Source organism: Neofelis nebulosa, chromosome X (assembly GCF_028018385.1).
Source record: "Neofelis nebulosa isolate mNeoNeb1 chromosome X, mNeoNeb1.pri, whole genome shotgun sequence".
In the NCBI taxonomy this organism is placed as follows: Eukaryota; Metazoa; Chordata; class Mammalia; order Carnivora; family Felidae; genus Neofelis; species Neofelis nebulosa.
The window spans coordinates 41,294,762-41,353,821 of NC_080800.1; the positions used below are offsets into that span (position 1 = coordinate 41,294,762).

The 59,060-nt window shown below is 41.4% G+C and overlaps 1 protein-coding gene and 1 non-coding gene across 2 annotated transcripts; both read left to right on the plus strand.

Annotated features, from left to right (window-relative positions):
• The first annotated feature begins 1,064 nt into the window (after positions 1-1,064).
• On the plus strand, positions 1,065-57,761 carry RP2 (RP2 activator of ARL3 GTPase). Its single transcript, XM_058712313.1, has 5 exons — positions 1,065-1,383; positions 29,657-30,322; positions 36,087-36,201; positions 52,595-52,680; positions 54,864-57,761. Exons 1-5 carry the CDS (start codon positions 1,282-1,284, stop codon positions 54,945-54,947), a joined length of 1,053 nt encoding a protein of 350 aa, XP_058568296.1. The 5' UTR covers positions 1,065-1,281; the 3' UTR covers positions 54,948-57,761.
• LOC131503345 (small nucleolar RNA U13) lies at positions 57,115-57,218 on the plus strand. Its single transcript, XR_009257434.1, has one exon. It is a non-coding gene; the product is annotated as a small nucleolar RNA U13 (small nucleolar RNA).
• Positions 57,762-59,060: the final 1,299 nt, after the last annotated feature.

Below are 59,060 nucleotides of genomic sequence, written 5' to 3' on the forward strand. Positions count from 1 at the left end.
TGCTGTCCCACCAAGATGTCAAAATACTGTACTCAGAGAATTAAAATAACCTTTTTTTCTATTACAGAAGCAATACATGTGTATTGTAGTAAATTTAGCCCCAGGGTAACAAATGTTAATATTTAGTGTGTGTGTGTGTGTATATATATATATATATATATATATATATATATATATATATATTTAATACCTTCAGACAGACCCTATGTCATTTGCTCAGAGCTGTTTATATGGCAATGCTTGTGTCCTTCCCTAGGCTATAAATTCCAGAGGAGAACCCCTTTACTAGGACATCTTGCCCCCGCCTCATCGCACACACACTTCAGACACTGTCTTCGATAAGGAATATAGAAAAGGTTGTAAATGCTTCCTTCACTAGCATGCATTCATTCATGCACGCACTCATTTGACAAACATCTTATCGAGCACCTAGCCTGGAGCTGAGCCAGGCCTAGGGAATGCAAAGATACATGCTCTTTGAGATCGGCTCTTTGGTCTCAAGAAATTCACATTTCTAATAGAGAGTACACAAACAATTATTTTATTAAGTACTTGTGCAATTTTAGAGTGATATGCAGAAGTATTAAGAAAACACAGAAGAGAGGGCGAAGGGGGGGTGTGGCTGGGGGAAGTTTCCGGAAGGGTCGACGCTGGCCGGACGGTGTGGCGCGGGTGTGATGAGGAGAAAATTAACGAATTTCAGGGCCCCTTCCTGTGTCAGCCGCAGTTCCTGCTCCCTCGCCACTTGCATCATAAAACTGAAGCTTAATGTTCAACTAGGGATCCCTCCCGCGCCTGGAACTTGGAAACTGAGAATCAAGGGCAAAAAGACGGCGGAGCCAGCACTCCCAGCGGCTAGAGAGCCCCAGGGCGTCCTCGGAGGGGCGGGGCCGGGCTGGGGGCGGGGTCGGCTTTGCGTGCGCCAGAGCCGGCCGGGCCCGCCACTGGGGGCCGGAGCAGGAGCGGGGCGCGGATTGGTCGTATGGGTCCGTCGACCTCTCTTCATAGGCCGCGCAGGGCCGCTCGCGGGGCTTTGATTGGCTCACGGGGCGCCGAGTGGTCATTGGCTGCGATGGGTCGTCTGGGCGACTAGGAGGAAAAAGAGAAGGGGTGTTGGGCCTGGCGGGCTAACCCGGATTGGGGACAGCTGGCGGTTCCGCGGGGCGGTGTCCGGAGAGCTGCGGGGCCCGGGAGCCCGGGGTCCACGCCACACTCCCAGGAGGTGCCCGAACCAGCGGGCCGGCGAGGAGTAGCGGCCAGCGAGACCCGCAAGCCGGGACCATGGGCTGCTTCTTCTCGAAGAGGCGGAAGGCTGAGAAGGAGTCGCAGCCCGAGGGCGAGGAGGAGCGGCCGAAGCAGTACAGCTGGGACCAGCGCGAGAAGGTAACCGAAGTCCCTCGGCCATTGGTTTCGGCCGTCCCGAGCCGCTCAGCCGGGGTCCCTAGCGGCCCCGGAGGGCTGAGGGGGGCCGACCCAGCGGATGCAGTTCGCGCGCGCGCGTTCTCCTCTCTCTCACGCGAGTAGTTGGAAGTCGGGGGGGGGGGGATGACTTTTGGTGGGGGGGGGGGGGGAGCGGTGAAATAACAGCGCCGCGGAGGACTGTGAAAGCGCTGGAAGGCGCCTTCGAACTCATTGTCAGAGTCCTGGGGGCTTTCCCTCCGGCCCGAGGGCGGACTGTAGGGAAGGAAGCAGAGCCTCGAATGCCCCTAATCTCAGATCTGTTCATTTCACCCGCTGCGCGGAGCGGGGTTTTGTCCAGTCGTCGAGTTACACGTGGGACCGATTCTCATCTCTTTCGCCGCTCACGTTCGTTCTGTGGCTGTTTTCTCTTTTGTCTGCACCAGCGGGTAAATCCCTTTAGTGCCTAGTGGTATATTCTACTGCTGAATTTTCTGTTACCGAGTGGACTGTTGATTTTGCTTTCCCTCCTCCCTCTTCCAGTTCCCCGAAAGGAATAATGAAAAGCGGACCAGTCTTGGAATGTGTGTTAAGACTGTATGGTGAAAATAACCAGCATAAACCGGGCAGTACTTTACTATTGTTTTCAATGAATGAAAACGCCCTTCTTTTTACTTCGGTCTATAAGCCAGAAATGAGAAAGCTTTGAAATGTCTACTGGTGTTGCACAAAACACACTTAGTCATAAATTTCATAATGTTTCCTCTTTCTACATAGTTCTGCATTTGTGCTTAGTAAATTACTTTGATAGACTTCTCAATTATTTTTCTTTTCCAGAAAAAGATTTTTTAATAAGCGTTACGAACAGTTAACTCCTTGCTTAATGCAACTTATCTTTACCCGTGAATACTTTAAAGTTGGTATTCATGTTATGATTTCAGAGACCTTCCCGCATGGTTTTCAATCGCCAGAATAATTTATTCATGTAAACTCAGTTCTCCAAGTGTCAGCTTTAAGAAACTGGAAGCTTTTTGCAGAATTTTGAGTCGCAGCTCTCTGTCCCATTTTTCACATCCTTCTTAGATTGCATGGTATATTTATTCTCTTATCTATACTTGATAGTATCATTTTATTGCCTAGGAATGGAAGGTGCTGTGATATCACACACAAATATTGCACCTATGATTTAGGGCACCTGGTTAAGTGTTAGGATTTCCTGGTTTCTGAGTTGGAGCCCCACATCGGGCTCTGTGCTGACAGTTCAAAGCCTGGAGCCTGCTTCAGATCCTCTCTCTGTCTCTCTGCCCCTCCCCTGCTCGCATTCTGTCTCTCTCTCCCCAAAATAAATAAACACTAAAAAAAATTAAAGTTATTTGGTGGACAGTTTTTTAAAAGATTCATTTCCTCAGTCTTACTATTTCTATAATTTTTTTTTAACGTTTATTTATTTTTGAGACAGAGAGAGACAGAGCATGAACGGGGGGAGGGTCACAGAGAGAGGGAGACACAGAATCTGAAACGGGCTCCAAGCTCTGAGTTGTCAGCTCAGAGCCCGACGCGGGGCTCGAACTCACGGAGTGTGAGATCGTGACCTGAGCCGAAGTCGGCCGCTCAACCAACTGAGCCACCCAGGCGCCCCTCGGTCTTACTATTTCTAACAATGCTCTTTAACCTTGAACTGTCTGCTATAGAGAAGCTTGTGTATTTGATTTTTATTTCAGCTTTTTGTTTTGAAGTCATAGGCTAAAACTAAAGTGCTTTTATTTTATTTAGAGTAGTCATGGTTGCCCTTTTGATTCATTCATTACTTCATAATAAATTGTCTTAAAGTTAACCTTTATTAATATAATGTTCAGGTTAGTTAGAATCTCATGTTAATTATTCTCCTTTTAGATACATGGATGTGTTCTGTGATTTTTTTTCTTTTGCTTTTTGGCTAAGTAAATGCATCAAAAAATACAATAGTGGACCCCAACACCTAAGCTTTCTGCCCCATATGAGCATGTAATAAACTTTCAATTGTAGACACTATTTTGTGATCACAGGGAACATTTTGGGGGAACACTAGTAGGTACTGTAGTTGTAGAGGTGGAAGACCTATTACTGGATATGTAAAATAAGCTCATGCCTCTGGATATGTGCATAATAAAAGTTAAAATCTTGATCAAGTCATCTAATCAGAATTTTCAAACTAAATGAGCATTATATTATGAAAACAGTCCAGTTTTAAAATCTGTTGGGGGCACCTGGGTGACTCAGTCCATGAAGCTTCTGACTCGTGGTTTCAGCTCAGGTCATGATCTCATGGTTCATGGGTTCAAGCCCTGCATCAGGCTATGCACTGATAATACAGAGCCTGCTTGAGATCTGTCTCTCTGCCCCTTCCCTGCTTGCTCTCTCTCTCTCTCTCTCAGAATAAATAAACATAAAAAAATTTGTTGGACTTGGGGTGCCTGAGTAGCTCAGTTGGTTGAGCGTCCAACTTCGACTCAGGTCATGATCTCACAGTTCGTGAGTTTGAGCCCTGCATTGGGTTCTCTGCTGTCAGGAGGAACCCACTTCAGATCCTCTGTCCCCCTCTCTCTCTGCACCTCCCCTGCTCATGCTTGCTGTCTCTCTCTCTCTCTCTCTCTCTCAAAAATAAATAAACATTAAAAAAAATCTGTTGGACTGTTGGAGAAAGAGAATTACCAGCTTACATTTTGAGACAGTGGAGGTACCACATTTCCCAACATTACTTTTTTCTTTTTGGGATTTTTCTTTTTCTTTTGGAATTATTAGGAGTTCACTCTACGGTGCCTCACTTATGGTAGCCTACTAAATTTTATATGATTTTAAAGATTTTTTTTCTAGTTCCTTATCTCTCGTGAGGCCAGTTTGGGCTAGTGTACAAATGTTCTGGATTAGTCCAATGATACTTTTACTGAGTTTAGCATGGTCTTGCTTGCTCCTAGAAGACTTTAATTGTACCTTATAAGGAACAGAATGCAAATACGTCCCAGAGAACATAAGCGAGATAAGTTTTAAAGTTACATCAGACAATTACCATTCAATTATAGATGTAAAAACAAAATGCATTGCCTGAAAAATTTCCTTGCAACGTGGAAAAGTGGTGTCTAAATTTTTCCTTAGGTTGTGTAATCAGAGTATCTTTATTGAGAGGCGCCCTCTGGGTTTTGGGTTTTGACTTGTGTAATTGGGTTGGTCTTAGGGGACTGAAGCTAGGAGAAATTGTCTCAGGATGTTTGGAGACTAGGTGTTGTCATGGCAACTGATTTACTGTAATCAACAGTGTATGAAGCTTATTTTCTATTGCTGCTAACTTTGAAAAAGTAAAAAAGTTACTGTACAATTACTACATTGGCATGAGAAATATTTTCGGATTGTAACATCAGTTTTTTAAATCATTTGGAAAGAGGGGTGCCTGGGTGGCTCAGTCGGTTAGGCGGCCGACTTCGGCTCAGGTCATGATCTCGCGGTCCGTGAGTTCGAGCCCCGCATTGGGCTCTGTGCTGACAGCTCAGAGCCTAGAGCCTGTTTCAGATTCTGTGTCTCCCTCTCTCTGACCCTCCCCCGTTCATGCTCTGTCTCTGTCTCAAAAATAAATAAACGTTAAAAAAAATTTTTTTTAATCATTTGGAAAGAAATGCTTTTACCCTTGTTATCTGTGTGCTGCCTCTCACAGTTAGACAAATTATTCTATATATATATACACACACATATATATATCCATATATGTGTGTATACATGTGTGTGTATATATATGTGTGTGTGTGTGTGTGTGTGTGTGTGTGTATATATATATGCACTCCAACACCAAGGAAGACTCAAAATTCTAAGAATTATCCCTGCCCTTAATGAGCAGGCTGGCTTTATTGAGTTAAAATAGGAAATAATTTAAGTATAAACAAAGAAAAGAGGAGTGGTACAGAAAAGAAGTTTTCATTTTCTGGTTATTCATACCAATACTCTCCCTAGATGATAGAAATGAGGATTAGTCCTCTAAACAATGCTGGCCTAAGTATGAAATTTGTGAATTTGAGTATGAGCAACACATCTTGTATCCATTACACTTGTCTCATGTTTGGTAGAAATAAAACTAAACAAAAGCCTTCTACCAGGGATTCGAGTAACTGCGTTTTATTTGGTGTCTGTGTCGTGACCTATCCAATAAAGCAGTCAATTTGTGTATTTCAGGTTCTTTGGCTATAAAATGGGACAGTGATAAAGAATTTTTTACTATTTAATAAGGTAAAGCCCTGGCCTGAGGGGTTAGACAACAGTGGTCACCTCTGAGGATAGAACTCAGACCAGAGATTGCCAGGGAGGAGGGGGACAGCGGGGGGGGGGGGGGGGGGAGGGGAAGCAGAACTGGTCTTATTATAAAGCAGATCATAATTCCTAGGGTTGTTCATCAGCAGAAGGAATGGCTTTGTGAGGAACTGATGTGCATATTAATCAAAAGATTCAGACAGTGCCTGGATGGCCACCTACTAGAAAGAAGCGTCTGCATTGAGGAGGGGGCTAGATGCTGTTTTTAGCGTTTTAAGTATGAACAGTGCATATTCTAGGTATCCATTGCTGCATACCAAACCACTGTAAAACTTAAGGGCTTAGAACAATGGCAAGTACTTATTTTGTTCACAACTCTGCAATTTGTGTAGGGCTTAGCAAGGTTGACTCTCCCCTCTGTATGGCATCAGATGCAGCAGCTTGACTGAGGACTGGAAGATCTGCTTTCAAATATGGCTTAATAACAGAGCTGGCTGGCAAGTTGATCTGGCTTTCGGCTAGGAGCTCAGCTAGGGCTGAGGGCCAGGGGCCTCTTATAGTTGCGGCTTCCTTGCAGCGTGATGGCTGGCTTCTAAGGGCAAGTGTCCTAAGAGGGACTGGCAGAAGCTGCATGACGTTTTCTTTTCTCTTTTCTTTTCTTTTTTCTTTTCTTTTCTTTTCTTTTCTTTTCTTTTCTTTTCTTTTCTTTTCTTTTCTTTCTTGACTCTGAATTCTCTTTATTTTTTTTAATTTGTATTTTCCTTTTTTTTTTTTTTAATATAATTGTCAAGCTGGCTAACATACAGCATGTACAGGGTGCTCTTGGTTTCGGGGGTTGATTCCCGTGATTCATCGCTTCCGTACGACACCCAGTGCTCATCCCAACAGGCACCCTCCTCAATGACCGTCACCCATTTCCCCTCTCTCCCCTGCTGCCCCATCCACCCTCAGTTTGTTCTCTGTATTTAAGAGTCTCTCATGGTTTGTCTCCCTTTCTGTTGGAAACTATTTTTTCCCCCTTCCTTTCCCCCTGCATGGCGTTTTCTAACTAGCCTCTTAAGTGATGTAGCATTACTTCTGCTACATTCTGTTCATGTTCAAGGGGAGGGGACCTCTTGGTGGGAGGAGTGTTAAAGAATTTGTCTAGGGGCGCCTGGGTGGCGCAGTCGGTTAAGCGTCCGACTTCAGCCAGGTCACGATCTCGCGGTCCGTGAGTTCGAGCCCCGCGTCAGGCTCTGGGCTGATGGCTCGGAGCCTGGAGCCTGTTTCCGATTCTGTGTCTCCCTCTCTCTCTGCCCCTCCCCCGTTCATGCTCTGTCTCTCTCTGTCCCAAAAATAAATTAAAAAAAAAAAAAAAAAAAAAAAAGAATTTGTCTAGGGGCGCCTGGGTGGCGCAGTCGGTTAAGCCTCCGACTTCAGCCAGGTCACGATCTCGCGGTCCGTGAGTTCGAGCCCCGCGTCAGGCTCTGGGCTGATGGCTCGGAGCCTGGAGCCTGTTTCCGATTCTGTGTCTCCCTCTCTCTCTGCCCCTCCCCCGTTCATGCTCTGTCTCTCTCTGTCCCAAAAATAAATAAATTAAAAAAAAAAAGAATTTGTCTACGTGTTTTACAAGACCAGTGCTCTAACCCCTGAGCTATGGAGCCAACCATTGTCTATGTGTTTTCAATCTTTTTTTTTTTTTAATATTTATTTATATTTGACAGAAAGAGAGCACGCCCGTGAGCAGGCGAGGAGCAGAGGGAGAGGGAGACAGGATCGAAATGGGCTCTGCCTTGACAGTGGGGAGCTGGATTTGGGGCTCAAACTCATGAACTGTGAGATCATGACCTGAGCCAGAGTTGGATGCTTAACCGACTGAACCTCCCAGCCACCCCCACATTTTAAATCTTTTACATGAAGTTGTTGTTACTGCTTTTAAGCGATAACTAGCTTTTTGTTTATTTGTTTTCAAAATAGCTTTATCAGTAATCAGGAAAATTGAAATTAAAATCGCAGCGAGATACCACCTTACACCTGTCAGAATGGCTAAAAGCAGAAACTCCAGAAACACCCAAGTGTTGGTGCGGATGTGGAGAAAAAAGAATCCTCTTGCACTGTTGCTGTTGGTGGGAATGCAAACTGGTGTGGAATACAGTATGGAGGTTCCTCAAAAAGATAAAAAATAGAACTACCCTATGATCCAGTAACCACACTACTTGGTAGTTACCCAAAATATACAAAAACACTAATTTGAAGGGATATATATACCCCTGGGTTTATTGCAGCATTATTTACAATAGCCAAATTATGGAAGCAGCCCAAGTGTCCTTCAGTAGATGAATAGACAAGACGTGGTGTACATATATATCAGCATATTATTCAGCCATAAAAAGAATGAAATCTTGCCATTTGCAGCAACATGGATGGAGCTAGAAAGTATAAGCTAAGCGAAATAAGCCAGTCGAAGAAAGACAGATACCATATGATTTCACCCATGTGTGGAATTTGAGAAACAAATGAACAAAGGAAGAAAACAGAGAGAGACAAACCAAAAAACAGACTCTTAACTATAAAGAACAAACAGATGGTTATCAGAGGGGAGGGGAGTGGGGGTATGAGTGAAATAGGTAAAGGGGATCAAGAGTACACTTATCTTGGGGCACCTGGGTGGCTCAGTCAGTTATATGTCTGACTTTGGCTCAGGTCATGATCTCATGGTTTGTGAGATTGAGCCCCGCATTGGGCTCTGTGCTGACAGCTCAGAGTCTAGAGCCTGCTTCGGTTCTGTGTCTCCCTCTCTCTCTCTCTGGCCCTCCCCTGCTCATGCTCTGTCCCTTTTTCTCTCAAAAATAAATAAACATTTAAAAAAATTTTTTAAAGTACACGTATCTTGATGAACACTGAGTAATATACGGAGCTGTTGAATCACTATACTGTACTCCTGAAATTAATATAACACTGTATGTTAACTACACTGGAATTAAAATTTAAAAAAAAATTAAAAATGTGTTTAGTCCTGAAAAGGACTAGAAATAAATGTCTAAATTTTCTAAAGTTTGTATAATAAGCACACCTTATTTTTTTTTTTTTGAGGGAGAGAGAGAGAGAGCACGTGTGTGCGAGAGCACCCATGAGAGAGGGGCAGAGGGAAAGGGAGAAAGAGAATCCTAAGCAGGCTCCAAACCCAGTGCAAGCCCTACATGGAGCTCGATCACAAGACCATGAGATCATGATCCGAGCCAAAATCAAGAATTGGTCGCTTAACTGACTGAGCCACCCAGGCAGCCCAGGCACACCTTATTTCTATAATCAGATATATATGCAATGTATATAAATAGAAATATGAATAAAAATGTGATCTCTGGGACCAAATATATAATTAATGGATACCTTAAAAAACTAATATAGATTTCTACTTGACTATTGATTATAATTCTGTTCAAATCCGTACAAACATAAAACCAGGCATAAATCCCTTACGGTTATACCATTCTAAAATGATAAAATAAAAAGAAAAATTTTAAGCACATGTAAGTATAAAGCTAATTAAATTAAAAAAACAACTTTAGGGTTCCGGAAGATGGCGGCGTAGGAGGACGCTGGGCTCACCGCGCGTCCTGCTGATCACTTAGATTCCACCTACACCTGCCTAAAGAACCCAGAAAACCGCCAGAGGATTAGCAGAACGGAGTCTCCAGAGCCAAGCGCAGACGAGAGGCCCACGGAAGAGGGTAGGAAGGGCGGCGAGGCGGTGTGCGCTCCACGGACTGGCGGGAGGGAGCCGGGGCGGAGGGGCGGCTCGCCGGCCAAGCAGAGCCTCCGAGTCGGGCTGGCAAAAGCGGAGGGGCCGGACGGACTGTGTTCCGACAGCAAGCGCGACTTAGCGTCTGGGAGGTCAGAAGTTAACAGCTCTGCTCAGAAAGCAGGAAGGCTGGAGGACAAAGGGAGGGAGAGCTGCTGAGCCCCCGGACGGCAGAGCTCAGCTTGGCGGGGAACAAAGGCGCTCGCCAGCGCCATCTCCCCCGCCCATCCCCCAGCCAAAATCCCAAAGAGAACCAGTTCCTGCCAGGGAACTTGCTCGCTCTGCGCAAACACCCAACTCTGTGCTTCTGCGGAGCCAAACCTCCGGCAGCGGATCTGACTCCCTCCCGCTGCCACAGGGCCCCTCCTGAAGTGGATCACCTAAGGAGAAGCGAGCTAAGCCTGCCCCTCCCGCCCCCGTGCACCTTGCCTACCCACCCCAGCTAATACGCCAGCTCCCCAGCACCACAATCCTGGCAGTGTGCAAGTAGACCAGACGGGCCACACCACCCCACAGTGAATCCCGCCCCTAGGAGAGGGGAAGAGAAGGCACACACCAGTCTGACTGTGGCCCCAGCGGTGGGCTGGGGGCAGACATCAGGTCGGACTGCGGCCCCGCCCACCAACTCCAGTTATACACCACAGCACGGGGGAAGTGCCCTGCGGGTCCTCACCACTCCAGGGACTGTCCAAAATGACCAAACGGAAGAATTCCCCTCAGAAGAATCTCCAGGAAATAACAACAGCTAATGAACTGATCAAAAAGGATTTAAATAATATAACAGAAAGTGAATTTAGAATAATAGTCATAAAATTAATCGCTGGGCTTGAAAACAGTATACAGGACAGCAGAGAATCTCTTGCTACAGAGATCAAGGGACTAAGGAACAGTCACGAGGAGATGAAAAACGCTTTAAACGAAATGCAAAACAAAATGGAAACCACGACGGCTCGGATTGAAGAGGCAGAGGAGAGAATAGGTGAACTAGAAGATAAAGTTATGGAGAAAGAGGAAGCTGAAAGAAAGAGAGATAAAAAAATCCAGGAGTATGAGGGGAAAATTAGAGAACTAAGTGATACACTAAAAAGAAATAATATACGCATAATTGGTATCCCAGAGGAGGAAGAGAGAGGGAAAGGTGCTGAAGGGGTACTTGAAGAAATTATAGCTGAGAACTTCCCTGAACTGGGGAAGGAAAAAGGCATTGAAATCCAAGAGGCACAGAGAACTCCCTTCAGACGTAACTTGAATCGATCTTCTGCACGACATATCATAGTGAAACTGGCAAAATACAAGGATAAAGAGAAAATTCTGAAAGCAGCAAGGGATAAACGTGCCCTCACATATAAAGGGAGACCTATAAGACTCGTGACTGATCTCTCCTTTGAAACTTGGCAGGCCAGAAAGGCTTGGCACGATATCTTCAGTGTGCTAAACAGAAAAAATATGCAGCCGAGAATCCTTTATCCAGCAAGTCTGTCATTTAGAATAGAAGGAGAGATAAAGGTCTTCCCAAACAAACAAAAACTGAAGGAATTTGTCACCATGAAACCAGCCCTACAAGAGATCCTAAGGGGGATCCTGTGAGACAAAGTACCAGAGACATCACTACAAGCATAAAACATACAGACATCACAATGACTCTAAACCCGTATCTTTCTATAATAACACTGAATGTAAATGGATTAAATGCGCCAACCAAAAGACATAGGGTATCAGAATGGATAAAAAAACAAGACCCATCTATTTGCTGTCTACAAGAGACTCATTTTAGATCTGAGGACACCTTTAGATTGAGAGTGAGGGGATGGAGAACTATTTATCATGCTACTGGAAGCCAAAAGAAAGCTGGAGTAGCCATACTTATATCAGACAAACTAGACTTTAAATTAAAGGCTGTAACAAGAGATGAAGAAGGGCATTATATAATAATTACAGGGTCTATCCATCAGGAAGAGCTAACAATTATAAATGTCTATGCGCCAAATACCGGAGCCCCCAGATATATAAAACAGTTACTCATAAACATAAGCAACCTTATTGATAAGAATGTGGTCATTGCAGGGGACTTTAACACACCACTTACAGAAATGGATAGATCATCTAGACACACAGTCAATAAAGAAACAAGGGCCCTGAATGATACATTGGATCAGATGGACTTGACAGATATATTTAGAACTCTGCATCCCAAAGCAACAGAATATACTTTCTTCTCGAGTGCACATGGAACATTCTCCAAGATAGATCATATACTGGGTCACAAAACAGCCCTTCATAAGTTTACAAGAATTGAAATTATACCATGCATACTTTCAGACCACAATGCTATGAAGCTTGAAATCAACCACAGGAAAAAGTCTGGAAAACCTCCAAAAGCATGGAGGTTAAAGAACACCCTACTAACGAATGAGTGGGTCAACCAGGCAATTAGAGAAGAAATTAAAAAATATATGGAAACAAACGAAAATGAAAATACAACAATCCAAACGCTTTGGGACGCAGCGAAGGCAGTCCTGAGAGGGAAATACATTGCAATCCAGGCCTATCTCAAGAAACAAGAAAAATCCCAAATACAAAATCTAACAGCACACCTAAAGGAAATAGAAGCAGAACAGCAAAGGCAGCCTAAACCCAGCAGAAGAAGAGAAATAATAAAGATCAGAGCAGAAATAAACAATATAGAATCTAAAAAAACTGTAGAGCAGATCAACGAAACCAAGAGTTGGTTTTTTGAAAAAATAAACAAAATTGACAAACCTCTAGCCAGGCTTCTCAAAAAGAAAAGGGAGATGACCCAAATAGATAAAATCATGAATGAAAATGGAATGATTACAACCAATCCCTCAGAGATACAAACAATTATCAGGGAATACTATGAAAAATTATATGCCAACAAATTGGACAACCTGGAAGAAATGGACAAATTCCTAAACACCCACACTCTTCCAAAACTCAATCAGGAGGAAATAGAAAGCTTGAACAGACCCATAACCAGCGAAGAAATTGAATCGGTTATCAAAAGTCTCCCAACAAATAAGAGTCCAGGACCAGATGGCTTCCCAGGGGAGTTCTACCAGACGTTTAAAGCAGAGATAATACCTATCCTTCTCAAGCTATTCCAAGAAATAGAAAGGGAAGGAAAACTTCCAGACTCATTCTATGAAGCCAGTATTACTTTGATTCCTAAACCAGACAGAGACCCAGTAAAAAAAGAGAACTACAGGCCAATATCCCTGATGAATATGGATGCAAAAATTCTCAATAAGATACTAGCAAATCGAATTCAACAGCATATAAAAAGAATTATTCACCATGATCAAGTGGGATTCATTCCTGGGATGCAGGGCTGGTTCAACATTCGCAAATCGATCAACGTGATACATCACATTAACAAAAAAAAAGAGAAGAACCATATGATCCTGTCAATCGATGCAGAAAAGGCCTTTGACAAAATCCAGCACCCTTTCTTAATAAAAACCCTTGAGAAAGTCGGGATAGAAGGAACATACTTAAAGATCATAAAAGCCATTTATGAAAAGCCCACAGCTAACATCATCCTCAATGGGGAAAAACTGAGAGCTTTTTCCCTGAGATCAGGAACACGACAGGGATGCCCACTCTCACCGCTGCTGTTTAATATAGTGCTGGAAGTTCTAGCATCAGCAATCAGACAACGAAAGGAAATCAAAGGCATCCAAATTGGCAAAGATGAAGTCAAGCTTTCGCTTTTTGCAGATGACATGATATTATACATGGAAAATCCGATAGACTCCACCAAAAGTCTGCTAGAACTGATACATGAATTCAGCAAAGTTGCCGGATACAAAATCAATGTACAGAAATCAGTTGCATTCTTATACACGAACAATGAAGCAACAGAAAGACAAATAAAGAAACTGATCCCATTCACAATTGCACCAAGAAGCATAAAATACCTAGGAATAAATCTAACCAAAGATGTAAAAGATCTGTATGCTGAAAACTATAGAAAGCTTATGCAGGTAATTGAAGAAGATATAAAGAAATGGAAAGACATTCCCTGCTCATGGATTGGAAGAATAAATATTGTCAAAATGTCAATACTACCCAAAGCTATCTACACATTCAATGCAATCCCAATCAAAATTGCACCAGCATTCTTCTCGAAACTAGAACAAGCAATCCTAAAATTCATATGGAACCACAAAAGGCCCCGAATAGCCAAAGTAATTTTGAAGAAGAAGACCAAAGCAGGAGGCATCACAATCCCAGACTTTAGCCTCTACTACAAAGCTGTCATCATCAAGACAGCATGGTATTGGCATAAAAACAGACACATAGACCAATGGAATCGAATAGAAACCCCAGAACTAGACCCACAAACATATGGCCAACTCATTTTTGACAAAGCAGGAAAGAACATCCAATGGAAAAAAGACAGTCTCTTTAACAAATGGTGCTGGGAGAACTGGACAGCAACATGCAGAAGGTTGAAACTAGACCACTTTCTCACACCATTCACAAAAATAAACTCAAAATGGATAAAGGACCTGAATGTGAGACAGGAAACCATCAAAACCTTAGAGGAGAAAGCAGGAAAAGACCTCTCTGACCTCAGCCGTAGCAATCTCTTACTCGGCACATCCCCAAAGGCAAGGGAATTAAAAGCAAAAGTGAATTACTGGGACCTTATGAAGATAAAAAGCTTCTGCACAGCAAAGGAAACAACCAACAAAACTAAAAGGCAACCAACGGAATGGGAAAAGATATTTGCAAATGACACATCGGACAAAGGGCTAGTATCCAAAATCTATAAAGAGCTCATCAAACTCCACACCCGAAAAACAAATAACCCAGTGAAGAAATGGGCAGAAAACATGAATAGACACTTCTCTAAAGAAGACATCCGGATGGCCAACAGGCACATGAAAAGATGTTCAACGTCGCTCCTCATCAGGGAAATACAAATCAAAACCACACTCAGATACCACCTCACGCCAGTCAGAGTGGCCAAAATGAAGAAATCAGGAGACTATAGATGCTGGAGAGGATGTGGAGAGACGGGAACCCTCTTGCACTGTTGGTGGGAATGCAAATTGGTGCAGCCGCTCTGGAAAGCAGTGTGGAGGTTCCTCAGAAAATTAAAAATAGACCTACCCTATGACCCAGCAATAGCACTGCTAGGAATTTATCCAAGGGATACAGGAGTACTGATGCATAGGGGCACTTGTACCCCAATGTTTATAGCAGCACTCTCAACAATCGCCAAATTATGGAAAGAGCCTAAATGTCCATCAACTGATGAATGGATAAAGAAATTGTGGTTTATATACACAATGGAATACTACGTGGCAATGAGAAAGAATGAAATATGGCCTTTTGTAGCAACGTGGATGGAACTGGAGAGTGTGATGCTAAGTGAAATAAGCCATACAGAGAAAGACAGATACCATATGGTTTCACTCTTATGTGGATCCTGAGAAACGTAACAGAAACCCATGGGGGAAGGGAAGGGGAAAAAAAAAAAAAAAAAAAGAGGTTAGAGTGGGAGAGAGCCAAAGCATAAGAGACTGTTAAAAACTGAGAACAAACTGAGGGTTGATGGGGGGTGGGAGGGAGGGCAGGGTGGGTGATGGGTATTGAGGAGGGCACCTTTTGGGATGAGCACTGGGTGTTGTATGAAAACCAATTTGACAGTAAATTTCATATATTAAAAAATAAAAAAAAATAAATAAAATAAAAAAAAAAAAAAAAGAAAAGATGATTTGGAGAATGTTTAAAATGCATGGAAAGAGACAGAAATAAAAAGTGAGATGTCATTGAAAAAAAAAAAAAAAAAAAAAACAACTTTAATATTAAAAAGTAACTTTAATGAGATAGAATTCACCTACCATACAACTTATTCGAATTGTACAGTTCAATAGTTTTAATAACTTCACAGGGTTATGGTACCATCGCTATGATCTAATTCTAGAACACATTCATCTCCCACAAGATATCCATACCTATTAGTAGTTATTCCCACTTCTCCCTGCCCCCCCCCACCGGAAACCACAATTTTACTTTCTATCTCTATAGATTTGTCAAATAACGCAGTATTTAGTCTTTTGTTACTGGCTTCTTTCATTTAGCATGTTTTTGAGATTCACCCATATTGTAGCATGTATCAGTACTTTATTCCTTTTTATTGGTGAATAGTATTCCACACAATAGATATTCACTTATAAATTTTATTTGTCCAGGGGCGCCTGGGTGGCTCAGTTGGTTGAGCATCCAACTGTGGCTCAGGTCATGATCTCACAGTTTGTGGGTTCGAGCCCCGCATCAGGCTCTGTGCTGACAGCTTGCTCAGAGCCTGCAGCCTGCTTCAGATTCTGTGTCTCCTTCTCTCTCTCTGCCCCTCCCCTGCTCATGCTCTGTCTCTCAAAAATAAATAAATGTTAAAAAATTTTAAATAAAATGAAATAAATTTTATTTGTCCAGTTTATGTATCCATTCATCAGCTGATGGACGTTTGGGTTGTTTTCACTTTTGGGCCATTACAAATAATGCCGCTGTGAATATTCATGTACAAGTTTTTGTGTGGACATATATTTTTATTTCTCTTAGGGTCATCCCTAGGAGTGGAATTCCTGAGTCATATAGTAACTTCTGTGTTTAACTTTTTGAAGCTCTGCCAAGCTTTTTAGAAGTGTACCATTTTATTTTATTTTATTTTTCATGTTTATTTTTGAGAGATAGAGCACGAGTGAGGGAGGGGCAGAGAGAGAGGGAGACACAGAATCCGAAGCAGGCTCCAGGCTCTGAGCCGTCAGCACAGAGCCAGACGTGGGGCTCGAACCCACAAATCATGAGATTGTGACCTGAGCCGAAGTCCAACACTCAACCGACTGAGCCGCCCAGGCACCCCGCACCATTTTCTATTTCTACCAGCAGTATATGAGGGTTCTAATTTCTTCACTCACATAAAATTTTGATAAAGAAGAAAAGCGCAAAGAGTGAAAAATGCATGGGACTGGGTTTTTAATTTGCATTCTACACACCAATATACCTCCTTGGTAGAGGCATTTAGCTTTTCCAGCTCTCAATTTCTTAGGATCCCTTCCAGTTGTCTGATTCTTTGAGCATCTCGGGAGAGGAGAGGTAAGCATTGCTAGAAGCATTCAGGCAAATCTGGGTGAACAAAGCCAATGTGATAGGCTGTAAGATTAGATTAGGTGATATGGAAAATCCTTTTCTTTTTTTAATTTTTTTTACTTACTTTGAAAGAGAGAGCGCTGAGAGTATGAATGGGCAAGGGGCAGAGAGAGAGGGAGAGAATCCCAAGCAGGCTCTGCACTGTCAGCGCAGAGCCTGATGCAGGGCTCAATCTCACGACCATGAGACCATCACCTGAGCTGTAATCAAGAGTTGGACGCTCAACCAATGGAGCCACCCAGGTGCCCCTTCTCTTTTTCCTTAAAGTTTTTTTTAGTTATTTCATAATCTCTACACCCCACGTGGGGCTCGAACTTGTGACCCTGAGATCAAGAGCCACATGCTTTTCCAACTGAGCCAGCCAGGCACCCCAGAAAATCCTTTTCAATCCTAAAATTTCATAATTCTATTTTGTGGTTATATGTTTAGCAACATGGTGAGCTAATATAAATATAATGCTTCACCTTTGTCTTCATTGTACTTAAGATCCAAGTACTGGTATTTGTTATTTCTATAATTACATGTCACTACCATTTTCATTTAGGAAATAACCTTTCAGCTGTATAGCTCTGTAGTCCTGAAATTGATTTAACAATGTTTAAATTTTACGTAATTTTAGTTTAATTGAAGTGTAATTTACATACAGTAAAATTTACCCTTTTGAAGTGTACAGTTCTGAGTTTTGGCAAATGAATACAGTCACATAACTGATCACTACAATGGAGATATAGTACAGTTACATCAACCCCCCAAATTTCCTCATGCTCCTTTGCAGTCAAGTCTGCCTCTAGCCTCTGATCAGTTTTTTATCCCTGTAGTTTTGTCTTTTTGAGAATGTCGTATAAATAGAATCCGACAGTAACCTTTTGAGTCTGCCTTCTTTCACTTAGCATGATACATCTATTTATTTATTTTTTATTAAATTTTTTTTAACATTTTTTTTTTATTTATTTTTGGGACAGAGAGAGACAGAGCATGAATGGGGGAGGGGCAGAGAGAGAGGGAGACACAGAATCGGAAACAGGCTCCAGGCTCCGAGCCATCAGCCCAGAGCCTGACGCGGGGCTCAAACTCACGGACCGCGAGATCGTGACCTGGCTGAAGTCGGACGCTTAACCGACTGCGCCACCCAGGCGCCCCTTTATTAAATTTTTTTTAACGTTTATTTATTGTTGAGACAGAAACAGAGCATGAACGGGGGAGGGGCAGGAGAGAGGGAATTACAGAATCCGAAGCAGGCTCCAAGCTCTGAGCTGTCAGCACAGAGCCCAATGCGGGGCTCGAACTCACGGACCGCGTGATCATGACCTGAGCCAAAGTCGGACACTTAACCGACAGAGCCACCCAGGCGCCTCAGCATGATACGTTTAAAATTCATCCATGTTGTTGCGTGTATCAGGAGTTCCTTTTTATTGTTGAGTAGTATTCCGTTATTTGGGTGTACCATGTTAGTTTATCCATTCCCCAGTCGAGGAACATTTGGGTTGTTTTCAGTTTGGGTAATTATGAATAAATCTATTATAAACATTTGCAGACAGGTTTTTGAGTGAACGTAATTTTTCATTTCCTTTGGGTGAATATTTAGGAGTGGGATTACTGACTCATATGGAAATTGTATATTAAACTTCATAAGAAACTGCCAAACTGTTTTTTCAAAGTGGCTGTCCCAGTTTGCATTCTTACGGGCAATGTATGAGAGATCCAGTTGCTATGCCACCAGCACTTGTTATGTTCAGTTTTTCTTTTTTTTTAAATCTAATTTTAGCCATTCTAATAGGCATGCATTGGTGTTTCATTGTGGTTTAATTTGCATATCCTTGATGAGTAATGATGTTGAGCATTTTTCCATGTACTTATTTGCTGTCCATGTATTTTTGCTGAAGCGTTTATTAAAATCTTTTGCCCATTTTTTAAAATGTTTGTTTGTTTGTTTGTTTATTTATTTAGAGGCAGCAAGCATGAGCGGGGGAAGGGCAGAGAGAGAGGGAGACAGAGAATCTCCTCACTGTCAGCACGGACCCCAACTCGGGACTCTATCTCACGAACCGTGAGATCGTGACCTGAGCCGAAATCAAGAGTTGGATGACCGACCAACTGAGCCACTCAAGCGCCCCTTTGGCCCATTTTTTACAGGATTGTTTTCTTAATTGTGTTTTGAGACTTTTTTTTATATAACTTGGATACAAGTCCCTTGTCATATGGTGTGTTTTACAGATTTTTTTCCCGCAATTAATGATTTGTCTGCTCTTAACGGTGTCTTTTGAAGAACAGAAATTTTCTATTTTGATAAAAGTCCCAATTTTTAATTTTTTCTTTTACGGATTTGTGTTTTTGGTTTCACATCTAGAAAATGTTTGCCTAACCAGGATTACAAAGATTTTTTTTCCCTCTGTTTTATTCTAGAAGTTGTAGGGTTTTTGGTGTTATAGTTAGGTTCTATGATCTATTTTGAGTTGTTTTATATGGTGCAAGATAAGGGAATTCTTTTACTTTTTTTACATATAGATTTCCAATTGTTCTGGCACCATTTGTTGAAAAGACTGCTTTATTGAATTGCCTTTGCACCTTTGTCAATGTATACACAAGTCTATTTTTGAACTCTCTATTCTGTTCCATTGGTTTATGCGCCTAGTAAACATTGGTTTCTGTTTGAATCTGGTTAACTATGAAGAAGCAGCCAAGAGAATGTTTTAGGAGCCAGATTGCCTGGGTCTCAGACTCAGCTCAAGCACTTACTAACTGTGTGAATTTGGGTAAGTTATTTAGACTCTCGGTGCCTAAATTTTCTCATCTGTAAAACAGAGATAATAGTAAACAACCCTCATAGGGGTTTTTATGAGTTTTGAGTGAATGACCGTAAAGCACTGAGCATGGTAACTTGTTCCTGTACATAGCTTCTTATACTCCTGAGCCTTATTTTGGACTTCTGTGCAGATGGGCTTTCCACTAAAATTAACAGATTCCGGGGCGCCGGGGGGACTGAGTTGGTTGAGCGTCCGACTCTTGGTGTTGGCTCAGGTCGTGATCTCACAGTTCATGGTTTGGAGCCCCGTGTCAGGCTCCATAACGACAGCATGGGGCCCCCTTGGGATTCTCTCTCCCTCTCTCTGCCCCTCCCCTGCTCATGCTCACTTGCTTGTGCTCTCTCTCTAAATAAATAAATAAACTTAAATAAAACTTAAATTAACACATTCCATTATTTCATCTCAGATTATCATTATGGAAATTTAACTGCAGAGATGAATTTTAATGGAAAATTTCATTGCTGCTCAGTAAGAAAAAATAAGATGTTCACTTTTGTTTTCTGTTAGGAAAATAATGCTTAACTTAGTTTAGTAGCTGTATCGGGTGAACTCCAACTGTTGAAATAGTTTCTTTGATTTCAAAAGTATATCCACTACCTTTTGTGGATTGTAGTAAGAAATACAGCCCAAACTACGCTCACTTCATAAGTGGCTCTTGTGAACAGGTAGCTTGAAATATGACGTTTCCATGTTTGTTTTTTTAGGCACTTTATTTGAAAACTAGTAACTTGCAAAATTCCTGTGGTACTAAGCTTCAGGTTATTTATGATTACTTTTTGTTTTGAAGAACTTCCAAGATTTGTTGAGGAAGTATCCTCTAAGTTTCTCCTTCGTGGACCATATTGACAATCTGAATAATTTTATACTATACAACTCTTTAGCTAGAGGGTTAGTTTCTCCCCGTAACTATGAGAACTGAGGTATCCAGATAAAGTACTTAGACAAATAGTAAATTACATTTAACTCCTCAGCATTGACGTTTGTTATGGACTAAATATCCGTGTCCCTTCAAAATTCATGTGTTGAAGCCCTAACTCCCATTGTGGCTGTGTTTGGAGATGGGGCCTCAAAGGAAGTAATTAAAGGTTAAACGGGATCATAAAGGTAGGGCCCTGATCTGATAGGATTAGGTTCCTTATAAGAAGAGACCTCAGAGAACTTGTTGCGTACTCACTCGGGAAGGCCATGTGAGGATATAGTGAGAAGGCAGACATTGTCTGCAAGCCAGGGAGAGAGGTCTCACCAGAAACCAACCAACTGTGATGGTACCTTAATCTTGGACTTCCCAGCCTCCAGAACTGTGAGACATAAATTTCTGCTGTTTAAGCCACCTGATCTGTTATTTTGTTATGGCAACCAGTCTCAGTCTCCTCAGGGTGCCATCACAAAATAGCATGGGCTAGGTAGCTTTAAAGAGAAATTTATGTCTCAGATGGTTCTGGAGACTGGAAGTCCAAGATCAAGGTGCCGGCAGATCAAGTGTCTGGTGTCACAGGTCAGTATTGCTGGACATGAGTTAAAGCGTCAAAACCAGATTTTATTCAGTAACTACTGGCAGTGGGGGACAGAGCTGAGCTCCTTTCCAATTTGTGCGGAAGTGATTTCAGCGATTTTATCGAGAAAATGAGGGAGCAGGGAGAGCAGGGGCTTCGTAGAGTCAGAGAAGTGAAAATTGCAAAGTTGGTCAGTGTGAATGTGATTAGACGAGCTGTGTTCATTAACTCAGTTATCAAAGTGTGGATTCTGTCCTCCCACAGAGACTGGTAGACAGAGGCCCTATCCTTCCTGACATTTATATTTCAAAGGAGTGGCTGTCAGGTCCTTGAGAAAGAGATTTCTGAATTTTAAGACTTACATACTCACAGCGGTGAGTTCTTTTTAGTAAATGCTGTAAGAAAGGGAGGTCAGGGGCCCATTATCAGGTATTGGCTAGAACAAACAGTCAATTTTCCTGGCAGAAACATTTTCCAGGCAGGAATTATAATGGGGGGGAGGGGGGTTGAAGGGTCCTTCTAGAGACAGGGCTTTGTGCTGCTAGAAGCCATGCTTGAGTTTGGTCAAGTCTCTTACTCCAGGGATTGGGCCAGAGTTGTAGTGTGCCAGAAGTTTCCCGGTTCTCACTGGTGAGGGCCTGCGTCCTGGCTCCTATTCAGTTACCTTCTTGCTATGTACTCATGGCCTTTCCTCTAGTGTGTACACAAGGAGAGAGGGAGAGAGACGGAAGATCTTTTCTTTTCCCTTCTTCCTTCCTTCTTTCCTTCTAAGAGCACTAATCCCATCATGAGGCCCTGCCCTCAGGACCTCCTCTAAACCTAAAGAGCCCAACTCCAAATACCATCACCTTGGGGGTTAGGGCTTCAACAGATGAGTTTTGAGATGACACAGGTATTCAGTCCTCAGTCCATATGGCTTCCTGCGCAGACTACGATAGCAGCTCAATCATTTCAAAGTTAAGAGTGGATGTTGTTTGTGCATTTGCAACAAGTCTTAACTACAACTACTGATGTCGTACTAATTATAACTAACGTAGTTGAAATTTCTCCGTTAAATACCGTGCATCTTATGTATCACTTGCATGCAAAACACATTAGCTAAATTCCTTTTAGTCATAGGTATTAACTGTTCTGTTTTGTTATTTTTATCCAAACACTGGTTTGTTACATACTTAATTCTTAGATAAACGTGCTTGCAAATGTTTGAACTTGCTATCCATATCTCAGACAAAGATAACTTGGCCAGAGCCTTGAACCCCAAATTAATTCCCCAGGAAAATACACGCAGAGTGTCACATCAAAGTTTTAAGGAGTTTCTGGTACAGTGAGATAAACCATAAACCGATAAACTGAAGCTTGAAGATTCCACTTGCCCATCGAACTTGAGGCCTTGGTAGAGCCAGGCCAACTCCTGGGCTCCTTTTCCCATACTCATGGCTTTCTTGCTCTTCTCACTCCCCACTGTGGGAGGTGGATCAGTGCCAAGGTGACAGGCTGAAGAAGACCAGAGAATTGTTTTGTACCCTCCTTAAAGCCTAAAGCAGAACTGGCTGAAACCACTCTTGCATGTTCCTTTTTTCCACTTTAAGGCCTGGACTAGATCCAGATCCTGGTAGCCTGCGCCATGACCACATTCCCATTCCCATTCCCATCTTCCAAGTGGAAGGTAGCCTCACCTTCCTTTTACCCCAGGTATGGGAGGGAAGAGAATGTGAAAAGGAGAAACCCAAGACTGATATTAGGAGTGCCTCTGCCTGGCTTTGTGTATAATTATCTTCCTACTCAAGTTGGCCAACTTGAATGGTGACCTAACTAAATGCCCCTAAGAACATCATTTTTGTTCTTGATCCTTATCAGGGTCTCTCTTCTTTGGAGATAGACTGGAGAATGGGGTGTGAAGTGTATGATTACCAAACTTAGTTACCCTTCACGTTTGTTTATTAAAGAGAAACCTAGGGGCTGCCTCCCTCAGGTTACACTCCGAGGTAACAAAGATTAAGTAGTTTAAATGGATTCAGCAAGGATGTGTGGAGCGCCTCTGTGGTGCCAGGCACTGTGCTAGGTACGGGGGAAAACAAGGGGGAGCAAAACAGATAATCCCTTCCCTCATGGAGCTTATGTCGTAATAGAGGACCAGTAGAATACAGATAATAAATATAATTCACACATAGTGCCTGAAAAGGAAGCTAAGTGCTTCGGAGAAAAATAAAGAAGGGTAAAGAGGTAGTATTGGAGGTGGTGTTTCAGTTTTAAATAGATTGGTTATTGGATTCCAGCCCAAAGATCACTGCACAGGAAGGGACAGAGACTGGTATTTAATGTAATGTAGATACTCCGAAAAGGGAGAGCAGGCTTCCGTTTGAGGAAACTGGAAAGCTTCACAGAAAAAGTTTGACAGGTGGACAAGCAGACCTAGGAGAAGGCTGTCTGGGCAAAGGAGAATCAGAGGACAGAGACAAGTCACAGAAAGTGACTTCAGATCTACTGAGGAAGAAAGGTCCCATACGAGAGCAATAAGAATTAGGAGTAAAATGTAAGTTGTTATTGCATAGTAGTGACTTACATTGAAAGATCTTCCAATATTGAACCATTTTCACGCAACTCGGGATGAATCCAGCTTGGTTGTGGTGCTTCCTCTTTTTATGGGATTGATTTAATTGGCAGTTGTCGTCCCCACCTCCACCCCCTGCCCCCCCGCCCCGATCTATAGGCATGAGTGAAATGAACCTAAATTTTCTTCTTTTGCTGTGTCTTTGTTTTTCTTCTTAGGATCTCACTGGGAAGGCTAGTAGCACGAGTTAGGACTATTCCTTTGTTTTATATTGTCTTTTAAGGTTTGCATAAACCTGGGATAAATAAAATCTGAATCTGCTTATAAAACCATCAGGGCCTGGTGTTTTCTTTGTGGGAACACTTAGCTAGCCCACTGCTTCTATTTCTGTAGTAGTAATAGCATTTTATTTAGGCTTTTAACTTCTTCTGGAGTCAGTTGTGATAAGTTATTTTTCAAGAGATGTGTTCATTTCATAGACAAAATTTCTTAAAGCTTATTGGTATATAGTTGTTGATGCTGTTCTCTTTTTAACCTCTACTTTATTTAGGGTGATATCCCCCTCTTCATTCATACTATTTGTGTTTTGTTTTTATTTCCTTGATCATTCTTTCCAGAAGTTTGCCTATTTTTTTCCTTTTTTTTTCCGCCCACCCCCCCCAGCAAAACATATTTTTGGCTTTGCTGATGTTTTCTATTACATATTTAATACCTCAATCATTAACCTCTGATATTATTTTTTATCTTTTTTCTCCTACTTTCTGTAAGTTTATTGTGTATTGTCTAATTTCTTAAGAAGGGCATTTAACTCCTTAATTTTGAGTATTTTTATTATAGCTATTTAAGGTTATAGCTTTCTGTCAAAGCACCATTTTTGCTGCATCCCAAATGTGGTGTCTTAACATTTAATTCTGAGTAATTTTAGATTTGATTATGATTTCTTCTTTAACCCATGGTTTATTTAGCAGTATGCTTTTTAAATTTTCAAGTAGGCGTCTATTTCATGTTTTCTGCCCAAAGCATGAATAGACACTTCTCTAAAGAAGACATCCAGATGGCCAAAAGGCACATGAAAAGATGCTCAACGTCGCTCCTCATCAGGGAATTACAAATCAAAACCACACTCCGATATCACCTCACGCCAGTCAGAGTGGCCAAAATGAACAAATCAGGAGACTATAGATGCTGGAGAGGATGTGGAGAAACGGGAACCCTCTTGCACTGTTGGTGGGAATGCAAACTGGTGCAGCCGCTCTGGAAAACAGTGTGGCGGTTCCTCAAAAAATTAAAAATAGACCTACCCTATGACCCAGCAGTAGCACTGCTAGGAATTTACCCAAGGGATACAGGAGTGCTGATGCATAGGGGCACTTGTACCCCAATGTTTATAGCAGCACTCTCAACAATAGCCAAATTATGGAAAGAGCCTAAATGTCCATCAACTGACGAATGGATAAAGAAATTGTGGTTTATATACACAATGGAGTACTACGTGGCAATGAGAAAGAAAGAAATATGGCCCTTTGTAGCCACGTGGATGGAACTGGAGAGTGTGATGCTAAGTGAAATAAGTCATACAGAGAAAGACAGATACCATATGTTTTCACTCTTATGTGGATCCTGAGAAACTTAACAGAAGACCATGGGGGAGGGGAAGGGAAAAAAAAAAAAGAGAGGGAGGGAGCCAAACCATAAGAGACTCTTAAAAACAGAATAAACTGAGGGTTGATGGGGTGGTGGGAGGGAAGAGAGGGTGGGTGATGGGCATTGAGGAGGGCACCTTTTGGGATGAGCACTGGGTGTTGTATGGAAACCAATTTGACAATAAATTTCATATAAAAAAATAAATTTTCAAGTAGGCAAGAATTTTTTTTTAATTGTTTTATGTTTATTTCTGAGAGAGAGAGAGAGACAGAGCATGAGTGGGGGAGGGGCAGAGAGAGAGGGAGACTCAGAATCAGAAGCAGGCTCCAGGCTCTGAGCTGTCAGCACAGAGCCTGACACGGGGCTCGAACTCACAAACCGTGAGGTCATGACCTGAGCTGAAGTCGGTCGCTCAACTGACTGAGCCACCCAGGCGCCCCAGTAGGCAAGAATTTTTAAAATTATCTTTTGTTACTAACTTTTTAAGTTTATTTATTTATTTTGAGAGAGCAGGGGAGGGACAGAGAGAGAGGGAGAGGGAGAGAATCCCAAGCAAGCTCCTCACTGTAAGCACAGAGCCCAATGTGGGGCTTGAACCCAGGACTGTGGGATCATGACCTGAGCTGAAGTCAAGAGTCAGATGCTCAACCGACTGAGCCACCCAGGCACCCCTTGTTATTAACTTTTAACTTAATTACATGTTGGTCCCATGTCATAGTCTGTAAGTTATCTATTATTTAAAATTTATTTAGGCTTTGTGATCTAGTACATGATTTATTTAAAAAGCGTTCATATGTCCTTAAGAAAACTGTGAGTGTACTGTATTTATTGGATGCAGAACTCAGGCTTATTCTCATGGTATGGTTCAGATCTTATATATTATTGTTGATTTCATTTTTTTGGTCTGCTTGACTAATCAGTAGTTGAGAGAAGCAGCATTATTGAGGAGGGCACTTGGAATGAGCACTGGGTTGTTGTATGTAAGCAATGAATCATGGGAATCTACTCCCAGAGCCAAAAGCACACTGTATACACTGTATGTTTTACATATAAATTATATTTTATTTTTTTAAAATTTTAATGTTTTTATTTATTTTTGAGACAGAGAGAGAGCATGAGCAGGGGAGGGGAAGAGAGAGAGGGAGATGCAGAATCAGAAGCAGGCTTCAGGCTCTGAGCTGTCAGCACAGAGCCTGACATGGGGCTCGAACTCACAGACTGTGAGATCATGACCTGAGCTTAAGTCAGACGCTTAACCGACTGAGCCACCCAGGCACCCCAATAAATTATATTTTTAAAAAATAAAATAAAAGCCAGGAAACTGAAGGGGAAAAAAGACACTCCTTAGCTTTTAATCTGCCAATTATGAGGGTTTGGAGAAGTCCTGGGCAATTGTCATAGTTAGTCCCTACCTATTTTTTTATTTATTTTGAGAAGGGAAGAGAGAGGGAGAGAGAGAGAGAGCGCGTGAGCGAGAGCGAGTGCCAGCATGCATGAGCCAGGGAGGGGCAGAGGGAGAGGGAGAATCCCAAGCAGGCTCCACACTGTCAGCACAGAGCCTGACTCGCTCAAACCCATGAACTGTGAGATCATGACCTGAGCCAAAATCAAGAGTCAGATGCTTAACTGAGTGAGCCACCCAGGTGCCCCCCACCCCCACCTATTTTTTCCCAGCTCTTCACCAGCACAGGGTTTCTGCCCTGCCCTAAATTCACTCTGCCCTGCCCTGAAGTCTTGACCAGAGATCTGAGTCCGAGCAAGTGTGGGAGAAATACTGTTGTCTCAAGATTTAGGGGAGGACGAAGCAAGAGCAGAAACCCTAGAGGTTCCTTTTCTATTTTATCCTCCCACACTGTACCACAGGGATTTCTCATAGTTTCCCCTTTTCTTGGTGTTTTCCTTACTCAGTCCCTTTGGGGTTGCCCAAAGGGCCCCTTTTGGGCAATAGGGGAGCCAGAAGCTATGCTAGTTGAGTTTCTTGGTAGAGACCAAACTGGAGTATTGCACCTTGATATACGTGCGTCACCTGTAACGTCCTAGAAATAGAACTGCTTGAACACTTCTTTCCACATTAAACCTGTGTTGCCTCTATATTTTTTCTTTTCTTTCTCTCTCTCTCTCTCTGTTTTTTGTTTGTTTGTTTGTTTGTTTGTTTGTTTTGTGTGTGTATGACACTACCAACATCCAAGAACATAAACCAGAGCAGTGTTTTTTCAAACCTAGAGGTGGGATAATAGAAAATATTCGGGGTTTACCACAAAATTAGGGTAAATATTATTTGTGACGCTTTTACTTCCTCGGTATGTGTACATGCACAAACACTCACAAGTATGTGTGCTGGGCTGTGCTGAAGAATCTACTAATGTGGATTATAGTCAGAAAAGTCAAAAATCACCGACTAGAGAACTAGGCATCATTTTGGACCCGTCCCTCTGCCTTCCCTCCTACAGATATTGAATTACCAAGTCGGTCGATTATACTTCCTCAATAGTTCTCAAATGTATCCCGTCTTCCTCTTCCCTCCCAACTACCACTCTGCTTCCAGCACTTTCTGGATGACTGCAACAATCTTCAGATCCGTGCTCCACCTCCTTATTCCGATCAGAGTCATCTTTCCGAAATGTACATTTTCCTTACGTAAATCCTCCTGTGGCACCCTGTTGCCCACGGATGACTTCCAGGCTTTATAACATGGCCCCTGCCTACCTCTCTAGCTTCATCTGCTAGCCTTCTAGTATCACAGCTAAACACCAAACCGCTTTCGGTTTTCCTCACGTTCTCGGATGAGTTTTATTTTGTTCATTCTTTCACTTTTGCCTGGTGTGGGAAGGGAGGGTCCTTTACTCCCACCCCTTTTGTGGGGGTGAACTCCAGCTCGTGTACTCTGACTTCGTATGTGAAGTCTTACACCCCTGCCTCCCCCACCCCTGGAGTCCCTCCTCTATGTTTCCAGAATATTCTAGGCATCGTGCATTGCACAGCCAAGTTGTTTTTAAATCATCTGTTTAGGTGAGTGTTTACTTTTTTTTTTATGGGAAGTAACTAAACATCATACTCATGTTAGTGCCTAAAAGAATATCTAGCTCATTTTGGGTGTTGGTCAGGTGTTGGCTGAATGACTGAAGATCTGGAAAGTTCAAGCACCTTTTCCAAATCATGTTGCTTATAGGTGACAGAATTAAGACTGGGAAACAAAGGGCCTCTTTTATTGTTTCATGCTACAGACGAGTACTCCTTCTAGTACGTAATGTAAAACTGAAAAAGTACATTTATTGTGCAATACCGAATAAATCACTTTAAGCTAGTTTGGTAACAATCAAGATGATCAAGTTAACCTTTGTGAATAATCCAATTTTTGCCTACTGTAAGGGAGTCTATTTCTGGCACATGAACAGTTTTGGCGTGAAATCTAATATTTGCAAAGAGGTAAAATAGTGCAAGTAGACTCAAACGTAATTTGGAAAAATCAAAGTGACCTTTTTGTGACTCTATTTTGAGTGGTCAGTTAGAACTTTAAAATATGTAATGTGATGGATTCCAGGCATACTGTTTAAAACGTGATGTGAGCTTTAGTTTAGAATACGTAAAAGAAGGGAATGGTGGCATTTGAAGAATTACACTGTAGGAAAAGCTCAAGATATGTTTGACTCACATTTACAGATGCAAGTTATGACATAGAATGATTCTTGTGCCTTCAGCTTCTTCCAGTTTCTGTAGCGTATGCAGAAATCAGTCGGGGTTTAGAAACTAAGACCCATCCATCAGTTTATTGAAGGATAGAGGAATACATTTCAATCTGGGCCTATCTCCAATTTCAGAAGTTTTTAGAGAAGCAGAAGCTGTTTCAAATTTCCACTTGTGGAATTTGAGAAGCAAAAACAAATGAATAAAGAAAAAAAAAAAAGAGACCAACAAAAACCCAGCCTCTTAAATATGGAGAACAAACTGGAAGCTGCCGGGGCGGGGGGGTGATGGGTGAAATAGATAAAGGGGATGAAGAGCACATTTATCCTGATATAATGTATAGAATTGTTGAATCATATTGTACACCTGAAACTAATATGATGCTATGTGTTAACTATACTTGAATTAAAAAAATAAAAACCAAAAAAGCGAAGCATCAGAAACAGAAAAAGGGTCAGAGCTGAAATATCCCTTAATAACATCCAAAGTGCTGTGTGTAGGAGGATTTCCCCAATCGTTTCCAAAAGGTATTGTTACAGTTAGTATGTTGAAACAGGATCCAAACAGTGTCCCCACATTGGTTGGCTGATGTGTCCTTGAATCTTCCTTTATCATGGTCTCCTCTCCCTTCTGCCCCCTCCCATTCCTTTTATTTATTGAAAAAAAATAATTTGCGCTCTTCATTTTCTTACTATGTTGCAAAGTCGAGGAGAGTAGGAACTTAAGATTTTAGCACTTAAGAATTGTGCCTGGGATCCAGTAGACACTTGACTATCGGACTATAGTCTATCGGACTATTATTTGTCTGATGCTGTTGATAATACTCAAGGCCTGTGTTTTGTCCCTGCAGGTTGATCCAAAAGACTACATGTTCAGCGGACTGAAGGATGAAACAGTAGGTCGCTTGCCTGGCCAAGTGGCAGGACAACAGTTCCTCATTCAAGACTGTGAGAACTGTAACATCTATATTTTTGATCACTCGGCTACAATCACTATCGATGACTGTGCTAACTGCGTGATTTTCCTGGGACCTGTGAAAGGCAGCGTGTTTTTCCGGAATTGCAGAGATTGCAAATGCACGTTAGCCTGCCAGCAGTTCCGTGTGAGGGACTGTAGGAAGCTGGAAGTCTTTCTGTGCTGTGCCACTCAGCCCATCATTGAGTCTTCCACAAACATCAGGTTTGGCTGTTTCCAGTGGTACTACCCTGAGCTAGCGTTCCAGTTCAAAGACGCAGGGCTAAGTATCTTCAACAACACCTGGAGCAACATTCATGACTTCACGCCTGTGTCAGGAGAACTCAACTGGAGCCTTCTTCCAGAAGGTGCCGTGGTTCAAGACCATGTTCCTCTCCCTGCCACCGAAGAGCTCAAAGCTGTCCGCATTTCCACAGAAGCCAACAGAAGTATCGTTCCAGTGTCTCGGGGTCAGAGGCCGAAGAGCAGTGATGAATCCTGCTTGGTGGTATTATTTGCTGGCGATTATACAATCGCAAATGCCAGAAAACTAATTGATGAGGTAAGGAGAGAGACCAGAGAAACAGACACACACCTAGGTAGAAGCACACCACTTTCTGGAGAACTTTCTTTTCAAATTGGCTGGTAGAAATACAGGCAGTCCTTGGGGCCCCTGAGTGGCTCAGTCAGTTGGGTGTCCGACTTCAGCTCAGGAACTCGAACTTCGGGAGTTGGAGCCCCACAGTGGGCTCGCTGCTGTCAGCGCAGAGCCCACTTTGGATCCTCTCTCTCCCTCTCTCTGCCCTGCCTCCACTTACTTGCCCTCAAAAATAGATAAAATGTTTAAAAAAAGAGAAATACAGGCAGCTCTTAAGTTATAGTCCTCTGGGCCTCAAAATACTTTCCCAAAGAAACTTTTAAAAATACAGTCCAATTCAGTAAGCATTTATTAAGCACTTACTGTGTGAAGAGTTACTCTGTTACCGTATTTCATTGATTATAGGATGCACATTTGTTTTCCACGTTTTTGCTTATCTGAAATGCATCTTGCAATCGACGGCAACTTAAAGCTGATGAAATGTGGCATGTGCCGGAGATGGAGATACATAGGCGAAATTCTCTGCCCCCAGAGAACTTCCATTCTTTATAATAAATGATTGCCGTGGAAGCTTACAAAGGTAGTACTGCAGAGTAAAGCCTGGCCTCATTTATTAGGAGTTTGGCTAGGGAAGGTGGGAAAGACATTTCAGAGTACAGCTTTTGGCCCCTGACGTGACTGTGGGAACGAGCCCCACGCCACTCGCCTTTTCCCTGTTGCTATGTGAAGGGGCAGCTGGTGTGTCAGAATGAGGGTGGGGGCTGGGATAGCAGCTTGTGGGCTCAGGATCAGGGACTTGGTGAATTTGGGACTAGAGAGGAGTTCTATCGGGAGCAGCTCCCACTTGCAGAATACCTGGGGACGGGGAGATGAGGGGCTCCAGGAAGCAGCAGTTCCTGCGTTGGCGGGTGCTCCAGTGGGGAGACAGCAGAAGGCTGTATTAATTATCCAGTAATCAGGTATCCTTCAGAAGGAGTCTTTGAATTTAAAAATCAGACTTCCAGAAATGAAGCAGCGGATGGAAAACTTACCAAGTCTCTTTTTGATTGGATTTTTAAAAATATTTATTTATTTTTGGGAGAGTGTAAGCGGGGGAGGGGCAGAGAGAGGGGGACAGGGAATCCGAAGCAGGGTCTGCACTGACAGGCTGACAGCAGTGAGCCCGATGTGGGGCTCGAACCCACGAACCGCGAGATGATGACGTGAGCCGAAGTCGGATGCTCAACTGACTGAGCTACCCGGGCGCCCCATGGATTTTCTAGAAATCGTAACAGTTCTGTCGAAAGGAAGATTATAAGGGAAAAAAGCCCCACCAAAGATGACCTCCTCTCTGTGGCTACACATCCTACAGTCTAGAAAACCCGTGTCTGAAATCCATAAAGCATATCTGAAATCTAGTTTTCAAAACAACAGAAGCCAAAGTGCACATCTAAGACTGTGGTATTTTCTTTTTTGTTCATGCCAATCTGATAAAAACTTGCTGTGAATCTGGTAAGATACAGAAAAGTACTTCTGGCCTTCGAGCTATCTAGTCACATATGTTAATCCAACATCTGAGAAGTCAGTATTTGCTTTATCCTGTATGGTGATTTTTTTTTTTAAATCTACATACAGTTTGCAGAAGATATCATTATTCAGGTTAAACTCCTTTTTGGTGGGTAACAAGGAGTGGATAGCACGCTTATTTTTTAAAAAGCCATCAGAACAAACACCATCTTTCCTCATGAGTCATCATATGTTCTTTACCTTTTCACTTGCGGTATCTGATGTGTGAAATGACAGTGTCGTGTGCACTTGAAAACAACACGACCAGGAAGAATGATGTTCTTTAGATGTCCTTCTGGATTACAGAAGAGTTTGAAACAAAAGCGCAACAGCAGCAATAATAATGGCTGACACTTAGGTAGTGTTCACCATATGCCAGGCATCGTTATAAGGGGTTTAAATGAAGTAACTCACTTGACTTAGAGTAACCTATGAAATAGGTGCCGTTTATTTCCCTTTTTGCAGATAAGGAAAATGAGCCACAGAGAGGGTAAGTACCTGGCAAAAGGCCCCTCAGCCAGGAAACGGCAGAGCCATGATTTAAATCCAGGCAGCCTGGCTTTGTAGACCACAGTCTCAGCCCTTAAGTCCGATGCTACTCTGCTGCCTCAGCAGTAGAGGAGAGTTGACAGGTGCCTGGTGGAGCAGGAATGTGAGGGAAGTACGGGGAGTCAAGGCAGATACCACCCTTCAGCCTAGAAGGAAAATCCCTGGGACTTTCGGGTTGGACTTACCCTCTCTAGTTCTGAAAGCACAGAATTAGGGACTAAAAAGAACAAAACGAAGAAGACGCCGAGTACATGTGAAGAGGGTATCAAAACATGCTAAAAGATCACCAATTTACATGTTAAGAGAGAGAGATTACATACTTATTTTATTTATTTTAATTTTTTAACGTTTATTATTTTTGGGAGAGACAGAGACAGACAGGGAAGGGGCAGGGAGAGAGGGAGACACAGAATCGGAAGCAGGCTTCAGGCTCTGAGCCGTCAGCACAGAGCCCGACACGGGGCTTGAACTCACAGACCGTGAGATCATGACCTGAACTGAAGCCGGCCACCCAACCGACTGAAACACCCAGGCACCCCCTTTTTTAAAAAAAAATTCTTTTCAATTTCTATTTTTGAGAGAGCGAGAGAGAGGCAGAACATGAGCAGGGGAGGGGCAGAGAGAGGGAAAGGGAGAGGGAGACACAGAATCTGAAGCAGACTCCAGGCTCCAAGCTGCCAGCCCAGAGCCTGACGTGGGGCTGGAACCTGAGAACTGTGAGATCATGACCTGAACAGAAGTCGGATGCTCAACCGACTGAGCCACCCAGGCCCCCTGAGAGATTACATTTTTTTTTTCAATGAAGCTCGAGTTCCCAGGAAAATATGTGTAGGAGCTACTTAATTCTGAGATGGAAAAAACAAGCAAACAACCCTTGAGTCTTTCTCATACCATAACCTAAATACCTTAAGACAGCCTCAACTGGAACTGTGATTGCTGACTCTGGTTGGTTATGTTCAACCCTAGGACCAGCACAGAATTTTGATTCACATTATTTTTATAAATTGAATGTATCCTAAGAGGTTTTTTAATCTAGGAAGTCCAGAGAAGCTGGATAAAGCAGAAAACACATTCCAGAGTGAATCAAGAGAAGTTACTGGGCCTCAATTTTCTCACCTAAAAAGTCAGATTTCTTGCTTCCTCTTGGCTACATCACAGATACGCACAGGACAAACTAATGTAAAAGTGGTCTGAAATGTTGGGAAGTAACGTATTGCATAATTTAAAGTTGGGTAGTTAAGCACTATTTTCAAGTCTTTAAGAGTAGAAGAGTTTCCATGAAAAAGGAGTCTCCGGATATCTGCAGTGAGATATCGAAATAGATCAAGTTTCATAATCCGTTATTTGTTTTTAGGTAACAGTATTTTGAGTTAATCATCTTTTGTCAGTTTATGTGTCTGAGTATGAAATGAGAGGTAGTGAGCTCTCTAGAAAATTAGAAACAGAGGTAGGATTATTCCTGCGATTTTAAGTAACTTTGCAGTCATCACCTGGCAGTGATGCCCATGCACATTTCTGCTACTTTTTTTATGTATGCTTTTTTTTTCTGAGGCAGCATTGAAGGCTCTGAAAAAGGATTTGAGTTTGAATCCAATTTGATGGAATAGTATGGAATAACGTAGCCATAGGGTGAAATATGATGAGCCATTAAAACTGACTTTATAGTGGAATAGCTGGGAAGTATTCACAGTCAAGTAAGGGAAGGTTTGTAGAATATCATATAAGTATCTGAATTATTATTATTTTTTTTTTTTAGAGATCTCAGTCTGCGAAGTTATATATACTAAAATGTTAGCAGTTGTGGTTATTCTTAGGAAGTGGATTCAGAGCAGGACTTTCTTCTCTTTTTTGCAGTTATATGGGTTTTGCAATGAACAGGTGTTATTTCTGTAATGGGGGGAAAATGAACACTGGGAGGATAAAAGGAAGTATACCTATATGGCAGGGGCATCTTTGAGTGATAGCACCTTGGTTCATATTTGTTTCTATTTTTTATTTTTCAAGTGTTCTGTATTGAGCATACATGTTACTTAAAATTTTTTTTAATGTTTATTTTTGAGAGAGGGGGAGGGGCAGAGGCAGAGGGAGACACAGAACCCGAAGCAGCTCCAGGCTCCAAGCTGTCAGCACAGAGCCCGACGCGGGGCTCGAACCCATGAACCGCGAGATCATGACCTGAGCTGAAGTTGGATGCTTAACCGACTGAGCCACCCAGGCGCCCCCATGCATGCTACTTTTATACTTAAAAATCCAAGAGGTGGGGCCCCTGGGTGGCTCAGTCGGTTAAGCGTATGACTTCGGCTCAGGTCACGATCTCATGGTCTGTGAGTTCAAGCCCCGCGTCGGGCTCTGTGCTGACAGCTCAGAGCCTGGAGCCTGCTTCAGATTCTGTGTCTCCCTCTCTCTCTCTGCTCCTCCCCCGTTCATGCTCTGTCTCTCTCTGTCTCGAAAATAAATAAACATTTAAAAAAAAAATCCAAGAGGCTTTGCTAAAAAAACTAAGTGGTTGAATTCTGTGCAAGTTTTAAAAACTACTTTCATAGTTATTTCAAAAATCAACGTGTACTTACGGCTTCAGATCCTGTGTCTCCCTCCCTCTCCTTCCCTGCTCACGCTCTGTCTCTGTCTCTCAAAAATGAATAAACGTTAAAAAAAATCAATGTGTACTCACTGTACAGTATTGTAGCAATGAAGAAGAGTAGAAATAAACTTAAAAACCATCCATAATGTACTCTATCTTGAATAGTTTTTTTGGGAATAATCTTTAATTTATTTAGTCTATAAGCAGATTAACTGGGTTCGAATCACAGTTCTCTTACTTTATTTTTTTTTTTTTTTTAAATTTTTTTTTCAACGTTTTTTATTTATTTTTGGGACAGAGAGAGACAGAGCATGAACGGGGAAGGGGCAGAGAGAGAGGGAGACACACAGAATTGGAAACAGGCTCCAGGCTCCGAGCCATCAGCCCAGAGCCCGACGCGGGGCTCGAACTCACAGACCGTGAGATCGTGACCTGGCCGAAGTCGGACGCTCAACCGACTGCGCCACCCAGGCGCCCCACAGTTCTCTTACTTTATAGCTGTGTGACCTTGGGTAAATTTCTTGGCCACTCTGTGCCTTAGTTTCCTCACCTGTAGAATGAGGGTAATAATAGCACCTACCACACGAGAGGATTAAATGTGTTACACATACATAAAGTGCATAAAATTGCCTGGCACACAGTAAGTGCTCCATAAATGTAGTCTATTATTGTGTTATACCGTATACATCTGTATCATGCTTTTCAAAATTATTACTTAAGCTCTTCCCCCTTTTGTCGTATATTTCATGAACTGTGCTATTTCATCATGTGATGAATGCACCCTAGTTTACTTAACCATTCTCACTGGATGTTTGCATGTGTCACCAAACTCCTTACACACCACACACTAATTCTTAACCAGAAGCACCCATCTGGAAAAATCTTGCGTATGTGAAAACTTGTTAGAGCAAACACCCTGAATCAGAGTGCTGATTCAAACAAACATCAGCCTGCTGTGTCACGGTTTTATGTCGAAAAATGCTAGAATAGGAAAAGACTGTTTTAATCTCAGAAGTTCATTTTAAAATCCAAACGAAACTTTATTTTCCACAGATGGTTGGTAAAGGATTCTTCCTAGTTCAAACCAAGGAAGTGTCAATGAAAGCTGAAGATGCTCAGAGAGTTTTTGGGGAGAAAGCACCTGACTTCCTTCCTCTGCTGAGTAAAGGTACCTTCTGGATGATTGGTGTACTTGTGTGGTTATCCTCCTGATGCATGATTAGAACTACTCTTGCCCTTAGCATTTCTCTTACGTTGCCTTCTTTTTCTTGTTTATGTTTTTTTTTCCTGTTACTGTTCACAACTGGCAAAAATTTTGGGGCACCTGGGTGACCCAGTCGGTTAAGCGTCCGACTTCAGCTCACGTCATGATCTCGTAGTCCTTGGGTTCAAGCCCCACGTTGGGCTCTGTGCTGACAGCTCAGAACTTGGAGCCTGCTTCGGATTCTGTGTCTCCCCCCACTCTCTCTCTCTGCCCCTCCCCTGCTCTCACTGCGTGTGTGTCTCTCTCTCAAACATAAACATTAAAAAAAAAAAGTCAGAATTTCACATCATTCAAAAATCCCTGTATAACTAACTAGAAATTAGGCAGTAGGTCTTTCCCCCCTATTCTGTCATGTTAGTACTTGAATGTCACATTTCATTATTATATATTTTGTTATTTCTAATTCTTATTGTATTGTACTACAGTGAGTGACTGTTTTGTTCTCCCTGCCCAGAGTTACAAAGCACTTTATAAGGATTCTTTCTGCTTTAGTGTGCTTTGACCCTACTGGAAAGGAAATAAGAAATATAAACAAAATGGTATATTATTTTATGTATTTAATATGATTAACTTTCCATGTATAATTAGGATTGTTTTCCCCAGTGGACAAATGCCACCAATAAATTTCAGATACTGAAAACATGTCTGCAGACAGAGGAACTGGAATTTGTGTGCCCTCCTGAAGGGTTATATCTGCCTACATGTATTTGAAGGTATACCGATTCTAAAGGACAGAGTTCTGTTTGTCCGTCAGAGCAGGGACATGGTTTGCTCAAGATTCATCAGGCTTTTCTTGACTGGCTGGAGCCAATATGTGTAGTAATATGCCGTGCTGATGGAATATACCCTAAAAAGATGGCATGTCTGCATTTACATGCTTTTTATGTGTAAATTGTAATAACCGTGAAACCTATATGAAAATGTTGGAGGATTGTTGGGAGAATTTTAATAACTAATGCTGGGTATGACTCAGCCATTAATACAGTACTTCATACACCTTTGTGGTTATTGTAACAATATGAAGGATTTGCTCTAACCCAGTGCCTGCATCTACTAAAGAGTATATATATCAGAAATTATGACCTGGCTCCTTTTTTTTTTTTTTTAAGTATAATTAACATACAGTGTTATGTTAGTTTCAAGTGTACAGCATAACGATTCAACAATTCTGTGTATTTCTCAGTGCTCATCATGATAAGTGTACTCTTAATCTCCTTTATCTATTTCACTCCTTTCCCCACTCCCCCTCCCCTTTGGCAACCACCAGTGTTCTGTATTTAAGAGGCCGGGGTTTTTTTTTGTCTTTTTTCTTTTTGTTTTCTTAAATGCCACATATAAGTAAAATCATAGGGTAGTTATCTTTCTCTGGCTGACTTATTTCACTTAGTATTATACCCTCTAGCTCCATCCATGTTGCAAATGGCAAGATTTCATTCTTTTTATGGTTGAGTAATATTCCATGTTATATGTGCGTATGTATGCATACACACACACACACACACACACACACCCCACATCTCCTTTATTCATGCATCTATTGATGGACACTTGGGCCGCTTCCATAATTTGGCTATTATAAATAATGTTGCTATAAATAATGTATACATAGAGGTGTATGTATGAATTATAGGGTTTTTGTGTTTTTCGGGTAAACACGCAGAAGTGCAGTTACGGGATCATAGGGAAGTTCTATTTTTAACTTTTTGAGGAACCTCCATATGGTCTTCCACAGTGGCTATACCAGTTTGCTTTCCACCAACAGTGCCTGAGGGTTCCTTTTTCCCCACATCCTCACCAATGCTTGTTATTTCTTGTGCTTTCGATTTTAGCCATTCTGACAGGTGTAAGGTGATATCTCATTGTGGTTTTAATTTGCGTTTTCCTGATGATCAGTGATATTGAGCATCTTTTCATGTGTCTGTTGGTCATCTGTATGTCCTCTTTGGAAAAATGTCTGTTCAGGTCCTCTGTACATTTTTAATTGGGTTATTTCACTTTTTGCTGTTGAGTTGCATAGGAACTTTATATATTTTGGATATTAGCCCCTTATCAGATATTCATCTGCAAACATCTCCTCTCATTCAGTAGGCTGCCTTTTTACTTTGTTGCTTTTGTTTTTCTTGCCTGAGGAAACACACCTAGAAAAATGTTTCTATGGCTGATGTCAAAGAAATGACTGCCTATGTCTTCTACTAGTTTTATGGTTTCAGGTCTCACATTTAGGTCTTTAATCCACTTTGAGTTTATTTTTGTGTATGGTGTAAGAAAGTGGTCCAGTTTCTGGGGCGCCTGGGTGGCTCAGTCGGTTAAGCATCCAACTTCGGCTCAGGTCATGATCTCACAGTTTGTGAGTTCAAGCCCCGCATCTGGTTCTGTGCTGACAGCTTAGAGCCTGGAGCCTGCTTCGAATTCTGTGTCTCCCTCTCTCTCTCTGCTCCTCCCCTGCTCATGCTCTGTCTCTCTCTCTCTCTCTCTCTCTCTCTCTCTCTCTCTCTCCTTCAAAAATAAATAAAAACATTTCAAAAAAATTAAAAAAAAAGAAAGTGGTTCAGTTTCATTCTTTTGCATGTAGCTGTCCGCTTTTCCCAACACTATTTGAAGAGACTGTCTTTTCCCCATTGTATATTCTTGCTTTCTTTGTCATAGATTAATTGACTATATAAGCATGGGTTTATTTCTGGACTCTATTCCATTGATCTGTGTGTCTATTTTTGTGCCAGTACCATACTGTTTTGATTATCTATAGCTGTGTAGTATATCTTGAAATCTGAGATTGAGATACCTCCAGCTGTATTCACCTTTTTATTTTTTTTAAGTTTTATTTATTTAAGTCATCTCTACACCCCACATGGGGCTTGAACTCATGACCCCGAGATCAAGAGTCGCATGCTCCTCTGACTGAACCAGCTAGGTGCCACTCTTCTTCTTTTTCAGGATTACTTTGGCCATTCAGGGTCTTTTGTGGTTTCATACACATTTTAAGATTAATCTAGTTTCTGTGAAAAATGTTGTTAGTATTTAATAGGGATTGTATTAAATCTGTAGATTTCTTTGAGTAGTATGGACATTTTAACAATATTATATTGGTTATTCCAGTTCACGAGCATGGCATATTTTTCCATTTCTTTGTTTCATCTTCAATTTCTTTCATCAGTGTTTTATAGCTTTCAGAGTACAGATGTCCTAGTTCCTTTGATGCAACTATTTTGACATGGGAGCATTCTGATGGAACCTTGAAAACAAGCCTTTAAACTCTCAGCAGGTTTCAGAAATTGAATCAGCAGGGGCACCTGGGTGGCTCGGTCGGTTGAGCATCTGACTTCGGCTTAGGTCATGATCTCATGGTTCGTGAGCTCGAGCCCCACATCAGGCCTGCTGCTGTCAATGCGGAGCCTGCTTCGGATCCTGTCTCCTTCTCTCTCTGCCCGTCCCCTGCTCATGTTCACTCGCTCTCTGTCAAAAATAAATAAACATTAAAAAAAAAGAAATTGAGCCAATAATTGTAATGGACATCCTAAAGTGTGAGATTAGGGATGAAGTGAGTATATGGGCAGGTCTACATTAACGATTTAGGTGCTCATGAGATGTTAGTGGAGTGATTTAATAGAAATGCTCCAACCCCGAGTGTAATATTTGTGCTTAAGTAACACAGCATTCCACATGGAAGAAATAAAAGGACTAAACAAAAGAACTAAAACCAATGGGCAGATGTTACAGGAATTTCAGCAAATAAACATCATATAAATAACTTTTAAAACCAGAGATACCCATAGGAAGTACTCACAGACTAATGAGGTCATGCCAGGTCACGGGAGCCAACTTAAATCCCTTTCCACTGGCCAAACTTGGTATAATTTGGGCATCACAAAGGATAATGAACGGAATTGATTTAACAACAGAAATCCATGTATCCTGGGGCGCCCGGGTGGCTCAGTCGGTTGAGCATCCAACTTTGGCTCAGGTCATGATCTCGCGGTTTGTGAGTTCGAGCCCGCATCGGGCTCTGTGCGGACAGCTCAGAGCCTGGAGCCTGCTTCAGATTCTGTGTCTCCTCTCTCTGCCCTTCCCCTGCTCATGCTCTATCTCTCCATCGCTCAATAATAAATAAACATTAAAAAAAAAAAAGAAATCCATGTATCCATAGTGATGATGAAAAAGGGGGGAGGAGGAAATAAAAGGAAACCTCTTCTCCACTTTACAGAATACTATGAACTAATAAATGTAGAAGGAGTGATAAACTTTCAAAATCACCATCATCCAATCCCCAAGGTAATAATTAATTCAGATAAAGATTATCAGTGGGTGCTAAAACTGTTGGGGTAAAAGTTGCTAATAAATAGGATATTTATACATTCTCATTCAAAAGGGAAATGTACTATTACAGCAGAGATTTGGTAATCACTCCCATCAAACTTAGCATCACTGAGGGCAGGACAGCCTGACATTGTGTTTCTTCTGATGCGATGCAATAAGAAATTCACAGCATCACCTGTGATGAGCTCATCCCAAAAATAACTTCAATCCAATCAAGACTTAATTGCTAGTTTATCTGAAAGGACGGAAATCTAGGGACATGTTAAATGACACTATGAGAAAATAATGATTCAAATCTTAAAAAGAAGACATTCTACAGGACGACTGGTTAGCGCTCTTCAGATAATGTCCTGGGAAACAAAAATGATGGGGGACCATTGTGGATTAAAAGAAACATAACAACTAAATACAATGAATAAAACTTAATTGGAACTTGGATTGGGATGGGGTGAACTATAAAGCTATAAAAGACATCTTGGGGAAACCTCAGGAAGTTTGGAGATAATATTATGGAATTACTGTTAGTATTCTTAAGTATGGTAATGATATTGTAGTCATGTGGGAGATTCGTGCTGAAGTGTCATGACGTCCTGTCATCATGTCCACTCTTCAAATGGCTGCAAAACAAAAACAGCGTGGGTGTAGCGTGTGAGAAAGCAAATGGGGCCAAATGTTAACATTTGATGGGTGTTAACATTTGAAGAGCAAATGGATGTTTTATATTATTCTTCCAACTTTTCTATATTTGGAATTTTTCAAAATAAAATACTGGGGAAAAATTTTTGGCTGCCCAATATTGCATTGACTGATATGGAACAGGGAGCAGGCTTGTCAGTGGAAATATTCCAGCAGGACTTGGGTGGATTGGGTCCTTATCTAAAAGTGACCATCAATCATCCTAAGGAGGGTTTCTCAACCTCAGCATTACTGACATTTTAGGACGGATAACTGGGTGGGGGGCTGTCCTGTGCATTATGCGGTGTTTAACAGCACCCCAGGCCTCTACCCCACAGATGCCAGGAGCACACACCCCCAGTTGTGGCAACCAAAAATGTTTCTAGATATCACCAAATGCCCCTTGGGGAGTAAAATCTCTCCCAGTTGCAAACCACTCTTCTGAGCCAAGGGCAAACTTTTTTTTTTCCCAGAAAATTCACTTTTATTTCAAGTACCTTGCACCTCAGAGTCTCTAAATCTTCCTCTCCAGTTAAAGCAGTTACTCACTTTCTTTCTTTTTTTTTTTAATGTTTATTTATTTTGAGAGAGACAGTGAGCAAGCAAGCAGAGGAGGGGCAGGGAGAGAGAGAATCCCAAGCAGGCTCTGCACTGTCAGCGCAGAGCCCAACACTGGTCTCGAACTCATGAACCTGAGATCATGCCCTGAGCCGAAATCAAGAGTCGGACGCCTAACCGATTGAGCCAGCCAGGTGCCCCACAAATTATTTACTTTCAATCAATAAAGCTTTTTGACTGCTAATTGAGAAAATTCATTGTGTTTTCCATCTTGAAAATCTAAACCTGCCGAATCCTCAGAACCATCTAGGGTGCTTTTAAAAACATAAGAAAGACTGATTCGAAAATTTCTGAGACATAGTCTTAGAATCTGCATTTTAAAAAGTGTCCCCGATGGCTCTAATGATTAGTCAGACTTGGGTTCCTTTGTTTGAGAGGGTCATTCGTTCATTCATTTACTCAATAAACACAAGATGAAGTCTGAGAAGTAGTTAAAGAGTCCGATGATAGAGGGCCTTCTAGGCCATTGTAGGGACTTTGGCTCCTAGTCTGAGCTGAGAAACTTCGAGCTGTGTTTTTGAAGTATAGTTCACATATAACGCATTAGTTTCAGATGTACAACAATGATTCAGTATTTGTGTATATTGTGGAAGTATCATCACGATAAGTCTAGTTAACGTCTGTCACCGTATGCAGTTCCAAATTTTCTTTCTCATGACGAGGACTTTGATGGTCTACTCTCTTAGCAACTTTCCGATATGCAATACAGTATTATTAACTCTAGTCACCATGCTTGGCATTATATCCCCCATGACTTACATGTTTTATAAGTGGAAGTTTGTACCTTTTGAGCTCCTCACCCATTTGGCCCTCCCCTCGCCCTACATCTCTCTGGCAACCACCACTCTGTTCTCTGTATCTATAAGTTCAGGGTTTTTTGTTTTTGTTTTTGTTTTTTTCAGATTCCACATATAAATGAGATCATACGGAGTTTGTCTTTCTCTGACTTATTTCACGCGGCATTATGCTTTCAACGTCCATCTGTATTGTTGCAAATGGCAAGGCTTCCTTTTTTATGGTTGAGTAATATTCCACTGTGTATGCGTGTCTGTGTAAACATGCCACATTTTCTTTCTTCATTCATGGACATTAATGGTTGTTTCCATATCTTGGCTGTTGTAAATAATGCTGCAGTGATCACGAGAGTGCATGTATCTTTTCAGGTCGGTGTTTCCATTTTCTTCAGGCAAGTACCCAGAAGTAGAATTGCTGAATCACATGGTAGTTCTAGTTTTAATTTTTTGAGGAGCCTCCATACTCCTTTACATAGTGGATGCACCAATTTACATCCCTACCAAGAATGTCCAAGGGTTCCCTTTGCTCCACATCCTCACTCACATTTGGTTGTTTTTTTTTTTATTTTTTTTTTAATGTTTATTCTTGAGACAGAGACAGAGTGTGAACAGGGGTGGGGCAGAGAAAGAGGGAGACACAGAATCTGAAACAGGCTCTAGGCTCTGCACTGTCAGCACAGAGCCCGACGCGGGGCTCGAACCCACGAACTGTGAGATCATGACCTGAGCTGAAGTCGGACGCTTAACTGACTGAGCCACCCAGGCGCCCCTGTTGTTTCTTTTTGATGATAGCCATTCTAACAGGTGTGAGGTGATAAATCTCATCATGGTTTTGATTTTTCATTTCCCTAATGATTAGTGGTGTGGAGCACCCTTTAATGTTCTTGTTGTCCATCTGTATGTCTTCTTTGGAAAAATGTCTATTCAAATCCTCTGCCCATTTTTTAATGATTGTTTTTTTTTTTCCTATTGAGTTATATGAGTTCTTTATGTACTTTGAATATTAACCCCCTATCAGATACAAGATTTACAAATATGTTCTCCCATTCAGCTTTTTTTTTTTTTTTTTTAAGTAAGCTCTAGGCCCGACATGGGGCTTGATCTCACAACGCCAAGATCAATACTTGAATGCTCGGGGCGCATGGGTGGCTCAGTCGGTTGAGCATCCGACTTTGGCTCAGGTCATGATCTCACAGTTCACGAGTTCGAGCCCCACATCGGGCTCTGTGCTGACAGCTCAGAGCCTGGAGACTGCTTCAGATTCTGTGTTTCCGCCTCTCTCTCTCTCTCTCTCTGCCCCTCCCCTGCTCACACTCTGTCTCTCTCTTTGTCAAAAATAAATTTAAAAAACATTTAAAAAAATTTTTTTAAAAATACTTGAATGCTCTACCGACTGAACCAGCCATGCGCCCCTCAGCTGTGTTTTTAATAAACTTTTTATGTTGGAATAATTTAGTTTTACAGAAAAATTGCAAAGGTAGTACAGAGAGCTTCCATATACCCTTTATCCAGATTCCCTAATGTTAGCATAACCGTGGTACATTTATCAAAACTAAGTAATTTACATTGGTAAAATACTATGAACTTAAACTGTAGTCTTTATTCAAATTTTACCAATTTTTTTCCAGTCATGTCCTTTTTCTTTTCCAGAATCCAGTCTAAGTTCCCACATTGCATTTAGTTGTCATGTCTCCTTAGTCTCCTCTAATCTGTGGCAGTTTCTTTTAGTCTTCTTTGTGTTTCATGACCTTGAAATATTTTGACAGTACTGGTAAGTTGTTTTATAGAATGTGCCTCCATTTGGGTGTGACTGATGTTTCCTCTGCTTAGATTGAGGTTTGGGGGGAAGAGGTGAAGTGCCCTTCTCATCACATCACATCAGGGGGTACAGGATATCAACGTGATTTATCACTGGGGCATCGGCTGGCCTTAGTTCAGCCTTGGTTCTGCCAGGTTTCCCAAACACTGCAAAGTTCCTGCTTTTTCCTTTTCATACTTTGTTCTTTGGAAGTTGAGTCACTAAGACCAGCTTACGCTCAAGGCGAGGAGAATTAAACTACACCTCCTGGAGGTGATGGTATCTGCCTACGTTGCTTGGAATTCTTCTCTAAGAAATATTTGTCCCTTCTCCCCCATTTATTTATTCAATCATCTATTTCTATCAGTAGGGAACATGAATACGTACTTTATTCTTTGGGTTATAATCCAGTACTATCAAATTATTCCAGTTTCAGCCATTGAAAGTTCTCTTAGGTTGGTTCCTCTGTCCTTTTGACATGCTATTGATTTGTTTATTGATTTATACCTTATTATGCCGGATAAGACTTCCACTATCATGTTGTATAAAGTAGTGAGGAGAAGACATTCTTGTTCTGTTACTGGTCTCAGAGTCAAAGTGTTCAATCTCACCATGAAGAATGATGTTGGTTGTAGGATTCTCATCTATACCTTTTATTAGGCTAAGGGAGTTTCATTCTGTCCCTAGTTTGTTGAATTTTTATCAGGCACGGATGTTGAATTTCGTTGAATGTTTTTTTTTTCTGTATTTATTGAGATAATATGTTTTTTTATTATTTAGTCATTTAATCTGGTGAATGACTTTTGTTGATTTTGAATGTTGAGCCAGCCTTGTATTCTTGAGATGAACTCCCTTGATCGTGATAGATTGATTGTCTCTTTAATAAATTGCCAGTTTCAGTTTGCTAATATTTTATTGAAGATTTTTGCATCTTTGTTCATGAGGGACATTGGTCTGTAGTTTTCTTGTAATATCTTTGTCTGACTTTGATATTAGGGTAATGCTGGCGTCATAAAATGAGTTGGGATGTGTCCTTTCTCTTCTATGATCTTGAATAAATTTTGGAGAATTGGTATAATTTCTTATTCTTCTTTAAGTTTATTTATTTTGAGAGACAGAGAGAGCAGAGGAGGGGCAGAGAGAGGGAGGGAGAGAGAAAATCCCAGGCAGGCTCCATGCTGTCAGTGTAGAGCCCGATGTGGGGCTTGAACTCACGAACCGTGAGATCATGACCTGAGCCGAAACCAAGAGTCGGACGCTTAAACTGGCTGAGCCACCCAGGCGCCCCGGTATCATTTCTTCTTTAAATGTGTGATAGAATTCACCAGTGGAACCATCTGGGCCTGGAGTTTTGGGGAGAAAGATTTTTAGAAAGTTTAATTTACTTATTAAATTATTTACTTATTAGTTTACTTACAGGGTACTTAGGGCTATATTTTTCTTTGTGAATGAATTTTGATAGTTTTTGTCCTTCAGGGAACTGTTTCATTTCAGAAATCTAAGTTATCAAATTTATGGACATAGAGTTGTTTATAGTATTTCTTTATTCTTATTAACATCTGTGGGATCAGTAGTGATGTGCCACTTATATTCCTGCTATTAGTAATTTGAGAAGAAGCGGTTCTTTGTTTCACTGATTTTTTTTTTTCTATTGCTCTTCTCTTTTCAATTTTATTGTTCTCTGCTCCACTAAGTATTATTTCCTTCCTTCACTTGTTTTATATTTGATTTGCTTTTCTTTCTCTAGTTTCTTAAGGTTTAAGCTTAGGTTATTGATTGTAGATAATTTCTTCTTTTCTAATACAGTTGATTCTCATTATTCCCAGTAGTTATGTTGAGTCACTGTGAGCACTGAGGTAGTGAGTACTGTTCCTAGGAGAAATATGGGGTTAGGTTTCTATAAATCTCTGGTCACAACATTTTTGTCAGTCAACCCATACATAATCTTGTCATAAGTTTGTTTCTATCCAAAGACATCTTACTCAGTATATGTTACTGATTCGTTCACATCGAGCCAACAGCACTATATAACTCTTACCAAATGAAGCTTATCCAACAGGTATTTTCTCTGAAAGGCACATCACAGCCTTCCTAAGCTTAGGGACATTAGACAGCACTTTTGCACTACATCTGGGGGCCATTTTAACCAGCAGGATCCCCAACAAGGCCCACAAAATGTGGGGCACCTGGGTGGCTCAGTCGGTTAAGTGTCCACTCTTGATTTCGGCTCAGGTCATGATCTCATGGTTCCTGGGATGGAGCCCCGCATTGGGATCTGCTCTGACAGTGTGGAGCCTGCTTGGGATTCTCTCTCTCCCTCTCCCTCTGCCCGTACCCCGCTCACATGCACACGTGCACACTCTCTCTCTCTCTCAAAAATAAATTTAAAAAACTTTTAAAAATCTTATTAACCCCCCCCCACACACACACACACACAAAATGTGGAAAACATGGCACTGAAACTGTGAAAAGGACACTTGGTTACGGCGTGAGAGCTGAAACAAGAAGGCAGGGGATCGCTTTGTTCAGCTTCACGTGGGAGCGTGGGTGTCAGGCAGCTCAAAGCTCTTGCTGCTCCGTGTTTGTCTATGAATGACCATGAGAACACCGCAAGTATTCATTTGGGGGTTACAGATAAATTTTACCAAGTTGGCAAATGTGCACATAAGGAATCTGTGAATAATGAGGATCAACTGTGTATGTATTCGGTGTTAAAAAGTTTCCTTTAAGCACTGCTTTAAGTGCATCCTACAAATTTTGACATGTAGTTTTATGTAAGTCACGGCATACTCACTGTGTTTTATAAATCTGAGAATCTCTGTCTTTTTTAAGTTTATTTCTTTATTTTGAGAGAGAGAGAGAGAGAGAGAGAGCAGGGAAGGGGCAGAGAGAGAATACCAAGCAGGCTTTGCGCGATGCCCGATGCAGGGCTTGAACTCACAAACAGTGAGCTCGCCGCAATCAGCCTGAGACTGTCGGCGCGGAGCCCGCTTCACATCCTTTGTCCTCCTCTCTCTCTCTGCGCCTTCCCTGCTTGTTCTCTCTCTCTCTCAAAAAAAAAATAAATAAATAAAACTTAAAAAAAACGTTAAATTGGACACTTTAAATTCTTTGTGTCTTGCTGCTTTGTGCTATAATGGCAGAGTTGATTAGTTGTGATGGACACAGTATGGCCCACAAAGCCTAAAATATTTCCTGTCTGGTCCTTTACAGAAAAAGTGTGTTGACCCCTGTTGTAGTTCAGACTATTTTCAGTTTCCCTTGAGACTTTTTACTTGATCCATTGATTTAGACGTATATCGTTTAATTTCCAAACATTTGGACATTGTCCAGATGTGTTTGTTATTTCTAGATTAAAGCTATTACGGTCCAAAAACACACATTGTATGATTTCTGTTTTCTTATAGCCTGTCTTGGTGACTATTCTGTGTGCATGCAAGAAGAATATATACTCTGCTTTTGTTTGGTGGAATATTCTATAAATGTCCACTAAGTCAGTTTAGTTGATGGTGCTATTCAGTTCCTCTATATCCTTCCTGATTTTCTGCCTACTTGTTCTGTGAATTACTGAAGGAGGGAATGTTGAAGTTTCCAACAATAACTGAATTTGTCTATTTCTGTTGTCGGTTCCTATCACATTCTGCCTCATGAATTTTGAAACTCTATTGTTAGATGCATATACATTTAAGATTGTTACGTCTTCTCGTTATTATGCAGTGTCCCTCTGTCTCTGATAATCTTCCTTGTTCTGAAATCTACTTTGTCTGAAATATAGCTACTCCAGCTTTCATTTGGTTCTTTAGTGTCTCATCATATATCTTTACCCCTTTTCTTTTAATTTATTGAATTCTGTAGATCTAAAGTGAGTTTTTATAGACAGCATATACTTGGTTCTTGCTTTTCAATCCAATCTGATTTCACGGTTCGTGGGTTCGAGGCCTGCATTGGGCTCTGTGCTGACAACTCAGAGCCTGAAGCCTGCTTCATATTCGGTGTCTCTTTCTCTCTCTGCCCCTCCCCCCCTCACGCTCTGCCTCTCTCTCTGTCTCAAAAATAAACGTCAAAAAAAATTAAAAATGGGCACCTGGGTGGCTCAGTCGGTTAAGCTTCCGACATCAGCTCAGGTCATGATCTCACAGTTTATGAGTTCGGGCCCCGCATCGGGCTCTGTGCTGACAGCTCAGAGCCTGGAGCCTGCTTCAGATTCTGTGTCTCCTCTCTCTGCTCGCTCTCTCTCTCTCGAAGATAAATAAACATTGAAAATTAATTAATTAATTAATTAATTTGAAAAAATAAGACAAATATAGATCATATTTTACTGGGGGTTTCAGAGCAGAGGAATGTCACAATCCCTTTAAAATGTAACTTTTACCACTGAGGTTGTTCTAAGGGGGAAGCAGAGAGACCACCTGGAAGGCCATTGCTGTAATCTGAGACATGATAGTGATTCATTCCAAGGTCATGTTAGATAACATAGAAGACGGTGTTAGATAGGACATCCAGGCATCTTTTTTGCTTACTTCAAAATCTCAGTTTTTCATGACAGCTCAACTATTTCGATTTAAAGCTACTGCCAACTATTTGATAACATGTTCACACTAAAATACTTTTTTAAAAAGATAACCGGTGATCTTTATTGACCTGCTAGTTCAGTTTGAAATAATCACAGTAATTGTAGTCACCATCCTTAGACAAGTAGGACTGCTTAAAAAGTGCGTTGTCAGGGGAGGGGGCGGGGATGGGCCAGATGGGGGATGGGCACTAAGGAGGCACTTGTTGGGATGAGCCCTGGGTGTCATATGTAAGAGATGAATCACTGGGTTCTATTCCTGAAACCAGTACTACACTGTATGTTAACTTGAATTGAAATAAAAATTTTTAAAAAGTACACTGGCAGTATTGTAGGTTTCTTGTTTAATTTCGGATTATCCACACACGTTAATCAAAACTGCTGCACCCGTCCACCTTTTTGGTTGGTGTTTCTTTGTTGGCAAATTATTTGGTCACTTACTGGAAGTTCATCATAATTTATTTAAAGAGTATCAACTGGGGCACTTGGGTGGCTCCGTTGGTTGAACGTCCGACTTCAGCTCAGGTTGTAATCTTGCAGTTTGTGGGTTTGAGCCCCCCATTGGGCTCGCTGTTATCAGCTTGAGACTGTCAGCATAGAGCCCACTTTGGATCCTTTGTCCTCCTCTCTCTGCCCCTCTCCTGCTTGTGCACTCGCTCGCTCTCTCTCAAAAAATAAATAAAACTTAAAAAAAAAAAAAACATTGACCTGCACACTTTAAATGCATGGACTTTTAAAAAATAAAGAATATCAACCAAGTTGGGGCACCTGGCTGGCTCAGTCGGTAGAGCACGTGACTCTTTATCTCAGGGTCCCGACTGAGTTCAAGCCCCACATTCAGTGTAGAGCTTACTTTAAAAAAAAATCAACCCAAGTTACATGCCTGGGTAATTCCAGCAAAACTGTGTTCCTGAATTCTAGATTATGTTCTCTTTACAGAATACAGGAACTTTCAGTAATAAATGTCCGACTTTAAAAAATGTATCTACTGTATTTTCTTGTAGTGATCCTGAATAAAAGCATAATCTGTTCTACCTTAACTCAAACTGTCCACTCTCTGAAACACTGAAAACCCTACTCTTATCATCAGCTTTTTCTTTGTTGCATGCCTTTGACTTGTGGGGGGAAAAAAAAAAAACCTGGTAAGTTGTCCTGTAGTATGCATGGGTTTGTTTCATTTGTTCCTCTCGAGTTCTTATAGATCAGAAGTCAGAGAAAAGCCTTCTTAAACTCAGGTTTAGTTCCATTTTTGGCAAGACTATTTCACAGATGGTACTATTTCCTGTAGCATTCAATGAGAAGGCATATCATGTCTGGTTGTTGAACTTGTAGCTGATCGATCAATAGGTTCAGGTGGTGATGGCCTTAGCTTGTCATCATAGAGTTTCCTGTCCGTCTTCCCTGTGGGATGCTAAAACCACTGATGATTATCACCTGGATCCAGTTTTTATTAGGAGTTATGAAATGATCATTTTCTTTTTTAAAATTTTTTTTTAATGTTTGTTTATTTTTGAGAGAGAGAGAGAGAGAGACAGAGTGTGGGTGGGGGAGGGGCAGAGCGAGAGGGAGACACCGAATCGGAAGCAGGCTCCCGGTTCTGAGCGGTCATCACAGAGCTCGAACTCATGAACTGTGAGATCATGACCTGAGCTGAAGTCAGGCGCTCAACCGACTGAGCCCCCCAGGCACCCCCAAAATGATCATTTTCTAACCATGTCACTTCCTCTGCATATATTAATGGATGTTAACAGACCTTCTCGTACGCCGTAGCTGTTTGGTTAACTTGAAATACACTTCGTATCAGAAAAGCAGAATAAAGGGAAAATAATTAAGCATCCACTTTCAGAGCAGTGAATTGGTGCCCTAGCAAGCTACCGTGACGTCCAGTGAACTTTCTCTGTTTTCTCAATATCATTTTGAGCTCCTGTTTCTATATTCAGTATATTTTAATACAAATTGCAGTCGTTATTCCTTCTGTGACAGTGTCCCATCTTTGGCAACTGGGAACCCCTTCAGGCTGGCTCCGGTGTCCTTTTGGTACAGCCGTATTGACCTTTGATAGTCTCCTTGCTTTTCGGTTCAACAAGATATTCCAGGTTAATCGTCTCCATTTCTTGCCCCTGACAGAGAACCATGCATTTTTCTGAGCAGACGTTCCCCACTTAACCTTCTTTTCTGTATGTAGCACCTATCTTGATCTATACACTGTGATGCCGAAAAACCCATACTTTGTCCTCTGTATCTAATCGTGCGGTTTACATTTAGACGTTGTGCCGTTTCTGTGTCCGTTGTTTGTATTCAGTCACAAGCCCAGGGCGCTGTGATCTTTCGCCTTGTTCCTGTGTCTTGTCTTATGGCACATGCCTGCATTCAGCTCAGTATTTCGTGGCTTAGTACTTCATTGGTCTCCTTTGCCCCATATTTGTTTAATGGGTGTATGTCCTTTTTTTAAGAAACTTACAATTTTCTGGAGGTTAGGACATATCCAGTACTTAGGAGGTGAAAAGCCACTCTACTAGGGAACATAGTGATAAGTGAATAAATACGAATTGAATCAGAGGACACATTTTGCTTGGCTAACTCATGGCCACCTTGGCCAATAATTTGATACCAGCAGTTCCAGTGCTACATTTAAATCCAAGCCAAACTGAATCATAAATCTTGACGCTAGAACTTAAAGTGCAGGTGATTTCAAAGTATTCAAATGAACGCAAGGGCAAGGAGGTACAACTGCTCTATTCACGGAATGAAAACTGGGAGTCTTTGGTTCTAGAAAAGCACTTTCAGGCGGTCATTCCTTTTGGTGCCTGGCCTCAATTCCTACTTGGCCTAGAGTCATTTACTCGGGGCGCACCACGTGGCCGGTAAGTAGGAGCGTTGGAAGCCAGACCGGCTGCCTGGCAAAGCCGACTTGTGGGGACTTGGATAGCTTTTGATCATATTTGTCATCAACCCTTTTGTGTGCTGCTAAAAGAGTGGGCTTTTTTGTGGTTTTCATAGAAGAATGAAAACCAGAAAAGCCAGACTACCTACAGCACTTAAAAATGTGACCCTGGTCCTGTACGAGCACTGAAGCTACCCATCGTGTGATGAGACCCTGTCGGTCTGCCTTATGATTACAGTTGGAAGTAGTAGCTGAAGTGATATGGCCCATCTGTCTACTTCCTTCTTCCTCTTCTCTTACCCCCAAGGAAGAGGCTGGGGAGTCTTCAGAATATAAAGAAGAAAAAGATTCATTTTAGGGGTGTCCGGGTGGCTCAGTCGGTTAAGCATCTGACTCTTGGTTTCGGCTCAGGTCGTGATCTCACATGTTTGTGAGATTGAGCCCCACCTTGGGCTCCCGCTGAGCACTGAGCGTAGAGCCTGCTTGGGATTCTCTCTCTCCCTCTTTGTCTGCCCCTCCCGTTTGCGGGGGTGTGTGTGTGTGCGCGTGCGTGCGTGTGTTCTCTCTCCCTCAAATAAATAAACTTAAAAAAATAAACAGATTTGTATTCCTGTTCAGACAGCACGTCTTGGGTTTTCTTCTAGGTCCTGTTATTGCCTTGGAGTTCAGCGGAGATGGTGCTGTAGAAGGGTGTCACCTTATTGTCAACGAGATATTCAACGGGACCAAGGTACAAGATTTTATTGACTGTTTCTTTTTTTTTTTTTTTACCTTTATTTATTTTTGAGAGAGAGACAGAGTGTGAGCAGGGGAGGAGCAGAGACAGAGAGGGAGACACAGAATCTGAAGGAAGTTCCAGGCCCCAAGCTGTCAGCACAGAGCCCGACATGGGGCTCAAACTCAAAAACCGCGAGATCATGACCTGAGCCGAAGTCGGACGCTCAACCGACTGAGCCACCCAGGCGCCCCTTTATTGACTGTTTCTATTTCAGTCACACCTTTCATTTCACTTCCTTTTCCTCATGGTCAAATAGTGCTTTTTTTTTCTTTTAAATGCCTGTTGTTGCTTGGAATTAAAAAAAAAAAAAAAAACGGCAGATCATGATTTTTTAGACTCTGTGGTGAATAATTGGGAGCCAAGCTTTGGCTGTTCCTTGCCAAATTAAAATTGTAATAGCTTAAAAGTTTACAAAATAAGAATCTACTAATTTCAAGACCTTCAATAATACACGAGTTTCTAATGTAAAAAAATATCATTAAATGTCTAAGTCCTTCCTTTTTGGAAAACTCATGATATGCTGAAAAATGTTCCGTTTCTAAGATTATATATACTTTGGACAGATGAGCCTGTTGCTTACTGTTCATTTTGATTTGCTTCAGTAATTCTCCATCAAACATTGAATCTCAGCTATATCTAGAAATCATTACGGGTAGGTAGTTTCTAGATATGTTGATGAGGTTGCTGCAGCTAAGGATTTCAGACTTAGTAACTTAATAGAACTCAAAGACCAAACATATAAGAATATTAAATGAGTGCTGATATAATTATTTTTTAAGAAATATCTGAGATGAAATTTTTGGCTTTGTTGTCTGATTTGGCTTATAGTTTCTTTTTTAAAAAAAATTTTTAGCAGTTTTTTTTTTAACATTTATTTATTATTGAGAGACAGTGTGAGCAGGGGAGGGACAGAGAGAGAGGGAGACACAGAATCCGAAGCAGGCGCCAGGCTCCGAGCTGTCAGCACAGAGCCCGACGCGGGGCGCGAACTCACAGACCGTGAGATCGTGACCTGAGCCGAAGTCGGATGCTTGACCGACTGAGCCACCCAGGCGCCCCCATGGCATATAGTTTCTTGAACTTGCATAATTTAATGAACATTGTCTTTTGTCTCATTTTATCACGACAGTCCAAAGGGGAAGGGTAGATGTAATTAGGTTGAATAGAAGAAAATGGAGAAAATGGTTATATGATTTGGAGGTTTTAGATCTGAATGAGTCAGAGATAATCTAATCCAACGTTCCCATTTTACAGGTGTAGAACGTGAGCGCAGAGAGGTTTATTGAATTGTCAGCCTCATACAGCTAGTCTATGAGGAAGCTAGACTAGAACCCAGGTCTCCTCTAATTCCTGGCTGACATTTGTAAAAACGAGTTTTGAAGGGTTCTACTGAGTACTGCTCTACTGATGTTTAGAAAATATGTTATTCAAAATTAGTAATATATCTTTAGCAGCTTTCAGAAAGATAATCTCAAGTTTTGCTCTTTAGCGTGTTGAATTTGTTCTCAGGAAAGAGAAGAAACTAAGAGTTCTTTAAATAGGGGCGCCTGGGCAAGTCAGTTGGTTGACCGACCAGCTCTTGATTTCAGCTCAGATCATGGTCTCACGGTTCGTGGGGTCAAGCCCTGCATCGGGCTCTGTGCTGACAGCATGGAGCCTGCTCGGGACTCTGTCCCTCTCTCTCTCTGCCCCTCCCTTGGTCATGCACATGAGGGCGTGTGCACGCACACCGTCTCTCTCTCTCTCTCTTTCTCGATGCTCCTCCCCCGCTCCCGCTCTTTCAAAATAAATGAACATTTTTAAAAAAAAGTTCTTTAAGCCTCTTTAGTCAGTGGCTTTCATAACATTGACTGTTGGATATTTACAAAACAGTAACATCCCAAGTGTGATAAAGTACAACTGAAGTATTATGAAAGCAAAGACCTTAATTATACCGTAAAATGCTTTTAAAAGAGTTCAGTGTGCATTCTAGCTACTGAAACTATGTTCTATGGATTCTACAGAATACTGGTTAAATATTATAGATGATGTACTTGAATTTCTTTTAATAGCAAGCTTGTTCTGCAGATGACGTGGGCTTTGAAATTTGGGGATTACTAGTATTTATTTTTTTGCTTCTTTTGTATTTAAAATAGATGTTTGTATCCGAAAGCAAGGAGACAGCGTCTGGAGATGTAGACAGCTTCTACAACTTTGCTGACATACAAATGGGAATATGAAGTGCAACATGGAACCAAGGACTTGATATTAAGCCCTTTTTAAATTGTGTGTTAGCGGTTTTTACTAATGTTAAAACTGTCAAAGCGTATTTTTAAATAAACTGTTGAATACTGCATTATTTACTTCAGGTTCGAAAACCGTTCGTTTTGGGGGCGCCTGGCTGGCTCAGTCGGTAGAGCGTGCGGGTCTTGATCTCAGGGTCGTGAGTTCAAACCCCGCACTGGGTGTGGAGCCTACTAAAAATAACAGAACAACAACAACAACAAGTTCATTTTAAGTTAAGTAGTTTTCATCAGCTTAAAAACTACTTGGCCCACTTCAGTAAGCTTGCAGTTTTGTTTCTCTGCTGAGGATACTGTCATTAGGACATAGAAGTGGCTAGCAGTTCATCATTTTAATCCTAATTAGATATTCTTTCAAATCCCTAAGAATTTAAACTTTCCTCAGTGCTCCATACTATCGTTTGAGAATACATTCCATTGCTTCTTTTCTTCTTTAATTTAGAGAGATTTGTTACTAGCTGATCGATTAGAATGAACCTCTGCACATTTGTTTTCACGTATTCATATTCGGTTAAATAATTGCTTCCTAGTTGCATAATACGGCAAATGAGATTCTGTACGCGGAATTGAGATAATGCTTTGTAAATTGAATTTTTTTTAACAAATAGGTATTTGATGACCAGCTTTGCAATTAACTCTACTAACTGATGTCGGTATAGCTGTTGAAAGACTACTTCGTGAGTAGTATGATTATCTGAACAAATTCCACGCCGTGTGGTTTTTTTACTACAACTGCTAGATACACTCTTCTGCTTCTTGGCGAGAAAAGGTATATGCAGCAGTAAAAGCACAGGAGCCCCGTCACCGGCAGTTTTCAGAAAGGCGAAATCACCTGCTTGTGTGGGTTATCAGAAGGATGAGAACGAAACCTTGTGACATTTAGGTACGAAATGCTTGGTCACGATGAAAAGCTATGCAGGTTATTAAAAAACTAGATCAATTTGATGGCCAGTAGATACACCGCTCACCAAGTTCTGTTCACGTATGACGAAATTCCTTCGACTGCTTTAAAGCATTATTTTCCAAATCAACCTGACCGTAATAATTTCCCAGGAGGTAGGGGAGAGCTACGGGTTTAAAAACCCACGGTCCTGGGCCCAGTCCTCAGATACACCGATTCAGTCTCTGGGGGAAACCTGGCAGTGAGGAGTTTGCCGTAATCTGAAGTGATCAGTTCACTTCAGAAGTGAAGTGAACTTCAGAAGTGAAGTGAAGTGAACTTCAGAAGTGAAGTGAAGTGAACTTCAGAAGTGAAGGGGCTGAGCCTGCCATGCACACCACATTTATTTAGCAGCTAATAGGAAATTAGCTTTCATAGCTCTATTTTTAAAAGGAACCTTAAATTTAAATCTATTTTGGTAAACCAAGACTGAACATAGCCACTTATTAAAAATCCCTCTTATGATTGTTACTAAAAATGTACTTTCGTGTGTTAACTGCTTTTGGATACTTGCAGATTAATTTATAACTACTACTTTGAACTGTGTGTGGATGTTCAGAAATAACGCAAAGACTTTTCACTTTAATAATATTGAGGGGCGCCTGGGTGGCTCAGTCAGTTGAGCGACCGACTTCGGCTCGGGTCACGATCTCCCGGTTTGTGAGTTCGAGCCCCGCGTCGGGCTCTGTGCTGACGGCTAGGAGTCTGGAGCCTGCTTCGGATTCTGTGTCTCCCTCGCTCTCTGCCCCTCCCCCACTCGTGCTCTGTCTCTCTGTGTCTCAGAAATAACTAAACATTAACAAATTTTTTTAATTAATAATATTGACCACCTCCCCTGTGTCTGGCCTCGTGGTAGCCATAGCATTGTGTCATTTTGGTCTTTTGTAAGAGCATTCTATACTACCTACTCAACGTCTCCTTAAATCAGAATGATTTCATAAGATGCAAATAAGAATTGGTGACAGGTTTAACATCATTTCGCTCATAATTCACAAATAAGCTTTGCAATTAGTGGTCAGAGGGCATTAACTTTTCCCATAGTTAGGCTAAATTAATCGTATTCCTTCTGATCAGTAATTAAATGGCGATCGTTATTCAACCCCATTATTCACACTTTAAAATTATTGCAGTGCTTTTTGTTTTTCAAAAATATAATCCAGAAAGATTCTTTTGTAGTCCATAAGTGTGATGATTAGGTATTCATGCTGCTGTGTGACATGTGCCTCCCTCCAGTCCTGCTATGACCTCGGCACATTACCCATGTGATGTGAAAAAAAAATCACACAATGTTACACAAAGCTGTAAGCTGATTTCTTTATTTTATCTATGGCATTTTGGCAAAAAAAAAACCCTCAGGAATATAACATGTAAGGGAGATGTGAATTTTAAAATATCCACTAAATTTAGGATCTATTAACCAAAGCCTAAAATTTTATATTCTTCAGTTGGATGAGAGCTTTTACCTAAATAAGCTTCATTTGTCTTTAAGGACAGTCATTTGACTTCTGAATGTTTGAAAAGGTTTTTAAAAATAAGTCGTGCTGTGGTTGTTCTTTCTATAATTCTAAACTCTGATAGTAATTATCCTACATTTAATTTGTGAATAGGTTTTGAATTCATGAACATTTATTAGCAATGAAAAATTAGTAATTTTATTAAGTTATACATGTTTAAATGTTACATTAGCTCATTTCTCTTGTGTTATCAGTACTGCTGTTTTGGCTTCTGTATATTTCTGCCTAGCTTTTGTATGTAATTTATGCCTAGTGTTTATAAAATGTGATTTGTAATAAATGTTGTTAAAATGAAAATGGCTGGGGTGCCTGGCTGGCTCAGTCGGTAGAGTGTGCGACTCTTGATCTCAGGGTCGTGAGTACAAGCCCCACGTTGGGCGGGTAGCGTTTACTTTTTTTTTTAATTATAAAATGAAAATGCCTTAACACTAATTTTTCAAGTGCACTTCTAAAACATACATTTACTTGTATGTGTGCCAAGATGTGACCATGGCACATATTTTTTAGTGATAAAGGTGAAATAGACTGGTCTAATCTCTGTCTCATGCTAATGAGAAACAAGCTGTGTGCCGTGTGTGTGTGTGTGTGTGTGTGTGTGTACACACAAAGCACTCTAGAGAAATGCAAAGGAAGCAGAAAACTTGTTTTAATCTCAGGAATTCCCAATATAATGTTTCCTTTGTTAAAAGATACATTTTCTTATGATTCAATATCTACTAAGATTAGGCATTTCTCTCATATTTAAGAAAATAATGAATTGTTTGTGATATAATTTCTTTCAGGTTTATACAAATGGACCTTATTTTTAAATTACTACCAGATTGGGGTGCCTGGGTGGTTCAGTCGGTTAAGCATCCGACTTCGGCTCAGGTCATGACCTCATGGCTCATGAGTTCGAGCCCCGCGTCAGGCTCTGTGCTGATGCCTCGGAGCCTGGAGCCTGTTTCGGATTCTGTGTCTCCTTCTCTCTCTGCCCCTCCCCTACTCATGTTCTGTCTCTCAAAAATAAATAAACATTAAAAAAAATTACTACCAGATTTACTAGCTTTTTGTACTCAACCTCTCCCCCCTCCCCCTGCCCCCGAGCCCATAAAGTACTGAAACTGTAGATTGGTTAGTTTTTAAAATAACATTTTTTTCTATGTATGAAGCTTCTCCATGTACATTTAAAACATGGCCGGGGGGGGGGGGGGGAGACAGAAACGTACAAGACAATAGAAAAATTCCTTCCTGTTTATTGGATAATTCTCGCTGCGTGGAGTTTAAATCTTATTTTTCTCATTTAAAAGGGACATATTTAGGGGCGCCTGAGTGGCTCAGTTGGTTAAGCGTCTGACTTCAGCTCGGGTCATGATGGCACTGTTGGTGAGTTCAAGCCCCACATCAGGCTCTGTGCTGACAGCTCAGAGGCTGGAGCCTGCTTCGGATTCTGTGTGTGTGTGTGTGTGTGTGTGTCTCTCTGCCCCTCCCCCACTCCTGCTCTATCTCTCTCAAAAGTAAGCATTAAAAATTTTTTTTTAAAAAAAGGGACGTATTTAACTGTTCCCTATAGGAAGAAACGATACTGTCATTAGGGTATGATTACTCCTTCAAAAT

Coding starts and splice junctions, on each gene's coding strand:
- RP2 (XM_058712313.1), top strand. CDS start 1,282: ATGGGCTGCTTCTTCTCGAAGAGGCGGAAGGCTGAGAAGGAGTCGCAG. Junction 1,384..29,656: donor GCTGGGACCAGCGCGAGAAG/GTAACCGAAGTC, acceptor TTGTCCCTGCAG/GTTGATCCAAAAGACTACAT. Junction 36,202..52,594: donor CCTTCCTCTGCTGAGTAAAG/GTACCTTCTGGA, acceptor GTTTTCTTCTAG/GTCCTGTTATTGCCTTGGAG.